Source organism: Sander vitreus, chromosome 2, assembly GCF_031162955.1.
Source record: "Sander vitreus isolate 19-12246 chromosome 2, sanVit1, whole genome shotgun sequence".
NCBI classification, from domain to species: Eukaryota; Metazoa; Chordata; class Actinopteri; order Perciformes; family Percidae; genus Sander; species Sander vitreus.
The window spans coordinates 8,882,342-8,943,289 of record NC_135856.1 but is presented as its reverse complement, the minus strand read 5'-3'; the positions used below and the strand labels follow the sequence as shown (position 1 = coordinate 8,943,289).

The window sequence follows — 60,948 nt, the reverse complement described above, 5'->3', positions numbered from 1 at the left end:
AAATGACAAAAACAACAAAACATTTCAGCAGAAAAAGAAATGTGTCTTATCAATAACGAAGAATGGCACATTCTACTGTGTATTGACAACTGACACACTATGATATGTGCACATGAAGCAGAGGGCTAGATTAAAGGTGTAGGTATTAAATTCACCTGACACTGTAGTTTCATGTGAGTAGGAATTATTCATCTTGCAGCAGCATTTTTTTGTCTTTTGTGAAGGTGAGAGGAAAAGAATAAGTGCTGAAATAAAGATACTTTAAATGTGATGTACAATAATCATTACTAGTAAATGTTTTGGTAACAGTGCTGTTTTGGTAACTGAAGTAATATGCATGTAGGCGCACAAACAGACTTTTTTTTGTAAAGAAAAAAGAGAAAAAAATAGATTCCAGGAATATTTCCAAACGCTCTTCCTCCTGCTTCAAGTGGGTTGTTTTAAGACTGGCAGCTACTCTCAGGTGTTGAAAGTGTTTGTGTGTGTGTGTGTGTGTGTGTGTGTGTGTGTGTGTGTGTGTGTGTGTGTGTGTGTGTGTGTGTGTGTGTGTGTGTGTGTGTGTGTGTGTGTGTGTGTGTGCGTCCGTGTGCGTGTGCGTGTGCGTGAAAAAGAGAGGGAGACATGCAGAGACATTTTGTACTTGTGTGTGTATCTTTTGTTTCATCTATTATTATATATCTCACTCTGCCAAAAAAATACATCTTCTGGCATCATCATGTATAATGTAGCCAGATTTGTGTTGGCTTTGAATAACAGAAGTCTTTCCATTGATAGAGTTAGACAGATATGAAGAATAATCATATTGACCACTGGGGGGCGCCGCATCTCTTTGCCGAGCAGAAGCTGACTTTCACCTATCGATATGTGACTTTAAATTGGTGCTTATCAATTTGTTCTTCACACTGTTGGTCGGACACCTCTGACAGGCAGAGGGTTTATTAAGTTTCAGATAATGCCATGGCAATATTTTTCCGTCATGGACTAAAATAAAGAAGTTGGACATGACTCCCACGGGACAGCGAGCGTTTACTGGATAGATAATCTCACTGTTGTTGTACTCTGTCCATGTGACTCTCTCTCTGTCTCTCTAATCCACTTACAGTTGATCTCACCTTAAATAGCCACTCAGCCTGCAGAGCTGCTGGTGTCTCAGGGTGACAACAGAGCAGAGAGGCAGGGGAGCCATGGTGAGTCCCGGGCAGAAAGTGGTGCTGATCACCGGCTGCTCCTCCGGTATCGGTCTGAGGATGGCCGTGATGCTGGCCAAGGATGAACAGAAGCGCTATCACGGTAAGTGCACTGTGTGTGTGTGTGTGTGTGTGTGTGTGTGTGTGTGTGTGTGTGTGTGTGTGTGTGTGTGTGTGTGTGTGTGTGTGTTAGAAAGAGCGAGAGAGAGAGAGAGAGAGAGAACATTCAATTGCAATTTGCTTTAGCACATCATGTAAATAGGCTACATTTGTGTTGCCAAAGCATAACAAGAAAGAATAGACAAGACGTCAATTCAATAATAAACAAACTACTACCTACCAATAACCTTATTTGCATGGTAAATGTTACATAACTTGTTAAACCCTTTATATTTGCTATCACTCCTCTACTTCGTCTGCACTGTAAGGATGCTTACATAATGAGTGTAGTGCACATAAGAGTGTTACATAGTCCACACGATTATGAAGACTGAAGCCACTGTTTCTACTGAGGAGTGATTTCCATCTAAAGAGATGCTGACATGCTGTTTGCAGCGGTTTAAATATATATATAAATCAATCTGAACCACATAAGAGTAAATGAGGATCCAATTTAGAATCAATAACAAAACTGTCTGATCCTAGAAAATGAATGGGAATAAATTGATAACTGGATACAATGGAGCAAATTCGAGGCTGTGTTCATTACTGAACCCTGAAGAGGAAACTCTGCATCCTTCACTATTTCATCTCCCCGCAGGGAGGTCAGAGGTCACAGTCAACTTTCTGTGGTCCAGATACAAAAAAAGATTTATCTTTTGATTTAACCCACTTTCTCTTTTATTTTTAAACCTAATTTGTCTAATTGCTGGCGGTCCTCTTAACGGACCATACCAATGTTTTTTTTTCCATGTGTCAGCCCATCAGTAAAAACTAAAAAAATAATGTATACTTTACATTATACTTTTAAAAACGTGAATGAATTGTTTCTATTGTTCCAGTTAACTATTGGTTTCCATTTCATTTTCATACTGTAGTAAAGTTTATTAGTGAGTTATATTATCGTTATAAGGTAAAGCAGTGCAGACCTTTTAAAATCAATCTGCACTTACAGTAGGCTACACTGCATTACCATGCAATGACTAAAACTGACAAAACAAGTCATGCAGCCTCACAAGACTCAAGCAAGTTTCACTTGCTAATTGATTTTCATGCCATATGGAAATTAATGGGAAACAATGGCTTCCTATAGCAGCAGGAAAAATACTTAGCATGCATTTGAAAAAGGTCAGCGAAAAGTATACATTCTTTTTTATTTTAAGGAGATAAAATGTAAAGTTTTATAGATGCAGGACAAGATCCCAGCTCCCTCGGCCTCCCCCCTGCCACACGGTCTCTGATCACAACTTAACCTTTTCTACGCTCAGACTGCAGAAAAATCTGATTTGTTTCTCAACAACTTAAGCATAGGCACAATTAGGCTCTTGGATACATGAGTGACGCAAAACACACATTGAAATACGATTTGAGCGGCCAAAGCCGCCGGACTGAGACGCATCTGTAAAAATCCGATTGGAATCACATTTCAAACCACCTCCAAATGTGGTTTGAAATGTGATTTGCAAAAATCGCATTCATGTGTTCGTTTTTGCTGTCCAGACTTTCTAAAATCAATCTGTATACAGTCTGGATATGACAAAAAAACGGATTTGAACTAAACAAGGCCAAATGTCTTACTCTTATGCATGTAACAGCAGAAAATAACTAAAGCCCCACTACAGCCTTGGTTAGGCTAATTATGGGTCGGCTTGCTGAGCTCCATAGTGGATGACAGGCTGGCGAGGGCTATTCCCCAACGCAGTGCTGATATGTAAACTGACTGTTGTAACAGGAGCACAGATGGTCTATAATAGGGCTACTTAAGGTTATTTTTACTACAATTACTATCTTTAGCAATATTTTCCCCATTGTTGTGTTATTCCACTTATTCAAAAAGAGAAGTCAGTTAGAAAAAATAAACGGGGTGTACAGTATGTGAACACAGTTTCCTTTGTGCTTGTGTATGTGTGTACTTTACCCTCCATTCTCACCTATCATCGCATGTCTCTGACAATATTCTCCCAGTTCTTCATGACCTTTACTCCTTTCTTTCCATTCACTGCTATGACAGGAAACATACAAAAGTGAGGATCACTCAGGATGGAAATGCACACAGACAGAACGTGTTGATGCTGCACAATCATTCATAAAAACATTTTGTACTTGACACACATATGAAGACACTGGAGTCTACACATCAACTTGTATTTATGTGTGTATCTTGTGTGGACCTACATGCAGCCTGAGGCAAAAAAAAAACTCAGTTTGACTCTCCAGATAGTGATATTGTCTTGTTTAAACCTCATTTACCTGGGCAGGTTGCCTAATCACATGCCTATTTACAGCAGCAGCCTGAAGGTGTAGTGCTGTGGGAGTGTTACATCCATTCACAAACTCACACTTGGAAGCTACCCATGGAAATTAAAGGATCATAATCATACACAGGGCTATTGGCAAACAGCAATGATTAAAAGAATCATGCCCGCACATAGGTCAAAATGGCATGACAAAGATCCAATTGAGATTGAAATATTTAAATCAACTTGCGGTTTGAAGTGTGTGGAGGTGCTACTCTTTTTATTTTTTTATTTTTATTAAAGCTGCCAATATAAAAACCACAAAGAAGTTGTGGCTAGGGCTGCACAATTAATCGCAATTTTATCAAAATCACAATATGTACTAGTGCAATATCCAAATCGCAATATTTGTTATATGTGTCAAACCATTCTAAAATTCTAAAATAAAAAGTATTGTGATGCTGCAGAGACGTCCCGGCCTACAAATCGTATCCTACAGACTAAAGAAAAAAATCTTTGTTTGGTACAGATCCTCGCAAAAAAAATCACACTTCAATCATTTTTTTAAATATCTATTTTTAAATGAAAATGAGAATAATGATGCAAAAATTATCATTCCCTCCAATATTGTGAATCATATCGCAATCGCAATATCAGTCAAAATAATCGCAATTAGATATTTTCCTAATATCGTGCAGCAATAGTTGTGGCATAGCAGAAAAGGTGTGCATGTGTCCTATCTACTCAACAATTTCTATTGTTCATGACCATACAGACTTACATTTAACACACCTTAGAGTCCATAGCCATGTTAATGGCTCGGTGAGGTTGCACTTAGGCACAGCAGTGCTTTGAACTACAAGCTGAGCTGGCAATGACAATCCTAACATGCTGATGTTTAACAGGTATGTTGTTTACCATGTTCACATCCTAGTTAAGTGTTAGCATGGTAACATGTTATTATTATTAACACTAAACAATAAAGTACAGCCGAGGCTGATGAAAATGTCATTAGTTTAGCAAGTCATAAACCAAAGTATTATTATAAAGGTAAGAGGATCACAAAGGTCAGTGGGTTCATCCCCCAGGGAACATGAATGTCGAAACTAAATTTCATGGCAGTCCATCCAAACGTTGTTGAGATATTTCAGTCTTGACCCCTAGCGTGGCTACAGTATATATAGAAAGATTAAAAACACATTTTGTTGATAACTGTTAACTGATCATTTTTTTAAACTAAAAGGGTACCTATCGACTACTGTGCTGGACAATAAAGTATGAACACCTCAACATCCTAAAACAACCGCGTGCCATTGGCTAAGGATCATGGAATATGCTGTTAAATTGTCATAAACAAATTGTACCTTCTATCTATATTTCTGTAAGGAGGTCTGTAAATAATACAGTAGATAGCATACAAGTTAGAGTGTGAAAATAAAACCACATGAACATAACAAGAGTTACTAAAGAAATACATTAAAACCAAGTGAGTTACATATACTAGAGGAACAGACTGGGGGGCTTTGTCTCTATGAACCTTTATTCAACTCCATTCACATGGCTGATAAGTACTGCAAAGCATTTTTTCAAAACTCAAGACTATTCAATATATACATTAAAAGAAATTTCTTCTGCGCTCCTCTCAATCTCTTTCTGTTTTCCCTCTTTTCCACCTGTTCACAGTCATAGCAACGATGCGTGACCTGAAACGTAAAGATAAGCTGGTGGAAGCTGCCGGGGATGCATACGGGAAAACTCTTTCTCTGGCTGTACTGGACGTCTGCAACGATGAGTCCGTCAAACAGTGTTTTGATGGCATTAAAGATCGACACGTGGACGTCCTCAGTAAGTAAAATGCATCCTCATCGCGTTGCACTGGTACGCTGTCCCAAAGTGATGTTCATACTCAACTTCTTCCTTGTCCTCTTTGATTCCTTCTTCTTCTCCTGACCAGTCAATAACGCAGGTATCGGCCTAGTGGGTCCAATAGAGAGCATCCCCATCGAAGAGATGAAGAAGGTGTTTGAGACCAATTTCTTTGGGGTGATCCGCATGATCAAGGAGGTGATGCCTGACATGAAGAAGAGGAAAGGCGGACACATCATCGTGGTCAGCAGTGTGATGGGACTGCAAGGTTAGCAGACGGTATGGTAGGGGAAGGGAGGTGAGGCGGGGTAGGGTGTCAAACGCTAACAGGGAGAAATGACAGTTTGTCAGCTTCAGTATGATGTATGTATGGATTGATGACGGACGAATGGAAGAGTGGGTGGAAAGCTGAAGGAAGACTAATGGAGTTTAAGTACTGCTGTATGTCAGTACGAAACAGTGAACAAGAAGAACTGATCTATTAAACTGTGCATGTTGTCTCAAAGTGAAATGTAAGCATTTACTGTGTTTCTATAGGTGTGGTGTTTAATGACGTGTATGCAGCTTCCAAGTTTGCTATGGAGGGCTTCTGTGAGAGTTTGGCTGTTCAGCTCTTGAAGTTTAATGTCACGTGAGTGCCCCTGATGCTACTTCTGTCATTATTAACAAACCACATAGACACAGAGTCTGACATTTAACAACAGGCTTTAATCGTGTGTTGCCTCCTCCTTTTATCTAGGCCTGAAAATCATGATTGAACCATTTCATGAACCAGTTTGATAATTAGCACTAAACTCAAAGTACAGCTGAGGTTGATGATTATGTCATTAGTATGTATGTGGTCATAATTATGAATTAGTAAGTATTGGACACATTTACATTTGCATTACAATTTTGGCCTGATGATGGCGCTGGATAAAATGTTAAATGCTTTTCTGTTACGCATTTTTATTTAGTAAATTATATTAAACTATAAATCGTTTACCAGCCACTATTAAAGGTGCCCCTCCCCCCACAAGGGAGAATGAATGCGTGTGCATGAGCAGTGATTGACACGCAGTTAGACAAAAAATATTGTGTTTACTTTCCTTACTTTAGTCGGACAGTCTAACGCTGTTATAAATCCTAAATACTGTGGTCCAAATTGCAGGGTCTAATGATACAAAAAAGTCAATTTGTTTTAATTTAGGAAGACTACGCCCAAATGTTGAAGGGATTAATAAATTACTGAAATTGTTATTGATTAATTATTCATTTGCGATATTAATCAATTAATGATTTCAGCACTAGTGTTACCCATTTGCCATTGAGCTCTTCCTCAATCTAACAATGCTCTTTTGTTGAGTACCAGTCTTCTTATGTTCCCTCTCTGTTGCGTGTCTCTCTCCTTAGATTGTCGCTGATCGAGCCGGGCCCGGTGCGCACAGAATTTGAGACAAAGATGATTGAGGAAGTGAAGCAGAAGGAGTGTCCTGGAGCTGATCCTGATACGGTGCATTACTTCAAGAATGTCTATCTTCCTTCTTCTATTGACATCTTTGAGACACTGGGACAAACGCCAGATGACATCGCCAGGGTAAGTTCACATGCAGTCTGAGTGACTTAGCTTCCCAGTGACACATCTGCAATTAATCCTGCAGGTCTGACTGGATATCTCTCTGTCTTTTTTGTCCATCCTCTCACGCTCTGCAGTGTACCAAGAAAGTGATTGAAGCAAGCAGACCGCGCTTCCGTAATCTGACCAACCCCTTGTACACTCCCATCGTAGCGCTGAAATACGCTGATGAAACTGGAGGCCTGTCTGTCCATGCCTTCTACCACATGCTCTTTAACCTGGGACCTCTAATGCACATCAGCATGACTGTCATGAAGTACCTCACCTGTGGATGTCTGAGGAGCAGGACCGTTGGACCAAACTAGAAACTTATATCTTATACACAAATGTGAAACACCTTGAGGATGTAGACCACAAGCTACCTTGGCTTAAAAACAGCTTCAAAGAGATAATCTTCTGTGAGCTGCCATATTTCCCTGTGTTTATATACAGTTATATGTTTTGTAATGAACAGTCATTTCTATATTCTCTTTTCTGTATAAGATTGTAGCTTATGGATGTGTAGATCCACACCTGAGTCCAGTTGAGTTAAAATACAACAACCATTTTAGAAATAGTTTTAGCCTACCCAGAGTGCCAAATGTGTAGGTTTTGCCCGTATTAGACAACATACTGTAGCCTGATTTTATTATTTTATCCCAACCGATCCAACTTCACATTTCAGTCTTATACTCTAATTGGTTCTGAAAGATGAGTCTACACCTTGTGTATTTGTAGCCAATGTATTTGCATCTATGTACTTACTTTTTGAATTCTGTCAATGTATTAAAGGTCCAATGTGTAGGAATTTTTCCCATCTAGCGTTGAGATCATATATCGCAATCAACTCTCTCTCACCGCGCAGTTCAAAGTACGTATTACAGCTACGGTAGCCTTCACTCTTTTTTTCTGATGACGCCGGTCTCTTGTTATTTTCAATATCCTTTTTCTTTTTCTGGGCGATGAAGAAGACTCCTGTTCCTGAAATTTGGATTTTGAATACGTGTGGTCCTCCATGTTTCCTTCTTCAAACTTGCCGGGGCCGGGAAGCTACGATACCCATTAGCAGCATTAGCAGCACCTGTGAGTTTATCATGTGACAGCGAAAACGCGAAAGGCGGAGCAGTATGTCCTGTATGTCCCTTACCGGCTAACGTATTTCAAGATGGCGCATGAATATGCATCTACCCCAGTTCATGCAAATGCAAATGTAAAATTTCAAGCCAATAGGAATACTTGGAATTGATGGTGGTGGTAAATATTCATGAAAAAGGACAAGTTTGTGAACGGGCAACACAGATTTTGATAATGAACAACTAAACACGTTACACACTGAACCTTTAAAGCAACTATTTTGCCATTACATTTTTTTATTTATACACCTTGAAGTTGTGTTAGTGCTTCTGATAGTTTTCAGCAAACATGGTTGCATACTCATGATTATGGTTAATAAGCTTTATGCACCAATCCCTTTCTCTCTGTGCAGAAAACACTCTTTCCTGACAGTGTCTCTGTCATTTCTCTCAGGTAGCAAGCACCTCCATTTCAGCAAAAAAATGTCTCTGGAAAACTATTTGCCATTCTATTTGTGACTAAAAGACACTGCCGTATTCTGAGTTTTACAAGATAAAACCAAATACAATTACAATTTAAGTTATGCCATTAACTGACTAATTAGATTCACCCAAACTGCATTGTTTTGATTTCATAAGGGGATTCAGAAAAACAAACTTTTGCATTTACACAAATAAAAAATTCTATTTAACTAATATAATTTGCAACATAGTCACCTGCAAATATGTCACAGACACCTAAAGATGAGCATCTGGTCTGTGAGGTTTTCTTGACAAATGCTTTCCACATATATTCCCATTCTTTATCTGTGTGATTTTTAGACAGCTCAGATTAGCAAAGTTTGCCTAGGTTTTTTTCTGTCTAAATGAAGTGTAAATATTTGACTGACTCCTGAATACATTGTAATTCAATTTTGTTCATACTTATTGGGTTTCCTCTTCCTGAAACTAAATAAAAACAGACATAATAAATAAATAAAATATCTACATCATCTTTGTACGTACGACGTACATAGTTGTACTTAGTGATGTAATAGGTTACTTCAAGGAAACCCCTCACTTTATACTTTTCTGCTTCCTATTTTAAGGGAACAGGCTGGTGTTTTTCTGCTGCATTAATACTTAGCTAAAGTTATATTAGTGCCAACTGACGTTATGTTCCAAAAAATAGCGCTAACCTTTTTTTGTATCTAATTTTGTAATAGTAAACTAACACTAGGTAATTTTAGCATGTTATGGGTCGGACTAAATTTATGTGACAAGTTTAACGGGTAAGAGTTAATATCCGCTTGAAAAGGTGAATAGTCAAATATCTGGCTTACGTGCAGTTTAGTGACACAAATTATTTTCCAAAAACTGAGTGTCCCAAATGATGAGAGGCTTATCTGAGACTGGTTAAGGTTAGGGTTAGGGTAGCACAGGTGGTTTAGCAGGTTCATAATTAATTAAGGACATTGTATGGGGAATTTGGGACACTAAACTGCACGTATACCCAAATATCTTCCAGTATAAATAGCAATTTCAAAAATGTTGGCATTTTAAACCACTTTACGTACTGTACGTTTTCACTAAGGAGTTATTAATGTGTGCTATTAAGATTTTGTAGTGAATACGAAACTAAACTTTCAGTTCATTATACGTTAGCTTAACTTAGCTAGCTAAACATTTCTCATTCCCCATTACCGGAGTCACCGCACCGGATTGATCGAGTCATCGACGCTCCACTGCTCAAGTCTGTAGGAGGCAGTCGCGGGAAATTGGAACTAAATCGATAACCGATAACAAAATAAACTTTCCATGGACACACCGGCGGTGCCACTGTAAGTCTGTCCCACGAATTAACTATGTTAATATACTTTTATGGGCCAGGTGTCGTTTCAACGAACTAGGTGTATTTGTGTGTAGACAATTTAGCTGTCAACTCTTTACGTTAATATGTGTGTGTGCTTGTGGCTAGCATAACGAAAATAACGCTAAGTTCGAACTGTAAGTTAACGTTATTAAGCTACCGTTACCTCTCTAGCTATGTTAAGCTAACGTTTTTTAACAAATAACTTCACATGGAACGTAAGATGCACCACCTAAACCAATGTCATATTAGACTTGCCATAGCTAAATTTAACTTGTAGTCGTGTATGTGTGTGTTTTGTAAGTGTGTCTTGGATGTTACGGCCGAGTGAGCAGATTGCAGAACAGTGTAAAGATAACATGCACTGTGAGGAGCAGCTAAGGACCACACTACATTGTGATGATAAGGAAAAGGTAACGTTACTGTACATGTGTCTGTACACTTAATCTGTAAGTGCCACAATGAATTTTTAATTCTATGTTTTCTGACTGCTGCTGACATATTAACATTTTACCCCACTCAGCTTCGTAGGAAGTTGGCACTGTTACAGAGAGAGTACCTCAGGACAGCTGAGAGGCTACAGGTAAGAGTCTCTTACTTTACTGTTATAAGCCCAGTGTAAAAATTCTCTGTCTCTCACACACACACACACACACACACACACACACACGTTGAACTGCTCACAGCGTGCTGAGCGTTTGGACGCAGTGCGGAGACATGTGGGGAGCAGGATCAGTCAGCAGGACCACCAGGACCAGAGAGACCCAGAAGTGACATCCAACCCCTGTCCCCACCCATCTTCATTGATACTGAACACCACCAAAGGGACAGCCCCAAGCGTAGCTCAGTGCCAGAGACACACTGGAGGTGAGTCCGTCCTAATTAGCTGCAAGTACAGGTAGGAAATATCTTCCACAGTACGTAATGGTAGTGACAATTAGACTGGAATGTATGCTGTAAAAGTTTTGAAACAGGGAATAGAGTCGTCAGAAGTGTAGCTGGTTATATATGTATGTTTAATAGACTATATTGAATCATTAAAATTGACATGCAATCCGGATATAACTATTTTAGTTATACTAAAGGCTTACTATTTTTATTAGTGTGCTTGTAAGCAGCTAGAAAATGTCTAGGAAGATTGTGTAAAAAGAGGAGGGAGATATTGGCAGATAAGGTTTTAGGGAGGAGGCAAGAGTAGTTTCTTCTAATTCACTTAAAAATAATCTCTTGTCATGGCCTAATTTTAATTTGAAGAAATGAACAATATATTTCTTATTGGATGTACTGTAAATGTGCACCTATATGTATACATGTTTGTCGATTTTTCTTCCTCTGTTTTATGCAGTTTCGACACATGAATTACTCCCATGTCTATCCATCCCAAAACAAAACAAAACTTCTTATAATATGGCTGATATTACACAGTCTTCTTGAGAAGCAGACAATGGTTTGCTTGTAATAACAGTGCAAGTAAGAATTCACAAATGTTCTGATGTTTTACCAGGTCCAGCAAATTCGGAAAGCTCTGATGCTGCTTGCCCACAAACCCCAGATCCCAGCCATGACACAGCTAAAGGTCACAGATCCACTCCCGCCCTGCGCCTCAGGTCTCAGCGCAGCCGCCTGCGCTGGGAAAGGAGGAGTGCTGGCAGGAGCACAGACGATAACAGGGAGGAAGGACGGAGCCAGAGTGAAAGGATGGAGACTGTTAGAACAGAAGGAAGTGAAGAGAGAGTCCAAATGGAGGGAACAGAGGTGGTGAATGAAAGTGAAGAGCTATTTTCTGGTACACACTCTGAATCTCCGTCTCTGCTGCTTACACACTGGAACTCTAGTGGTCAAACTGAAACAGGAGATATTGCGGGTAAAGAGATACAAGGCCGACAAAGACAAAGGGAAAAAGAGACTGAGTTGAGAGCGGAAGGGAAAATAGAATCAGAGTCAACCTCTTTATTGCTCACATGTTGGAACCCTGCTATACACACTGAAGGAACGGAACAAGATGTCACACAAAATGGAAGAAATAAGGAGACAGAGGAAGGAGAGGAAAATAGGAATACTAGAGGGCAAAGGGATGTAAGGCTGTGTGAAGACAGCAGTAATAAAGACACTGAAAAAAATGCAGCAGAGGAAATAGAAAGTGAAAAAAGTCATGATAATACAGCTGAAATAAAAGAAGAAAAAATTGAGTTGATTGAAGGAGAGCATGATGTAAAGGGTGTGGGTCTCCTGGACTCCTGTACCCTGGTGGAAGGACTACTTTTCCCAGCGGAGTACTACGTTCGAACCACAAGACGTATGACATTTTCACAGAGCCAGCCTGACATGCAGGCCGTTATACTTTCCCAGCTCAGCGTTAGACGACATCGCCGCGGCAGAGGATTGAACAGGCGCACACACAACCCTGAACAATCAGGTCAACACACTGGGACCGGTTTGTCCTCACCGGCGACTGCACCTGTAGATCCCCACATGGAATCCCAGTCTGCTGACACATCTGCTGAGCTGAACGGTCAGAGCTCCAGTGAGATTTCAGATCAAATCTCAGCTTCACGTCATCAGGTCGACATTGATGCTTGTCTTTCTCCTACGGTCACCACTGTTCGTCCAGCAAGAGGTAAGAGGAAGAGAAGGGGTAGGGGCAGAGGGAGGCCTCAGACCCCACGATGCTCTGTAGACACGCATCGACTAGGCCTTGGACAAACCTCCTACAATCCCCAGCCAACCAGCTCCCCGCTCTCTTCCTCGTCGTCTCTCCATGGAGCTGATGGACCAAAGCCCCGCCTCACTCCGGGAGAAGCTGTTCCGATGCAGGACGACCCCGAGTCTGTGTCTATCCTCAGCACAGCCACACAGCCTTCCTCTGGAGTTGATGGAGCTCAGGTCAGCTCTGCCTCTAGACATCTGGTAAAGGTCTTTCCCATCTTTCTAAAGAGCAGCGACGCGACTAACGGATCCACACAGACGAGTAGAAGTAAGACTTGTATTATGACTCTATATCTGTGTGTGTCAGTGATAGAGAATGAGGTCTACAGGTTTGTCTTGCTGAGATTAGAATATTGATTTATCGTAATTACAGGTTTGGATACAGTAAAATGTTATTATATAAAGATGATTTAAAGGCTGGTGTCATCTTCATTATCCCCCCCGAAAAGATGAAAAGCAAATGTTTCTACTAATTGATCTACTACCAACTTCACTGTGGTCCAAAAGCTACTAAAACATATACGAGAGCCATACTGTTGCGGTACTGGCTGACATATTGTCATACATGTCATTGGCATCCTCACAGCGAGCATATTCTCTCTACTCGTCAATTCAAATCAACTTTATTGTCATTGTCACTTGTAAAACAAAACAGTCTTGTCATTCCAAGGTAGTGCAATCTGCTGGAGCTGCAATTAACGATTATTTTCATTATCAATTAATATGCCGGTTTTTTTTTTTTTCTTGATTTAAATGGTTTGTATATGAAATGTGAAAAATGTCCATCATAGTTTCCAAGAGTCATTACTCACATTACTATGTGAATTACTCAAAACGATTAACTGATGATCAAAATAGTTGCAGATTCATTTTCTGTTTTTTGACTAATCAATTAACTTATCAGTGCAGCTCTAAAACCTACTTTTACAAGACATTACATTGTATAACCACACGTGTATTAAAATATGTGTTGTGTATGTGTCCCATAACCTCCAAATAAAAGTGTCTAGGAGACAAAGGTAGAAATTACATAATAAATAGAGAAATAAATGGATAAAAGAGAACTCTGAAACTGTTGCCTCCCATTAAATTATCCTTCACTTTGTGTCCTGCAGGTGCAACAAGCTTGCAATCTCTCCTCTTGCCCTCCTCGTCACCTGCCCAAACTTCTCTGTTTCCTCTCCCCTGTCTGTCCCCCGGCCCGCTGGTCAACAAGCTGATGAACTTTGATATTACGCAAGATTTCCATCTCCCCGATGACCAGTTTGCTTCCCTGAAGCTGCACAAGCTCCGCCAAGTCGCTGTGGATTCCGGAGTTGAATATTTTACATCGCCTTCTCACAACTCGCGCGGGAGCAACCGGCGCTCGGACACCCAGAGCAGCAGTGACGCAATGATGCCTCTTCCACTCTCGCTCAGCCTCACGCCCACTATCGCCAACTCACCCCACCCCACTGACCCAAAACAAGCTGCTACACGGCCTGTAGACGTCCAGAACTTGTCAATAGTACACAAGCATGAAGATAAATTGATAAGCCAGTCCATAACTGAGGGGTCAGCCGAACAAGATATTATGAAAATCCCTGGAGAGCAGCAGACTGAAAACCTTTACCCAGGGTGTCAAACTCGCACCACTTCAACAGAATCTGCGTCTGTGGTTCAGGATTGTGCTGCTGACTGTGTCGATCAATATGTGGAGCAAGATACTGCCATTCTGAATACACATAGCCAGAGTAGCGTCTTAGCCAGCAACACACACAGAACTGTTGACCACCCTGTCAATCCACAGCCCTACATCTACTTTGCAGACAGACCTGCAGGCAAAGTGAATGATTACGTCATCGGGCGCTCAGATGAACTTCAAATAAAAGAGTCTTTCGTCATTTCATCAGAGGAACAAACTGTGCGTCCTGGTGTATTCCATCCTTTGGAGGATCAGAGGGCTACAAACCACCAAACAGAAAACAAAGCCATAATCGAGACTCTTTCCTTAGATTTCCCTATACAGAAAACCCCTGAGGAACCTTCTAACAGCTGCACTGCTGTACAGTTTCGTAAGAACAGTGAAGCTCCAGGGGAGTCTCCTATGCCGCATCTGAATGCTGCCAAAGATTCAAATGAAACCACCACAAGTCCCCCCAGGGACAGACTGGTGGAAAATAAAAATCCAGACTCCACAAGAGTGCACTCTCGGCTCCTGTTGAGCCCTCCTCTGGCATCAGAACCCTGCCCCTTCGTAACCCCACACCTGCCCTCCTCTGCTCCACCCTACAGCCCCACACTACCATCCCTAGGACTCACCCCCCACCCCCCTCTGACCTCCTCTCCCACTGCCCCACCTCTCACCCTGGCTCCCCGCCTTAGCCCGTCCACCCAGGCCCTGTCCCCTCCAGCTCTCTGTCCTTGTCCATCCCTCCTCTCTAGCCAGCCCACCACCTCCCCCGCCGGTCAGATCCAGGCTTCATCCGTGCCGTTATGTACAGATGATCAGAGGGTTGAACCACCTACGACAGTTTCCAGCATCCAGCCACAGGGCTCCAGTGGGCAGGTGGGCCTGAGAACAGAGGAGACTGCGGAGGAACACATGATGAGATGCACACACACACTGAAGGTAAAAGGTTGTAAAATGGCTGCAACGTGCAGTTTTGAATTAAAGTCGACAATTATTTGCAGAGGAAATGTGTGTATCTGCAGCTGTGTGTATGTGTGTGTTCAGGCCCCAGCAGGCGGCTGTCTGGTGGATGCATGCTGTCTGCCCGGATCCTCAGGCCATTTGTGTGTCGTAGCAGCCGGAAAGTGGGCCGTGTGTCTCTGGAGTCAGACTTCCGCTTGTGATTGGAGTTTAACACACACCTGGGCCTTCAATGAGGTGATTGTGTGTGTGCGAATGCATACCTGCATATCAGTCATTATTTATTAGATTGTTTGTCAATCACGGACAAATGCCATACACTAAAGGGAACTCGATTTTTTATTTTTTTTTTAAAGATTTCTTTCAGGTCGGAGTCGAACCCCGGCCCGCTGCGTCGAGGAGTAAACCTCTATATATGGGCGCCTGCTCTACCAACTGAGCTATCTGGGCGCCCTACTTTGTTGACTTTAAACCAGCTCTGTGTCATCTTTGTGGGGAAAGTGTGAGACGTTTGGTGTCATCCAGCTACCTCCGTAGGGAGCTCCATGCACTAGCACCACAAAGGGAAGCCAAACACCGTTCATCTAAACACACTGCCCACACAAAGATGTCACAGAGCTGGATTTAAATAAGCAAAAAAAATCTCTTTAAGACAAACTAATAAGCGATAAATAAAAAAATAAAATTATTTTAAAATAAATAGGGAGGAAGTCTGTTTAAAGGCACTAAATTAGGACAAGAGGTGGCCAGGTTAGCTCAGTTGGTAGAGCAGGCGCACATATATAGAGGTGCATGCCTCGACACAGAAGGTCCAGGGTTTGAGTCCAACCTGTGACAATTTCCTGCATGTCTTTCTCCCTCTCTGTTCCCATTTCATGTCTAGCTGTCCTATCCATTAAAGGCGGAAATACCCAAACAAAATCTTAAAAAAAAAAAAAGGACAAGAGTTCACATTTCCTGTTTTAAGGACGAAATGTGACACTTTCTAATATGGCACACATTAATTCGGTCAAACTTGCAACACTTTTTTATGTGGATGATTAATTTCTCTGTTTGTTTACAGCCAGTGATCAATGTGTTTCCTGTCCCGGATGCTGCTGGGCTGATCTGTGTGACTCTGGGTCAGTTGGAAATCCGAGAAGTGAGGTAAAAAAAAACAAAAAAACACTCAGTCATACTTTCTGGCATGTATTTAAAAACATGTTTGGCTAATTGTCTGGACAAGTATTAAGCCTAGTGCTAATCCAAGGACATTTTTCATCTGGACATCTGAACATGTGTTTATTAAAACCAGCTGTTTCCACAGGCAGCAGGTTCAGGGTTCATCTTAAACGTAACTGTGTGTCTGTTGTCCATGTGCACAGGATGCTGTCGTGCTCCGGCCTCTTGCAGGTGCTGCTCTGTGAGGGCGTCGTCCAGACTGTTGTGGGTGTGTCTAAGTCCAGAGTTGTTACCTCCTCCCACTCAGCATCTGGTTCCACCCTGCAGGTGTTTACGCTGTCAGACAGTGGCAGGTAAAGGCCTTTGTACAGTCGCCGCAGCCGACCGGTTGCGCGCCAATGTGACGTCTAGTGTCGCGACCACCACGCGCGAGTATAAACAGTTACGGCGCTCCCATGACGTCACACTGGCGCGAGACAGGTCGGCTGCGGCGAGTATACCGCATGTTTAACACAGAGTTGGCCTATTTATTCTATCTCAGTTATTTCATCATTGCACAGATATCTCAGTGTCTCATCTCTCTCTCAGCACATGGAACTCTCAGACTCTCTTGTGTCCGGGCGTTTGTGTCGGGGCCCTCGCTCCAGTGGACGGACTTTCAGATGCTCTGATCGGCACAGATGAGGGCGGAAACCTTTTCGTCTGGTAAGGAAGATTGTAATGGAGAAGCCATTGCCATACTAATTGTTAGCACGCAGCAAAAGGTCCTTAAAATATTTTAAGACATTTAGCTGTTGTTCCTATGTGGGTTTACTGCCATAGTTGTTGTTAGTTGCTTGGGCTAAAGCATGTACCAGATGGATGTAATGTCCTTGGTTCAGACGTTAAATGTGGTCCTTTGGTTTAAATTGATTGAGTTGCCAATACTTAGACACAATAAAATATGCAACAAAAGAAAAGGCTATACACTAAAAAAGAACCAATACAAAATTAGGTTGAGATACTGTGAGCAACGAAAAATGGGAATTTGTCATTTGAACATTCAAATGTTTTAAATGATTAACTGCAAAACTTACTCATCTTAAAATTGTTTAGCAATTAAAGCTGCTTTTTGAGAGATTTGAGTAAGGTATTTAATACAAATGCTGATCATGTTTTCAACTCTCTTCAACTGCGCTTAAATAACCAAATTAGCTGGATGAGAATTAACAGAATTAATTTAAATGTTGAACATATAAACACGTTTCCTCTTTGAGAGAAATAATAATGATCGTTAGAATAGCATCCAGATTTGGCTCTCACATGCACTTCTGCTGTTTACAGTTGAATGTATTTTCTGTGACACAGGAATTTAAAGACTGGACAGCAGCTGCGGAGAATTATCCTCGGAGATGGTGTATCACACACTTCCTGTCTCAGAGGATACTCTTACAGTGTAAGTCTATGTGCTTTGCATGCAAAGAGGAGCTGGCCGTTGTCGTGAAATTGCCTGTGCCACCATAACTGTCTCACTCTTCAGATGATTTTACTCCTGTGTGTGTGTGTGTGTGTGTGTGTGTGTGTGTGTGTTGGTGCACAGGGAGTGTTGTTTGTCCTGCTGCAGCATCAGTTGCTCAGCTCTCTGGAGGAAGAAGCCAAAGATCAAATGTGTTCAAAAGAGGAAAGGAAGAAGACCGCCCTGTTCTCTTTGGTCGCCGTTAACCCTCTGAGTGGAAAATCTGCCTTGGCTACTCGGCTGCATCCACCCAAAGCCTGGTCTGGCAGGTGAAATGAGGACTGATGTATTTGTGTGTCTCTGTATTAGAGATGTACCGATACCAGTATCGGCAAAGCCTCCGATACCACCTATAATGCTGGTATCGGTATCAGCAAGTACTGGAGTTTATGCACCGATCCAATACCTAATTTAGCCCAGAAGAAAATCGACTTTAAAGTGCTCATATTATGCTCATTTTCAGGTTCATAATTGTATTTAGAGGTTGTACCAGAATAGGTTTATGTGGTTTAATTGTCAGAAAACACCATCTTTTTGTTGTACTGCACATTTCTGCAGCTCCTCTTTTCACCCTGTGTGTTGAGCTCTCTGTTTTAGCTACAGAGTGAGGCATCTCACTTCTGTTCCATCTTTGTTGGGAGTCGCACATGCGCAGTAAGCACTGCTAGCTAGATAGTTGCAGAGTATGAGGGAGTGCCACGCTAGCAGCTAGGCGAACATTATAACACGTGTTACAAAGTGACGCACGTTCGTCTCTGAAGTAAAGGCTGGACTACAGTAGAGCTGTTTGGAGCAGTTTGTGAACGGTGTTTTCTGTTGGAGATGGTAAGTCCCTTTAGGGTGGACTTTGGGCTTTTTCACTTTGTAAACCTATAACATGCACAAAAAAGATATGTAACACAATAAAGGAAATGGAAAAAGTCAAAAAGCATAATATGAGCACTTTAAAGTAGTTTATGTTCTTTTTCCGTTATGACTCGCTGTCAAACTGGATAATAAAAGAAAGTTCATTGTTTGAGTGTTCATGTTTCACAAAGAGTTTAACAACAATGATAGCAACCATATCACATCCATACAGGGATAGTAGTATACAGCTGTTAAAACAATAAAATATATGTATCTTTTATCGGATCAGTACTGGGTATCGGCCGATACACAAGTTCAGGTATCGGTAAGCAAAAAATGGTATCAAATCATTTCTACTCCGTACATATACATCCATGTAACTACCACTCCCATGTGCCTCTGTGTTCTGCAGGCTGTGTGAAGCTGATGTTCACAGCTCCAGCGTGGTTGGCCTGAGTCAGAGTGGCTGTGTGTGTGTGTGGGACCTCGGGCAGCGGGCAACCTCCAGGATGGTGTGGGCTCCTGAGAGCGATGGCTGGCAGCTGGCTCGATGGGGGGGTGGAGGTACGTTGGTGACTGGACATCACAACGGAGACGTTACTCTACACTGTTACAGTACGAGTCAGGCTTCACTCTGCCATCAACATTAAAGAAACTCTGATTACTTTTATCAAATCAGAATGTCGTTTTGTCATTATATGAATGTTTACATAAAGATTTTAATATTCTAGGCCATCATATTGCTAAGATTAAAACAATATACTGTAAACTCAAAAAGTCATGGTCTTTATAACGTAACATAACCTCAGCGAGACTGAATTGTTAAAGGTGGAGTGCTTCTAAATTGAACCTCCTCCAGCCTTTCTACACTAATGTTTTTAGAGCGCCAGTATCACACGCTGAACCTCATTGTGTGAGAATGTTTACTTGATGGTGGATTTTCACTTTTTAGACCACTGTAACCCCAAAACCACCTTTGTGTTTTATTACTGCTGCTGTTTTGACTGTTCTTTACTGTGGTTACTTGAATACATAGTTATAGTTATTTCTTATATTTAAAGAAAAAGAAGAGTTGCCAAAAGTTTGTTTTCATAATTTACATTAAACATTTGTGATTTCTGTTATTTGTGTCTACTTTTATATTGCTAAAGTTTACCAAAACCATCCTAGACTTTATTTATTTTAAGGCATTTCTGCCTTTATTGGATAGGAAAGCTGAGATCTGAAAGGAGAGAGAGGGGGGGGGGAAGAACCGTCACAGGTTGGACTCGAACCCTGGACCTTCTGTGTCGAGGAATAAACTTCTGCACATGTGCGCCCGCTCTACCAACTGAGCTAACCGGCCACAGACATGCTGTATTTATATTTTTAGAAGATGGACAGTTAGGAAATGCTGTTTCTTATTTGTCAAAAGTGTAAACAATCCCATCCAAATAATTATATTATTATTATAATATGAACAGACAGTGTAGGTCTGTGTGATTGTTTGTTCATGGCAAAGATTACAAGTTTGATCAAAGCAAACAGCTATTTATCCTGCCAGCATTGCCCTAAGGAAGTAAATCCCTTTCTGACGTTTAATTTATTTATATATATATATATATATATATATATATATACACACACACACACACACACACAGGACTGTGCAAAAGTTTTAGGCAGGTATGAAAAAATGCTTTAAACTAATAATGCTTTCAAAAATGGAAGTGTTAATAGTTTATTTCCATCAATTAACAAAATGCAGTGAATGAACAGAAGAGAAATCTAAATCAAATCAATATTTGGTGTGACCACCCTTTGCCTTCAAGACAGCATCAATTCTTCTTGGTACACTTGCACAACATTTTTGAAGGAACTCGGCAGGTAGGTTGTTCCAAACATCTTGGAGAACTAACCACAGATCTGTGGATGTAGGCTTCCTCAGCCACCAAATTATTGTTACCTTTTTGAAAGTTTTTTTCAAAAATGAAATGTCTTAAAGCCTCTGAACAGACATTTCACACAGGTGTTTTCAGTTATTCTGGCTGATAAGACTTTTCAGGTTGAAGGTGGGCCGGAGCTTTGATTGGAACTTATTAGGGCACATATTATTTCTACCAATAAGGATGACAAAGGTGTCATTTGTCCCGCCCTAACAGGTGCAACAACACCAAGTGGACAGTGGACTCAGGAAGATGTCAATCACTCAGTCTAACCACACCCACACAGTCCTGGAAAAGGTCCTATCAGCCTAATAAACTATGAACACCTGTGTGGGTGTTCAGGGCCTTTAACATAAATCCAGCAACAAACTATTGACGATAGGCTACCTTAGTGACTACCTTTACTCACTAAGGTAGCCATCCACAGATAGTTAATCCCAGAATTCACTGTGCCACATGTATGTTTAACATCATTAAAACATGATTTATAAAATCATGCCAACAATTATTTTAAAAGCTTAGTATTATATTCACTAAAAAGGTATGTATAAAAGATTTAGGATGCCCACGTTTTTGTAGCCCCAGTTTAATATGCAACTTAATTTTATACATAATATATGTAGGGGTCCTTGGCAGATCTCTCGGACATTAATGAAGATAGCTTGGCGCTTGTATAATAATGACTGTACACCAAACAATCATCTCCTACTAAAACATCATTTTGTAAAATTCTCTCCGTGGCTCCATAGTCAAACTCCTGAGGTCGGTCATCTAGTTTGCGTAAAACGGCGGGGACATATGAAGGGCAATTATAGACATGATATATATTCTCAAAATTAAAAAAAGAAAGTGGTGTAGAGAATCCAGAGATCACAGTACTTCGCACCAATACTAAAATGGCTATTTTTTGTGGAAAGCTTGTTTTCAGAAGGAAAAAAAACCTTCAGTGTTCTTGGTTTTACTACTTATTAGCCATGCAGATAAGATTTACTTTCCTAGATTTGAACACTTATCTGTAAGATAGTCATGGCTGGCCTATAATCGAGAAATATACTTTGAGACAGAAATGGGCTATAAAATCTTTTACACTGACGAGAAGAGACATTTTTTTCCACAGGTTTGCCTAGCTGCTATAGATCAAATGTACCTTTTATGGACTTCTTTGGTCAAGCATTGTTTCTTTGGTCAAAAACAAACTTTTAATCTCAAATGTATTGTATGTGTAATGTAATGTCTTGTTTTTGTGTGCAGACAACATAAAATATTTGCATTATCAGCATTGAACCACAAATGTGGGCAAAACAAACCAGTAATTTGTCAAGTTCAAGAGAGTCTTTATTTAAACTTGGGTAAAATTAAACCATCTTTACATCAAGTATGCATATTCAGCAGTATGTACAAGCTTGCACGTCCTGTTGAAAAAGACAAGACATCTAAAATATTTATATATAGGGAGTAAAAACACAGGAAGAATGTGCATGATGAAGACGTATAAACATGGTCCATTTCTCTACATACAGACGATAAAAACAGACAAAACTAGAGAAGCAGACCAGAGAAGGTTTTTTCCATCCACACAGCCAGTCTGTCTCAGTCGCCACCACACATTTGTCCGCTCAGCTTTAGGTTTAAGATAACGCCTGATACATGAACAAACAAACGGAGCAGAAAGCAATATGGGAAGGTTTCAACTTCAAGATGATTTGAACACCTGACATCCATCTTTTTCCTCCTAGTCTCATTTAAAAAAAACATACAGGGTCAACTCGCCTGCAGCCATTTTAAGATTATGTCGGCAGGAACGCGTTTGTCAAGATTAAGCTTCATCAAGAAAGTTAAATAACTGTAAATTTCTGTTAACAGCATGAAAAAAGGATAAAAATGCAAACTTGAAAATGCAGGATCATTTAAGGGTCTGTTCCGTCCTCCGAGCAGCTGGCAGACAGGAAGAGGTGAGGCGGTGATTAAAGACAAGACGGTGATTGAAGGTGTGGCGTAAAGTGGTCTAAGTTGCGGCGGTGGAAGGCTTGCTGTCCAGCAGTTTCTCCACCATGAGCTTGGCGTAGCGAATGCGGCTGGCCAGCTCCTTACTGCAGCCGAACTCCTCCAGCAGAGACAGCTTGTACGTGCGGAACTCTCGCTTCTCGTCGATGTAGGTCACGGCGCCCATCAGCGGACACAGGATCAGCTTGGTGTGGTCCTGGCAGAGAGGGGTCAATGAAAACAGGTTCAGAATGCGTGGGCAAAATTCAGCTAATGTAGGACGTTTTAAGGCCCGGACACACAGAGCCGATAATCGGCTGTTGGACAGTCTGGCGAGGTCAGTGACTCGAGTCTGTTCAGTGCCGTCGTCCGTCCGAGGGGCTGCCATCCTTCATTTGGCCGATTTGACATGTATAACCGGCGGGGCGGGCACTGCCGGGAGTCGGACTCCAATGACCCATCTGATTGGTGGAGTGCTAACCCGGAAACGGGGAGCGGAATGAGCGTGACTAGAGTCTCTCAAAATCTGACGAAAATCTTTTAAACTGACCTTTGTCAATCTGAAATGAAGACAGATTCAGCAACTGCATGGCCTATTTCTCGCTTAAAATGTTTTAAGAAACACGTTTCGGTGAACTATTTTAGTACAATATGAGATCATATTCTGAACAAGCTGCCATGACAGTCTGTCTTTGAATTTCCGGAGAAATAAGACCCACGTGACGCGTTCGTCCAATCAGCCGCCAGTTTTCATTTATGGGCGACAATACAGATTAGCGCCGCCTGCTGTTATGGAGACGTATTACGTCTCGTCGGTGTGTTCTGAGGCATTTCTTTGACCAACTCGGGGAGACTGATCAGTCCAACTGCCTTTTCTGCCGACGGTTGGCCGTCTGGTTGGTGTGTAAGCAGCTTTATATGTATAAAATAAAAATAAATAAAAAACTGGTATCGTAAAACATTTTTATTCCAATACTGTGACTTCGATACCGGTTCCTAAACAATACTTTTTCGATGCCAATTTTATAAAAACAAGGAGTTTTTCCTGCCTGCCTTGATGTGCAACGTTAGACAGCCAATCACGTTGGCTCACCGACGCGGCATGACATTTACTCCTTGGGTATCGAAGTTGGGCCTTGAATGACGAGGCATTTTTCGATACTTTAAGAGGCAATGCAACCACCTAAAAATCATTGAATTGGGTAGCGAGCCCTAGAGAAGATGTGGTGTGCGTCTAACCTGGAAGAAGTTGATCTGAACGGCGCCGTTGGTGAGGTGCAGGACGATGGCGCTTTTGGTCCTGAACCAGAGGGAGAGGTAGGGCAGCCGCGCCAGCTCGTCCCCATCCCGCCGAGCCATGTTGGCACCGGCCTTCAGCAGGTGCTCGCTCATGTAGTTGCGGAAATATTTCAGCAACGTTATCTAGAACGGGAGAGAGACGACAAGTACATAAGAATCCCCATCATGATCGTCAAGTGTGATGTGGCGTTTAAGAAAAAGGAAGTGGACGGACTGCGTGACTTGGAAAGCATTATCTCTACAAATTACAAAAGGTCATCCAAGGTTTGGGAAGTAAATGTAAAGTGGACTACTGACCTTCTTGTTGAGAGTGGTAGGGTAGGAGCGCACGCTGAGGTAGGATTCAGCGGCCGCCTTGTCAATGTACTGCAGACTGTCTCCGTCAGCGTACATGATCAGCCGCGTGTAGTCGTTGAACAGCACGCCCACGCTGTTGTCACAGAGCTGGTAACCTGGAAATACACATTTGAAACTTTTGATTTAAAAAAAAAAAAGAAAGAAAAAAAGAAACCTAAAATAAAAATTTTTTGAAGAAGAATTTTTAATGGTTAAAAAATGAACCTCGACAGCGCTCTCTGGTAGACAAACTACATAATGCCACTGCTGTTTCTAAACTACCTAAAAACATACATTTGGCACTTCACTACAGCCATTTCCTGTTACTTAAGAACCTTTCTTAAATGGAACAGTTTGACATTTCATAGCAGGACACTGATGGCAGCATTCCATTTTGGTGTGGAGGTTTCAGGACCCTGGTAGTGGTGGTGGTATTATTATTATTGGCTCACTGGGACACTTAAAAATGGAACGGAGCCATCATTCATGATATCAGTTACACCTGTGCTTTTCCTGCCATTACTAATTTAAGACCTTTATGAATGAAATTTAAGACCTATATCATGACAAAGGAACAACGACGTACAGAGTCACAAAAGTACTTGCAAAGTAAATAAAGTTCTTAAAATTCAATAAATGCGACAGAGTAATAATGATCTGTGTGTATGTGTATATATACATACAAGCAAAAGAAAACACCACGGGGCGAAAAAAAATTTCAATACGCAGTAGCGTTACATGGACGTAGGAAAATTTAAGAACCTTTTAAAATTATTTAAAGTGCTCATATTATGCTCATTTTCAGGTTCATAGTTGCATTTAGAGGTTGTACCAGAATAGATTTGTGGTTTAATTTTTCAGAAAACGCCATCTTTTTCTTGTACTGCACACATTGCTGCAGCTCCTCTTTTCACCCTGTGTGTTGAGCTCTCTGTTTTAGCTACAGAGCGAGACATCTCACTTCTGTTCCATCTTTGTTGGGAGTCGCAGTTACAAAGTGACGCACGTTTGTCTCTGAAGTAAAGGCTGGACTACAATAGAGCTTTTCTGGAGCAGTCTGAACAGTGTTTTCTGTTGGAGATGGTAAGTGCCTTTGGGCTTTTTCACTTTGTAAACCTATAACGTGCACAAAAAGATATAGAACACAATACAGGAAAGGGGGAAAAAGCCAAAAAGCATAATATGAACACTTTAAGACCTAAAACAATACTTTTACGAATTTGACTTTAAGGCCTAAAATTGAAATGTTACACTTTTTAGACCCCGTGGAAACCCTGTGTGACGGTCCGTTACCTACATTTGAGAGTAAACATAAATAGCCAAATTAGTTTTTGTAATGTCCATAAGAACAAAAACCGGACATAAGGTTAAAAAAAAAATTTAAAAAAAAAAGCTGGCAGATGGACGTGGGAACACAGTCCAATGCTTACCTAGTCCATATTTGTCAGAGTAGTCGACCCATTTGCTGATCCAGAAGATGGGAATACATGCAGGATCCTCCGCTTCTTCTAGAAAAACAAAATCGAACAAAATATATTTGTTTACAATGTTGACAGACAAAGCTTATTCAAAAACGTCTAAAATGTGCTACACCGATACGAAAAAGGATTCGTCGACTAAACTGAAGACTCTGCACTCACCCTGGCAGATGACTGCCTTCTCCGAGGGCTTGGCAGCAATGATGCTGTTGAGCTGATGCAGCATGTCTTTCAGATGGTTTTCTGATGGCTCAGGCTCCCTACACAGAATACACAAGTCACAACAGTTACTACATAAAAAGGATTCAAATAAGTTGTGAGCACTCCTGTCTAGGGCTGGGCGATACAGAGAAAAATCTATTATATTTTTTTACCCAATACCTCAATATTGATACTGCGGCGATATTGTAGGGTTGACATTTGGTGCTTTCACAAAATATTTTGACAATTACATTTTTGATGTATAATCAGTAGTGTGGATTTAATGACTGCGTGGGTAAAGGCAAATATTAGAACAGCTTAGGGCTGGGCAATATATCGATATCGTGATATGAGACTAGATATTGTCTTAGATTTTGGATATCGTGATATGACATAAGTGTTGTCTTTTCCTGGTTTTAAAGGCTGCATTACAGTAAAGTGATGTACTTACCAGACTGTTCTAGCTGTTCTATTATTTGCCTTTTCCCCACTTAGACATTATGATCACATTACTGATGATCATTTATCTAAAACCTAAGTGTGAAGATATTTTGTTAAAGCATCAGTTGTCAACCCTCCCCGTCGCCCAGCCCTAGAACAGTTAGCTAAGAGCCTGGTAAGTTCACAAAATGACACCATTTTACTGTAATGCAGCTTGTAAAACCAGGAAAGACAACTTCCAGTGACATTACGACATCCAAAATCTAAGACGATATCTAGTCTCATATCACAATATAATACTGATATTTTGCCCAGCTCCTATCTATGGCTGTGCAGTTAATCACATTTTAAAAATTTCAATTTAGGCAACCAACGATCCTCAAAAACAGAGGAATCGAGAAAAACGATTATTTTGCAAGTAAACACTGAATGAAGAAAAAAAACAAAACGGGAAAAGTATTGTGGGAAATTTCACAGTTTAAGGTGTTTCCACTGTTGATTTGTTTAACCGTTTCACGGTTTAAATGTTATAGCTGCAACATCTTTCCTAAAGCCAATGAGTAATCCTGATTTAAATATTGACCAAAATAATGGCAATCAGGATTCCCCCCCCCCCCCCAATAATCGAGCAGCCCTACTTCCATCTCAAACATCTGTCCTACTCACCTTTGCGCAGGCTCGTCCTTCATGTCCCCCTTCTCGGTCCCTGCTGGAAAGAGAAACAAAGTCATTAACACTATATCCCGTGCAGCCAAACCATTTCAGGACTGTTTAAATAATTTGTAGACAAAAAGGCTTCTTTGGTAAGAAGTAGTCAAGCCTTTAACTGCTGGGACCATTACCTTTGTTGTTGATAGCAGTCAGTGGGCGCCTCTGGTTGAGCTCCATAGCTGTGGACGGGGCAATGGAGAACCGCGGGGGCACAGTGAGACAAGTAGTGGGCAGACGTGTGGGGATGTAGCCAGACGTAAAATACTCGTCCACTTGTAGCTCAGCGATGGTAGGCCGTTGGGTGGGATCAGCCTGCAGCATCCGCTTGATGAGCGCCGACGCCAACGGGTTGATGTGCTGCAGTGTGTTGAAAATTCAGATTATGAAATTCAACGTGTAAAAAGCACCATCTATCCATCCATCTACAATATTTTGAAGGAACATTGTGTGCTACATTAGTCAGGCTTACCCAGGGGATGGTGTAGTTGTTCTTCTTAATGCGGTTGTAGGTCTCCTTCAGACAGGAGGTCTCAAATGGGGGCTTACCCACCAACAAAGTGTACCTGAGAGGATACAGACATGAGGACATTGAGCCGACTAAGCTGAATCATGTAGAACTAGTGCAATGCGTGTCCAACGCATGGCCTGTGGTATAGCCGGTTGTAGCGTTCCCAAGAATAGGGCTGGGTACCAAACTCCATACTTTTAAGGCACCGATCAAATTGCCGCTAAAGTTTAGAGTACAGAAAAATGCCTCGTTGTTCAATACCAACTTTCAATACCTAAGGTGTAAATCTCATCAGCGTCACTGAGCCAATAAGCATGCTTCTACTAAGATCTAATAATGCTTGTGATTGGCCGTCTAACGTTAAACGTTGTAAAGGCATGCAGGAAAAACTACGTTACGAACCGAGATGGGGCTCACGTACTAGGAGCTGAAAAATAAAACGATTTGTGCCTTCATGAGTAATTTCTTCAAATTAAAATTTCATAAAATTGGTATTGAAAAAATGGAACCGTTCAGGAACAGGTATCCAAGTCACGATATCCCAAAAAAAAATGTCAACGATACCCAGCCCTACTCAAGAACCATTGTATAATATAATAATGCAACTCAAACAGGATTTATAGTGCCGTTTTGCATTTATAGCTAAAAGAAACAACTGTAAAACAGTTAAGTGTCTCCCAGGTGTGCTTGTGTGTTCAGACTTACAATATGCACCCAAGCGACCAGACGTCCACTTCGTAGCTGTGGCCTTTCTTACAAAGCACTTCGGGTGCAATGTAGTTGGGCGTCCCACACAAGGTCTTCTTCCTCTCGCCATCAAACTCGATCTTAGTGGCTAAACCAAAGTCCCCTAGAAAAGAGAGACAGACAAGCTTTTGTAAATCAGCGGCGTAAAATTTGTATTTGTGCATTTTGGTCCTTGGAAATTTCCCTACCAGTCAATGGAAACCATTCATCCAGTAAGTATGACATATTCCAGTGAGGGCTGGGCCCTAACCATTTATTACTGGACCAACAGGTTTGTTTGTGAGTCTTGATAAATGTTACTGGTATGCATTACCCTTCTCAGGTATGGGAAGAGGATTGGAGTCAAATCATATGCAATCTAACGGAGCAAATTACCTATCTTGACCTCCATGTCATCATTAAGGAAGATGTTGCCCAGTTTCAGGTCTCTGTGGATGACTCTGTTGCTGTGCAGGTACTGGACACCCTTGAGCAGTTGGGTCATGTAGTAGCGAGCTTCTGGCTCAGTCACAGCCTTACGACGCTTGTGCAGCTCCAACAAGGACTGAAATGGAAAAAGAAAAATGGATTAGTCGAAGAAAACTAATTAAACACTTAAGACCAAGTTAGTCCAACTCATTTTCTTGCTGCAAGACTTGAAATGGCCACCATGGCAATAATGCAGTGTTGACTGGACAAGTCAATTCAAAGCAAATATTTGGGAAAATGACCATGGCAGCACAAAAAAATGGGGAAAAGGTCAGCAACGATTAAGGATTTGTGTATACCAACTGGTTAAACGTTACGTTTAAGGACTTTAACCGACCAGTTCAAAACTCCCTTGGCTTTTCTTGCAATTTAAGATACCTCCACTTGGACTGGTAACGTTAGGACAACGGAAGAGACCGCCGTGATGACCGTTGGCCCTGAGAAGTGTGTTCACTAGAGAACGCATGCATTTTCTCATGACACTCACCCTTCTCCTGCAGATTTCCAGAACAACAAAGACAAAGTCATCGTCTTCGAAAAAACCGTGGAAACCCACGACGTTGGCGTGGTTGAGACTCTTGTGAATGGCGATTTCGGAGGTCATCTTCTCCCTCTGGTGCTGCTTCAGAATCAGAGACTTGGGCACGATTTTTCCAGCAAAAACCTGCTTCGTCTCCATATCTGTAATTTCGTAGCATTTGGCGAAACCACCTTTTCCGAGGAATCTTCCCCTCGCGTATCTCCTCGAGGTGCGTGGGTCAACCAGAACATCTGGGATTTCTTTAAGAGGAGCTGATTTTGGGTCGACATGTGCCGACGGATTCGCCGGCTTCGCGATACCTGCACTCATTTTGTGCTATTTAAAAGAAGCGTTTAAAACTCTTCAGCAGTCGAGGTATCAATAATTTCTGCAAGGGTCAAACTATTGTTAACCCTACCTTTACCGACGTTAGTTTAGCCCTGGAAGCTAGCTTGCTGCCATACACTTGTGAATTCAAATCAAAACTAACGTTAACCACCTTTGAACGCGAACGTTATTGAAACATTTGATTTAACGATAAAAAATGTAGTGCATGCGAATCTCAAGATTGAAAAAAACCTGAGGCAGACATGAAACTAATCGCCAAACTAGTCCCTCGGTGACTGCAGCGTTACTCCGTCCTGCCTTTTGACAACAGTCTCTGGTACAAATTTAAAATGCTGCCTCGGTCGTTACGGCGCTCTCTGATTGGCTCGCTCGATTTGAATTCCAAGGCGGTGCAGCAAAGCATCGTGGGAAGATCAGTGCAAAAATAGCCAATCACTGAACGAGAAAGCCATATTCTGCGATGTGATTGGCTGAATGTGGTCGCTCATCGTTTCTGAAAACAGAGTACTGACGGGAAATGTAGTCGGAGTGGGATTTAAAAACAGTTGTCGAGCACAAATTAATGTTGTTGGTTTACGTGGTCATTTAATGTTTGAAGAGAAACATTTTTGAACTATTTACTCAACTAAAAGTAAATTCCTCAATGTTGCTATAACAAAAACGTCCACATTTAACATTTAACTTAAGTAAAACATTGTATTACAAAATGTAGGCTAAGTGACTATCAAAAGTGAAAGCAAGCTACTCTTTCTGAAGAGTACTGTGCTATCTAGCTTAGCCTACTGGTTATGGTGGACTGCAACAAAGTAAATCTGGTCAAGTGCTCTACGTCAGTACAATTTTAGGTATACTTTACTATTTCCATTATATGCTAGTACTTTAGGTTACTCCCTTTGGTTACTCCCTATGGTACCACTATATTTCAGTAGGAAGTATTGTGTTTTTATTCATTTATTTGACAGCTAAGTACAATTTACTTTTCAGATTATAATTCTATATACTGTATAAAACCTATGATGAGTTTATAAAATGTCAATCTACCCAACGGCAGTAGGCTATATAGAGTAGTTAGGCCTACATTATGGACCTCAACAAACTACAACATTAAAAATGCTGCTAACTTGCATCACACCAGTGTGATTCTCTGATCCAAACATATCAGCCAATATGTATGTATGTATGTATGTAATAATATATTACGACCAGTCTCAATCTGCCACTAGAGTTTCATGTTTGAGAAGAAGGTTACATTTGACTGATCTGTACTTTTACTTAATTTGACTTTTAAATACTTGCTTTTACTGGGATTTGAATACTTTACATTGTGCCATATGTGGTATAGGTAATTTAACTTAAATAAAATATAGCCTACTTATTCCACAACCACTGGTTTAAAAAAAATAAATACAGTTGAAAAGATCAAATATGAGGTTTAGGTATTGATTTGTTTTCTCGTCAGTAAGGGGCAGCATTTCACAAACTACATGTGAAGGGTGCATGGTTACACCCAAAGAAGGCTACTGCGCCTACTCCTATCTAAGATATCTATTAACTCACTGGTATTACTATGCCTTGTAGGTGTTCTATTTCTACTTCAATTACCATCATTATTTTCAGTAGCAGCCTACTACTACTACTCATTCTGCAATTGAAAATAATCATTATCGTAGCGTCATTACCTAGGTTAGAGCAGACTGTATCTGCTGAGGAGACTCGGGTCCTTTGTGGTGCAGGGGCCTCTACTGAGGACCTTGTATGACTCTGTGGTTACATCCACCATTTTCTATGGAGTGGTCTGCATTGCGGTGGCAGATAGGAAAAGACCTGGCAGGCTGATTAGGAAGGCTGGGTCTGTTCTCAGATGCCCCATTGACACTGGAGGTGGTGGGAGACAGGAGGATAGTGGCTAAATGATCCTCCATGATGGAGAACTCATCCCAGATCCCACCCATGCAGGACACTCTGAAGACACTGAGCAGCTCCTTTGATGACAGGCTGCTGCACCTGCGCTGCGTGATGCAGAAATACCGCAGGTCTTTCCTTCCTGTCAGACTTTACAATCAGCACTGCTCCCAGTAGACCACATGGACAAAACACACACACACCAGGACTGATAAACTGTGCAATAATGTGACTGTGTGCAATACTGTAAATACAACTATTTATTCTCTTTACTTATACAGATTTATTGTTTATCTTTAGTGTCTTTTTTGTGCTTTTCTGTACTATCCATTGCTGCTGTAACATTGTGAATTTCCCCCTTTGTGGGATTAATAAGAGATTTTAGTGGCCGGTTAGCTCATTTGGTAGAGCAGGCACACACGTGTAGAGGTTTATTCCTCGTCACAGAAGGTCCAGGGTTTGAGTCCGACCTGTGACAGTTTCCTGCATGTCTTCCCCCTCTCTCTCCCCTTTCATGTCTGAGCTGTCCTATCACTAAAGCCGTAAATGCCCATAAAAAGAATCTTTTGAAAAAAATCATAATAAACTACCAAATAGGGTGCCCATACAGAAAGCTTATGAATGGCTATGTAAGTTCTGCTGAAACCTGTGCTGATCACATATCATGCACTGTATATATTGAATTCAATTGCACTTCTATTTTTGTTAATAGTATGTCTTATTGTTTTACTTAATGTGTGACCTTTATGATCTTTTTAAAAAATAATATTCTTGTTTCCCTATTTTTATCTGAGAAAACTGCAAAAACTCCACATGCTTGTATTATGAACCTCTGCAAATGGCAATTGTGGTGTGTGTGTGTGTGTGTGTGTGTGTGTGTGTGTGTGTGTGTGTGTGTGTGTGTGTGTGTGTGTGTGTGTGTTTTGCATCCAAAACAGCACAACGTGGCTTCATGCAAAGAGAGGAGATATTTTTGTTCATGAAACACTGACTGATCTAAATATTTCCTCTGTGCATCCGCTGATGAACAATGGCAGCTGATGTTCATCATCACGACAATGATGAAGAAAGAATAAGAAAGAAAAAGCTCAGGCTGTGGATATTTATCTAATTACCCACAATGACAATTTAAAAATGTGCTTTCTAATAAAACAAAAAAAATACAAATTTTCTTTGCAGATTTTAAAGCATATCTGCAGTAGCATATCTGCTGTGTTATTCGTGTTATTTTACGGTTATACATCTACCTTTTATATCTCACAGCATACCGCAAATCCTACAGCTTGGAGCAGGGATGAATTCTTGTGTGATTTCCTTATACCTTAACAACTTTCTCATTACCAAATACATCTCGGAAATCAGAAAAAACTTGGTCTATCCTTCATGTGGAGTGGTGAAGGTATTTGACTAAATGTTATGTCTTTATATACGTAGCCTATAAAATCAAAGTTGAGTGTTGATATACGTCCTTGAAGATAGGCCTATGAGTGAAGGGGGGGGATAAAAGGATTTATTTTATATCTTTCAAAAGGGACAAAATCACAAGGCTCCTGGCTACAATGGTGGAAGATCACTTACCCAAGTGTGTACTTAAGTACAACTTAAGGTACTTGTACTACTTGAATATTTCTATTATGCTTCTACTTCGCTACATCTCCGAAGCAAATATTGTACTTGTACACTACATTTGCTATGGTTACTAGTTAGGGTAGGGTACTTTGAAGTTCATACAAAAAATATGCCATAAAATTAGCTTTACTTTAACCAGCTACAATATAAAAAGCTGCAAATACAGTAAGGTATCCATATTGATAATCCAAATATATAGGCTATGTCACACTGATAAGGGTCGTTTTGCATAATAACCACTTTTACTTTTAAAACGTATAGGCTACATTTTGCTGCCAATAGGCCTACTTTTTCTTAAGTAAAATTGTAAATGCAAAACCTATTTTATATACCTTTATTTTAGTAAAATATCTCACACTCTTTCATTGGACTAAGTCAACTTAGTTTAAGTGTAGTTAGAAGATTGAGGTGTGGTGGATTGAGAATGTATAAAACAGTAGACAAAAATCACAACAAGTATTTTATTCACATAAGAATTTTTTTTTTCTTTTTTTTAAATGTGCACAAAATTGTGAATCTTTTAACACGTATAAAGTGCATATCCCATATCAAGGGATATAGATCATTTTGACTACCATTACTGTCGAGAGCTTTAGAGGCAGTAAAGTTTCATGTAGTTCATATTGGACCTTCCTTCCAACTTTCCATCTCTGGACAGCCCAAAGTAGCGCAGACTGTGATGACCAGGAACACCTGAACACGAGTCCATCATCGTCCGGAGGAAATGTTCTTATGACAGGACACAGCTGTTGTTCTTCTTCAGTGGTGGTCGTTTCTTAACTGCTGGTCTGGGCAAAGAGTCTCTGCACGTCCACTCCGCAGGGCTCACTCGGTGCGGCAGGTTAACCTGTTGCAGCAGCGCGCGAAACACTCCGACCGTGTTTCCACCGGTGCGCGCGGACGCCTCCACGAAGTCGGCGTCCCACTCATTCTCCACCGTGGCCATAACATCAGCCGCCAGGAGCACGCGACCCTCGGTGTCTTGCAGATCTGCCTTGCTGCCAACCACGGTGATGGGCGCGCTCTTGCCGCCCCGCAGCTGCAGAATCTCGTCGCGGAGCCGCTTCACCTCCTCGAGGGACCCGGGGTCGTCCACTGCGTACACCAGGGCGAACGCGTCACTGTGTCGGATGCTGAGCTCCCGCATGGCCGGGAAGGAATAGCTACCGCTGGTGTCCAAGATCTCCAGGCGCATCTTCCCAGTCCCAGCAAGGTCGTACTCTAGCACGTGAAGCTCCTCGACTGTGCGCGTGTACTTGTGCTCGAAGCTGTCGTGGAGGAAACGGCGGATGAGCGCGCTCTTACCGACCCTCGCGGCTCCAAGGAACACCAACCGGACCGTGTTGGGACGGCCCGACAGAGACATGATCTGAAGTGTTTGACAGGTAACTACTGGCGGCGAACTGAACCCTAAGTCCTCCGTTGGTGCAGCTGCTGGGTATTTATAGGTTGACCGCCGCTGCTCTCCACCAATAAGATCCCACTCTCTCTCTCTCTCTCTCTCTCTCTCTCTCTCTCTCTCTCTCTCTCTCTCTCTCTCTCTCTCTGTAAAGAAGGATACAGGCTGTTACAGCACTCTTTTTACTGGTATGTCAACAATCACCAGTCATATAAGATAGACTCACACAAGATTGCTCTTCATGGTCCTTTATCACCACATGGTTTTGTTATTGTGTTCCTAGGAACTCACAGCCTGAAGTCTGGCAGTCATAAAGAGATGCACACCCAACCAAGATGCAGCCATGTGTTAGCCCAACCTGTGTAGTCATATGAATGTCATGAAAGGTTTCTCTAAAAACACATATTCTATATACACACACACACACACACACACACACACACACACACACACACACACACACGTGCTGCTCACTTCCTAGTATGAGTATAGTGTTAGTATGGTTTTGGTCTGAATTTTTAATCACTCAGAAATAAAAGTAAATAATTTCCGCAGCCTGATGATTACCGCCTGAGTGGACCACCTACATGGATTTCCTGAGAAGTACATAGTGGTGTGGTAAAGTCAAACAGATTGATAGCACACCAGATGGGTAGCAATAGTGGGATTACGAAGAACCATAGGGTTGTAGAGATAACCTCCTCATGGATTTCTCTTGAAACGTATCATTATTAGCACATACAGAACAAAACCCTCCCTCTCTGTCTCTTGCTGACTCAGGCTGTCTGGCTGGACGTGGCTATCGGTGGGTAAACAGATACTGTGATAATTTGTCAATGTGTACATTTGGATTTGTTCATTAGTTTGTTCTGTTTGTTATCGCTGCCCTTGAAGAAGGTCAGTACCTGTTTAATATAAGGGAGCAAATAAGACAGAAAAAAGAAATTAAATAGAACCAACCTTTGGACAAACTAACCCGAGCCACTGCGGTTGCAGCAGCAGTTTCACTGGATGCAAACGTCAGGCTGTCCTGTCTGTGGAATTTTAAGGTCTTTTGGCATGATTTTGCAGCATTTCTGGCTTTTTTTGCAAAAACAACCACTTGTCATGCATCTGTTTCTCGGCAGGTGAATTCTCAACAATACTGTCAGGAGTGTTAATATAGTATGGGGACACCTTAACATTGTACCCACATGTGATTGTTGAACATCTTATTCCAAAATGTGCATTCATCTGCTGCTATAACAGCCTCCACTCATCTGGTTTCAGGCTTTCCACAATATTTTGGAACCTGGCTGCAAGGATTTGCTCCCATTAAACCACAGGAGCATTCCTAAGGTGGGCCAATGATGTCGGGTGATACAGCTCTGGCCACAGTTGGCGTTCAAGTTCATCCCAAACGTGTTGGATGGGGTTGATGTCAGGCCTCTGTGCAGGACACTGACAGTTAAGTTATTCCACAACAAACTGATAAAACTATTTCTTCATTTCCCTGGCTTTGCCATGTTGAAACAGAAGAGGGAATTCACCAAACAAAGGTGTGAGTTCCATAAAGTTGGACACTAATATAATTGTCCATAAAATTTCCCTTAACTGTAACTTGCCTAAACTTTGAGAAACAGTGGTGTCCACATACATTTGGCCATATAGTGCACTTAGTGACTTAACTTCATCAACACTAGATGGCACCAGGAGATTCTTTAGGACATTACATGACAGTCATGTCCAACATATTTAGAATGTTTAGTTTAGTTTCCTATATAATCCCCATTAGCTGTGCCCTTAAACACAGCTCTTCCTGCGGTCCAGAATGTGTGTTATGAGTTAGTGCCTCATAAAAAATATCAACTTTTCACTTTATTTGAAAAATACAAAAGCACCACCTTTTGGAGATTCATACATGGTTTTCTTACAGCCACAATATTCGTAACAGTTTTACCAAGCAGAGATTGAAAAAGCTATTTGTCTAACCCTGACTGTCACTCAGGACTCTCCTCTCGCATGCATAAATGTAGGGCAGACTAAATCTAAATCTCATGGAAAGCCATAACCTTTTTGCTACACATCTTCTCTTTTCATCTTCAACTTTATTCCTTTCCTGCTTTGTCTTCCCCTCTGCTTATTTTCCTATCCTTCTTCCACTCAGGTGCCATATTAGCTGTTTCTGGCAGACAGATTTGTCAAGACCCTGCCATGTGTTTTCTCTTACATATTACAGCACACAAACACAGACTGACTGAAAGGGCAATGGGAGTATTATTGCATTAGTGTGAGAAGCTCAAGACTATCACATGTGCTTATCTTGAGGTTGTGTATCCTGAGGTTTTTATTATACACTCACTCAGTGTCTGAAGTGTCTTTAGAAACTATATCTGGAGTTATTGACTATGAGTATAACAAGGTTTATTAGGGTTATTGATCTATGTATGTCTGTTACATCTCAAAATATTCATCCTCCTCAAACCCAATCCCTGCCATTAACTGTTACCATGGCAACATGCGGAGATCTCGCAGTGTAGAGTGAAGGATGCTTGTTTGTCTGTTCCTGTCTCTTCTGTCTGTATCAGAACACACATGTAAAGTTTGGCCTGCATTAGAATGACTGTGTGTTTTCTTATTAAGGAGGACAACTGAGTTTCCTCTGCAGAAGGACGGAGAAAGTGGAGTAGGTTACCTCCCTCTACTCTACCCTCGCCTTCCTTTCTCTTGTACAGTTTTAGCTCAGTGAAATCTCAAGAGGATATGATGCAGGCTCTTTCTTCCTTCTCCCACACACAAAAGCATTCTGCAAAAATGATGTCAATGGGATTTCTTATCAGAAAAAGATGATTGCTACATTGGATAAACTGTGAAAAGTCACTAAATTGAAGCCAAGATGGCCCATTTTTAAAGAAACATGACACCCAGTGCAACGTTGTGGCTTAAATTATGGAGCAATGGATCTCTATGGAGCTTTAGATACACAGACTTACTGTACTTAATAGGATCAATTCATCATTGGTTTTGGATTTTTGTCTTGTCTGTATCAAATATCACCAAAGTTAGCTTTTAAACAATATTAATCTGTGATTTGAGTACTTTTACTCTTGAAGCTAGCTAGCTTTAGCTAGTTAAAGTGTAACTCTCGCCAAAATGCAACCTAGGGTGTTTTTGTGAATGTACCTGAGTCAAACTTTCGTATTTTCGTTTTTCGGTCAAATGGCCTTTTGAATGGGAGTCCTAGGGGCACTTTTATGCTAGCCTCAAAATAGCTATTTTTAAAACACCAAGAAGGCTCGACACAACATGAAACTTTGCTCGAAGTATGACCAGGGTCTCTACACCTTAACGAAAGCATTGACAACATTGTTTGTGTACACAGAGTTTACTAAAAAGAAAGGTTTTGAGCAACTCACTGTAGCTGTTTTTTTTCCAGTCGGAGTCTATCGAGCCAGTCAAAAATAGTCAAGGGAGGAGAGTAAAGATGGAAAGCTCCAAAAGCTTAGTTCCATATAAATGCACGGATAATTCGTTGTTTTGTCGTTAGTGAAACACAATATTGACCTGGAAGTTGAAAATGGAGCCTCATATAGGAATCATTTCCTCCTATCCTTTTTTTGACTGGGAAAATGGCGGCTAGCGTAAACAACAACTGCTAACGTGAGTTGCTCAAAACCTTTCTTTTTAGTGAACTCTGGGTACACAAACAATGTTGTCAGTGCTTTCGTTAAGGTGTAGAGACCCTGGTCATACTTCAAGCAAAGTTTCATGTTGTGTCGAGGCTTCTTAGTGTTTAAAAAATAGCTATTTTGAGGCTAGCATAAAAGTGCCCCTAGCACTCCCATTCAAAAGGTCATTTGACCAGAAAACAAAAATACGGTAAATCTTAAAAGTGGTGATTCCGTCCTAAATATGCTTTTAAACGAAAGTTTGACTCGGGTACATTCACAAAAAGACCCTAGGTTGCATTTTGGCGAGAGTTACGCTTTAAGGCCAGATGGGTTTTCAAGGGGACAGAAAGCACCTCTGCAGCCTGAACAACAACTGAACCTCTGTTTTCTTGGCTTTTAAGTATCTGCTCAACCAAATTACAAACATGAGTTGGTTTACAGCCACGTTAGCAGCTCTGTGACGCTGCTGAGCTGAATGCTAACGTCAGCACGCTAACATGCTCACAATGTCAATGCTAACATCCTGATGTTTAGCAAGTAGCAAGTAATGCACCATGTTGACCATCTTAGTTTGCATGCTAACATTTGTTAATTAGCACTAAACACAAAGTTGTTGCGGCGCTAGATGAAAAGTTAGAAGGTTCTACCAGACTCTCGTACATTTCATTTGTACAGAGAGTCTGGCCACTCTCCATTGACAAGTTTTAATTTCCTTAAAGGCAGGTACTCTGTTAAAGTTTAAAACTATTGGATCTGCCCAGAGCCACTGTGGTAGCCTGGCTCTTCCCTCCTACGTACTGTCTGGTAGGACCAGGCTAACAAGAGGGGAGACGACAACAACTATCGGCTTAGCATCGCTAGCGTTCGCCTTAGCCAACTCCTTCACCACTAACGGAGCGAGCTGGAAAATCAAACTTTTCCCGAACCCCGTGGAGCAGTGCTATGTACACTGAGTCATATCTTGACGGCATGCCCCAAAGCACTGGGAGATGGTCGACACAGGTGGAGACACGACAAGGTCCTGACAGAAGTCGCCAAATGGGTGGATCTGCAGAGGGTCAAAGCCAACAACAACCTGGCACCACCATCTCCAAAATTCATCAACTTTGAGCGTGAAGGCAACCATACTCCCATGGTAAAGGCAACTGCCAAGCACCCGCCATCCATTCTACAGCGCGCTTTTGACTGGGAGATGCAAGTGGGGCTGGGAAGTAGGCTTGTCTTCCCACAAGACATCGCAGCGACCTCACTCCGTCCGGACCTGGTCCTGATTTCCAGGAGCACCAAGACCATCTTAGTAGCCAAACTTACAGTGCAATGGGAGGACAGGCTAGCTATCTGTCACCAAATCAAGAAGGCTAAGGACTTGATCGATGAGGCTCTTACCGAAGGATGGCACACAACCATGTTTCCCATCGAAGTCGGCTGTCGTGGTTTCCCAGCAACATCTTTGCGCTGTTTCCTACAGAAGGTTGGCCTGGATCCAAAACATCTGAAGAAAGCCACCAGGGAGATAGCCCTGGCAGCCGAGACTAGCTCAAATGAGATGTGGCTGAAGAGAGCCCACAGTTGGAACCCCTCTGCAGATGAAGGTTAAATACTCTTTGCTGCCCCACTCAGGTGAAGCGTACAGGTTAAGGGCGAAATGCTAGTGAACCCGAGACACCTGCTGACGATGCAGAGGGGTCTTCAACAATGTGGTAGCTCCCTAGCCCACCTCCTCACCATGGAACACCATCACAAAGACACCATATCCAAGTAGCTCTTGTAATTCCTGCTTGTAGCAAAGCATCTTTGATGTTTATCTCACCTTTGTCTTTCTTTAACAAATACAAAAGTTGAATAATACACTTCTAGAGACAATACATCATGAAACATTTCTAAAAACCATTCTTCTTGTTTTCTAAAAAGAATGCACATCACGTCAGTCTGACACTTATTTCATTGGTAAATGAGTACATAACCATTTTCTTCTTTTTCTGCTTTCGCTCTGTTTTGCTGGAAACGAATATGATGTAATCACCGTCAGTGGCACACGTCAGTTTGTTTGTATAAACAAAAAATATTAAGGTGAAAATTTGAAAATTATAAAAAATATCGTTCCGGAGGAAAACAAACGATTTTAAAAAATCGTCGCAAACAAAAGCACGATACATACGATTTGTTCGATTTATTTCCCACCCCTAGCCTCAACCACAAAGTAAATGACTGACATTGCCATTGCTAGACCCATGATGCTAGCTAAAACGGATAATATACTGTTAACAGCTTAGAGACTATTTCTTTAGTAGAAAGTAGATCCAATGAAAACTGTTGACAGCAAGGACTGTGGAATAGCCATTGATTAGAAAATGAAATAAATCAAAGGAGAAGGTCCACTGTTAAGAGGGAAATTTTTATTTATTTTTTACGCCGTTCAGCTCAAATGTAAGAACATGAAAAAGACTGAAATGCTCTATGGAAGGCACAGCCACAGTAATAGCCAGAGACTTTCATTGTGTTTACACACCAAAGCCCAATCTAAGACAGACATTTCATTGTAACAAACATGTGCTTTTAAGTTCTTTCAGTTGGACATTATTGTGCAGATTTTGAGTCATAGTTGGAATTAATATATCTATGACTGCATATTTGTATGTATTTATGTGCATTTGAGTGTGCAGCAGTAACTAGTTTTTATACTCACCGCCACCGATGATCATTCTAACTAATAAGGCCCCTTCAGTAGATGAGTGAATCTCAAAGCTTCTTTCATTTGTTTTCTCCTGAAGTGTAATTGAGAACCATACACTTATCAGAGGAGTGGATTAAAGTTAAACCTTTGACTACCCACTACTTTCTGATTATGCATCTGTCTATATACATATTGTCTGCCTGCACATCTCAAGAGTGAGAAAGGAATTCTAGAGCGGTGCAGCAAGTAGCATATAGTTGAAGAGCATGTTAGAGCTGCATGCCACATATCATTTCTTTCTTTCTTTACACCCTCAACGCACGTTAGCACTTCCATGGTTACTGTTTTTGAAGCATTCAGTGACAAAGAAAGCCTTATTTACAGCGAAACATGTAAATCAGTAACATTCCTTTATCTGATGCATGTTGTGTTTTATAGTTGAAAGGAAGCAGGAGATGAAAGCAGCGCAACAAAGCCAGCAGGACATTTAACAGGAGAAGGTTAGATATTGTAAGTAATTAGTTATAGTTTGTTTACACCAGTAGTTACCACAGATAGGCACAACTAATCAAAGTAGTGTCCTGACATTTATCAGGTACAGCTTGTGTAAATGTGACTGGAAGTGAAACAAATAATGTGCAACCAGACTATGATTCATTCATTAAACAACAAGTCATTGTACATCCAAATCTCCAGTAAAAAGCCCAGTAGGAAGAGATAATGACAAAGAAGAAAAAGAATACAAAAGAAAACACCTGTAGTGCTTTGGTGCCATGACTTCCAGTTTATCATCTTCAATTTCCATCATGCATCCATCCATCCAGACAAATTCACAATTACACACACACACACACACACACACACACACACACACATACATACACACACATATATGCAAAAACAGCTACCTACAGTATCTATTAATAGTTTGAAGCATTGTGTCAGACAGTGGAGAAGTCCGGCTGTGCTTTCTCAGTATTCCCAGCGGGTGGCGCTGTCCAGGGAGTCGACGCTGGCCTTTAGCCCTCCAGCATGGTCTCCTTTAAGGTACTTCCCCCCCAGAGCACGGATGGCCATCTTGTTGAGGTCACAGAACTCGAACAGAAACTCGACTGGTGTGGAGCTGCTGCACCCCACCGCTGTGTCGTCTCCAACACACCAATACTTCCCCTGGGAGTCTGGACAAACAACAGATACTTAACAACAGACACTTAATAAAGCCTGACTCTCTCACACACACACACACACACACACACACACACACACACACACACACACACACACACACACACACACACACACACACACACAGGACAAATTGACATGTTTACATATTCAAATAATTAAGTTGATCACTGCATTTAATATTACACTTGTAGTTATGTTATGGGTGATGCGGAAAAAAAACCTTTCTCATAATTTTCATTTAAATGTTGCCTAATTTTGCTTGTTATTTACATTATAATATCACCATATCATCATGGAGAGGAGCCATTTGTTCAGCCCTAAGTAGGTGTGATGGTTGAAATGATAAGAGTTTCAAATGAAGGATGGTTGTTGAGCCATATAGCTATAACACAATTCCCATTAGATGTTTTAACTATTGACTATTGACTTTCTTTCTCTCCATCACAGTAGAGTTAAACAGGGCTGTGGTGAGCCCACACCGAGACAAGAGCAAATAGGGACATTGTGCAAAGGGTGATCTGAATCTGATCCAGTTTCTTTGCATTAAAAAAAGGCTTCATACAATTCTCAAGTTTCAGATGTCTTGAGTTTCCCACAAATTAAAGAAGTAATAAAGAATAAAAATGACTACATGCTCACTGTAATGGAAAGCATGCAAGAATATGATACTGTACTGATGTGAAATTGAACCTTTCAAAAAACAGTACATTCATCTAAGTCACTATGTGTAGGATTTGATCATTTTAGACCAGGGGTTCAACAGCTGCTACCCCCGCGACCCGATACTGGATAAGCGGACGAAGATGGATGGATGGATGGTTCAACAAGTAGCTTGTGAGCTACCGTCAGCTCGCGAGCACGTTTTCCAGTAGTTCCACAAAATTACGTCTATATTTAAAGTGAGGTAGCTAACTCTGTGGGCCATAGAAGTGTAAAGTGGTAATGTTTTCTTGGACCCTGATGGGAATATTTTCAGTGATGTAGCTAACTATGTGGGCCATAAAAAGTGTAATATAGTCATGAACCTTGACATGAAGTGAAGATATTTTAGCGTCTTTCAGTCATTTGTTTTGGTTTTACAGCCCACCCTTTTAGTTTAGTCGCGCTGCTCTATTTTGGTTTCCAGATGCAGCAGGCAGCTTTTTTTTTTAGCGATAAACCCACTGTATACAACCTGCCCAGAATCAATAGACTGCTGCAAATAGCTACTAGCTGGTAAACATAGTTAGTTTCTACAATCAAAAACATCTACCATCACAATGCTACAACATGCTACATTCACATATTTTCTACCGGGGCTTTTTACACTTATTGGGATTTAGGTTTTAGAAAATGTCCAGCAGTCATGTGAATGTATACTTGTAGTAAATAGGTTAAACATGCAATCACACCAGAACAGTTCTATAAACTGCCCACCTTTAAGGGAGTAAGCTCCGTTGTGGAACTCCATCTGGAAAACGTCGTATGATGCGCGGTTGGAGTCCAGGGTCGCCATTCCAGCTTTACGAGCACCGATGAAACCGTGCTCCCCACGAAGGACGATGATTGGACGGTTGATCAACTTCATCAGGAACTGTTCAGCTTCCCCTAAAGAGACATCAGAGTTGTGTCAAACTGATCTGGGCCTTGTTTCTCAAAAGCATCTTGAAGCTACTTGAAGGTTCTTTTGGGAAACAGAGTCCCTGGTTTGTTATTTCACCTCTTTATGGATGGAGAGAGTGCTACGATATCCTAGCTGAGAAAAATGACTGACACTTGAAATACGGAATCCTTTAGAAATATCTTTACGTAACTTAAAGTAATATTAATTGTTCAATGCACTCAAAAATGTACATGTACTTGAAAACTACTTTGTTACATTATGGAAAGCAGTTCAGAAACATCAGAAACATCACTGACCTGCGCTGTCAACAGTAGCAGCTAGCTGCCCGTTCCTCTTAGCGATCACATATTTGTTGTTAGCTGCACGCACACACACACGACCGTCACGCCACTCCAGTTCAAAGTAACTGTTGGCCGACCTGTCACAGACACACACACACACACACACACACACACACACACACACACACGTTATCAAACTTAATAAGTAGACTTTGAGGGATGTGTATGTGTGAACTAAAGTGTGTGATATTGAACCTGGTGCAGAGAGTGTGTGTGTGTGTGTGTGTGGTTACTTGGTGGAGGCAGTGCACTGCAGGCCCCCAGATGCTGTCAGAGTCCAGTATTTTCCAGCAGCGGTTCTGAAGGCACACTTCCTGTCCTCACGGCTCATCTCCAACTGGAAGACTTCCTGGTCCCCTTCTTCGTCCTGATTGGCTGACAAGTCCATGCCTAGAAAAGTGGAGCAGTCTGTTGTCAGATTTCATTCATGAACAGATGAATGATGTTAAAGGTGTGGCCACACAGGTCTGTTGTAATATGACACCCAGGCAGGGGATGTGTCAGTCCTGAAAGAGACTAGGGGAGGGGAGTGATGGTGAAAATGATAGCTGAACAGCAAAAAAAGCAAGCTTTTCCAAATCAGAAAAAATTAGGGTTGCAATTATCAGTGCCATTGCCAAAAATGTCTTGTGACTGCATTCTGGTCTAATAAGGATACTGTGGACAAATTAAAATATCTGCTTCTCCCGTGGTGAATACCTAATATACTTATTAGCACCATGCAGTAAACACTTCTAGTGTTCTTACATAACTGAGACCAACTGATGCAAGGTCTCAAAACATAACTGTGACTAAGACTCAGTCTGAGACTCAGTTAGTCAGTTACTGTATGTCACTGAGGCTAGGTCTACGTTATGTAGGAAAACTATAGTAAAGAACTATTAATTGATTTTTAGCCACTTTTAGCGAAACAATCTTTTAACACATATCACCTTATAAAGTTGATATGGTGGACATGTTGGCAAACAGTTGTGTGTACACACATAAAGCAGATATGCAGAAACATTAACATTCATTTGGAATCATGTTTCTGGTCAATTGACGAACCTCAGTCCAATATTCACTCTCTTAAAGCTCTATTTTGTTTGAAATATTCTTTATATCTAAAGATAGCGCATTACACACTGCGCCAATAGTATGAAACAGCTGTGAATCTCTCCGCCATAGCAGAGTTCAGAACAAAAAGTGCTTGCTCTTCATGAAGAGACAAAGGGTCCGCTGGCTAACAAAATGTCTGTGCATGCCCATACTGAGCATACGGTCCCATTTGGAGTTATTGGACTACAGATGCAGAAGCAAAGGTGGTCCTTTAACAAATAATGTCTACTACCTAATGGTCACAAGTCACTGCCCTACACTGACCTCATTCAAACATGACTATCTTTCTTCTTCTGCAATCCATCTCTCCTGGTACGCACACACACACACACACACACACACACACACACACACACACACACACACACGCACGCACACACAAAAACTAACAACAAAATCAACCGATTAGTTGTTTGACCTATAAATGTTTAAGAAACATTTAAGAAGCTTGAATTGTCCCCCCTTAAAAAAAAAAATCAAAATAGTTGGCAATTAATTTGATAGTTGACAACTAATTGATTAATCTTTGCACTTCTAACAGTGACTGCATGTGGATAAACTGCTGTCAATGATCAGTCAGAGTCAGATGGCAGCACATCAGAGTGAGACAGAGTGGCAACAAGACAAAGAGGTTGCATGTGGCATGTGGATCCACATTAAGGACTGTCTGAGTCACATCTTCCTCTGTTTTCTCTGCCTCTCCTCCATTTTTTCCCTTTTGTCTCTAAACAAATACCTCCTTGTTTTCTGTCTTTATTCCCAGTCTACTCCGAGATAAAGAATGATGGATAACTGTAGACTGAAGCAGCCACAATGCAGGGGTAGAATTACTGCAGAAAAATGTTAAGCTAAGCAGAGGCTGGCCAACAAGGAGGGAGGGAAGAAGGGGGGGGGGGGGGGGGCTGGGTGGAGAGAGAGAAAGCGAGAGCATGATAATGAAAAACACATGGTGTGAGGAAAATGAAGTAACAGGAGTCTCTCATTCTCATTCTCTCGTGCTCTCTCTGTCAAAGACAAAATGCAACAGCTGCATCTGGTGTGTGCCCAGTTACGCAGTGACTTCATCTGTACAGTAAAACGTGTTTCTTCTTTCTGGCTCTGTGTGTCTGCAGAGCCTCACCTTGCCTTGTGGAGACGTTTCTCTCGTTGCCCGCAGTCAGCACGACCTGCGCGTGGCTGCGCTCTAGGCCAAACAGCTCATCCTTCCCAACCCGGGTGCTTTTCCCAGACTTCATTGTGCCGGTTGGGCCCGCGGGTGCCAGGTAGCGGCCGTTGCAGTCGCGGAATGCCACTTTACCGGAGCGGAACTCCAGCATGTAGCCGGTGTCCTTGTCCGTCTTTGTGGACAGGCTGCCATCATTGCGGAGGAAGCGGTTGTCAGAAGTCTCGAGGTGGTAGCGCTGGTCCCGGTAGACCAGTGTCACAAGCGAGTCCACCCCCCATGGGACATCCCGGTCGATTGACACCTCCTGCCGCTCTCCGTGCGCACTCAGGTGGGCGAAGCGTTTGCGCGCAAAGCTGTACAGGTTGACCTGCGGGTGCACAGCCAGGTGCACGCTCCATCTCTCTGCCGGTGTGGCAGTTTGCGCAAAGCAGGTGATTCGATCCTCGCTGCCGCAGAGGTACCGGCCATAGGGCTCGGACTGCAGAGACCACCGCCCGTCCTCGTGCGCGGTGATGACGAAGCGACAGTCCTGGCTGCCGCGCGTCTCGCTGTCCGCGGTAACGTTGCCGTCTTTGTCCGTGGCGAGGTAGCGGCCCAGGTGGGAGCGGAGGAACACGGCGCTGCCGTCCTCCCCGGTCTGCTCCAGGGTCCAGGTCTGCTTCTTCTTCAGGCTGCTGGCCGAAGCGTTGATTTTGAAGCCGAAGGTCTCCGCAGTCAGATACTTCCCCTCGCTGTTGATGAGCCCCAGAGGGATTTGTAGCAGGTCCCCGTCGGCGCCGTTTGAGGACATGGTTTCCTTGTGTCAAGAGGAGAAAAGAAAAGAGGTGCTCTTGTTTAAAGAGACGGGCAGACAGAGAGAGAGGAGGAGAGTGAGTGTGGGGGTGTCAGAGGGAGGGACAGAGACAGAGAGGGAGAGAGAGGGAGGGACAGAGAGAGAGAGGGGGGAGAGCTGCTCTGCTGACTGATGATGATGAGTGCCCCCTGACTGCCTCGCTGGAGCTGCACGAGTGGGAGTTTTTCTTTTCTTCTAACAGTAGGCATACGCGCCCCAGATACAGGCAGAGGAGCTGGAGAGAGATTACTGCAATTTTGGCAGTGGTGGAATGTAACTAAATACATTTACTCAAGTACTGTATTTAAGTACAAATTTGAGTTAGACCTATACTTGCACTTTACTTGAGTCTTTTCTTTTCCTGCCACTTTCTACTTCTACTCCACTACATTTCAGAGAAATATATTGTACTTTTTACTCCACTACATTCATCTGACAGCTTTAGTTAGCCTACAAAATACAAATGACTTTACAGATTAAGAGTTTTGCACACAAAACATAAAAAAATGATGTTTTATTATAAATTCAACTACCCAACAATATAACGGCCTACAAGTCCAGCTGAAATGATTAGACCATTAAACACAGAGCTGTTCGGATCGTTTCCAGTTTCTAAAATGTGAGGATTCTTTTTTGCATTGAGTAAGGCCTACTTTTATTTTTAATACTTAAAGTACATTTTCCTGATTATACTTTTACTTAAGTAACATTTTCAATGCATGACTTTTACTTGTAATAGAGTATTTTTACAGTAGGCCTATGATATTTGTACTTTTACTTAAGTAAAGGATCTGAATACTTATACACATAGGCCTACTACAGCCTATTCAGTATCATCCAAACGATTACTATTACTAATAGCCAAACACCCATTTCCCCCTGCTTTCCCTCCCTTTAATTGAGATCTGCTCACCCTCGGTTCCACATGGATAGAGCCATTCACCCACTGACAGAACAGTGTTTGTCTTCAGGGCTGCGTGTGTGAGCTGGGTTATGAAGACATGAGGTAAAGTTTGAGAACAAGATGATTTATAGCCTATATGTGACCAGAAGTAGGCCTATGTTCACTTTTACTCTGTGGTGGAAGAAGTATTCAAATACTCAGCCTTTACACTATAAAAAAAAACACTCAAGTATATATAGGCCTAACTATGCTACAAGTACAAGTACTGCATTCAAAACCTTCCTTAAGTAAAGGTACAGGACAATACATATAACAATGTATTGTATAAACTTACCATATCTGCTTTTATGTACAATTTTCATCTGAAAGGTAACTAGTAACTAAAGCTGTCAGATACATGTAGGGGAGTAAAAAGTACCCTATTTCCTTCTGTATAAAGAAGCATAAAATGGAAATAGTCAAGCAAAGTACACATAGGCTAGTTCAAAATTGTAAAAAGTACAGTACTCGAGTAAACTTCAACCACTGCTTTGACTTTTGAGTACTTTTGGTCTGTGGTTGTTTGTTTTTCTTCCTGGTTTGGACTAAACAATTAAGGGGAATTTTGCTGTAATGCTACAGCATGTGATGTGTTAATTAACATTGTGCTACCAGTTTGTGGATGACCATTAACTTTTTCAACGTGACAATGCCCTCACACTCAAAGCCACGTCCATGCAGGAATAGTTTCTGAATGTGGTGTGCACAGACCTCAACCCAATCCAACACCTTTGGTTGAATGAGGAGAGATAGAAACACATCAAACTACTCAAGCTCTTACCTCTTTCTCTGTCCTCTCTCTGCCTTTAATTGCCCCTGGTGACATTTTGTCATGGTAAAGTATGTGTGCTGCGGTGACACGGTATGTCAGTTATAACGTTCGTCCGCACACACACACACACACACACACACACACACACACACACACACACACACACACACACACACACACACACACACACTATATTTTAGCGTTGCATTTTAAGTTTTAGGATTTGAGTTTTGGAAGGAAAACATGGACATAAGACGTCCACAGCAAAATTAAAAGTGTGGGTTTCTGTTATGAGCGTCAGTTGTTTGCTGACCTTGTTCCACCCGTTTCCATCCGCCGTTCTGGTCAGCCCTGCCTGCCTCTTCCGTCCTCCTCCCCTGGGCTCTGGCATGACTCCTGCCTGCACATCCACCTTTATTTATACTGGAGAGAGTGTTACCGGGTGTGCTTATCTTCTCCCCACACCTAATACCATAATATAAGCTGGCTAATGCAAAGCCCCATGAGAAGCTTATTTACCCAGTCAAGCCTTTTGAGACATTTTGTTTGTTTTCTTCTCCTGCGGCAGTCTTAAACTATGAATCGGATTATGTTAATGTGCTGTTTTAACCATGTATTAAAATATTACACACACATTAAGAGTGTTCTATACAGGGGTCTTTTACAAAGTAATGTTCTTCAGTGGAATCATATTAGCGGAGTGGTGGACTGTTGTGTCCTGGAATGTTGATCCGCCTCACCTACAAACCAATTACTTTTATATTCTTTAGTGTAGAGGGCCAGAAGTCCTTTGTGCAACTAAAATAACTTACTGACTGCTGAAAATAATTAAAGGGAGGATGACACACTTCTCCTGCTTTCCAATAGTGGAAATTCCACACTAAATGTAAAAGACAGGAAGGTTCGTGAGTATAGTTCACAGCAAGCAAATTTGCACAAGTTTGCATGTGTACAGTATGTTTTCATGTCAATATTTCTGCAAATGACTGTCCTGCAAAGCCCATGGGATATGTGGAGCGCGTGTATGTTTTGCCTCTGCGTTTTTTGTGCATGTATTGTCAATTAACTGAAAATGAATCAATGACAATTTTGATATGTGATTTAGCTTATCAAGTACAAACGATACACTTTGCCAGAGAGAGCGTTCTACATTACAAGGTTTCTAGTTTTATTTTTATTTACTTTTGTTTTTTTAAACATTTGCCTCTTGCTGCTATTATGACATAGTGGCTCTGCAAGTCACAGTTTATATAGTGATTTGACTGAGAATGAATTCACTGTGCGTTTAAATCCTGAATGAAAGAGTTGATAGAAAAGAAAAGCTGCACGTTTGTTTGTCAGTGCATGGATACATCATATGTAGAAGAGCTATGACTAAAGAATGAGGATCAAGAGAGCATGAAGTACAGAATAAAAAAAACAATAAAAACATCTTTTTTGTCAATTAAACATACACTAATCATTTTGAGAGAAGAGAATAGTGAGTGTTGAGGTGGGGCAGTTGAAAAAAAGCATGGCCTGGGCCTGGGCTGCTTGATGCTGGAGAGCGTTTAGCCCAGAGCCGTATATTATAGAGAGTTTGGCCAACTAGGGAATCGAATGTTCTGAGCTATCCTGTTATGCGATTGGTTCCGATGTGGTCACGTATTTCGTGGACTCTATCAACATCCATCTGATTCCCCTTGACATAGCGCAGGGAATAGTGGAACATTTTTATAAATTATTTAAAAAAAATGGCATAAATCACAGAAAAAATGCCCTACTGTTGCGCGTTTGGCTGCAATGAAAGACAGCGAAGCGGAAAAAGATTTCACAAGTTCCCCCGTGAACCAAAAAGGCGAAAATTATGGGAGCTGAAGGTGAAAAGAGCAAACTGGAGGGAAGTGACTACTCATTTTTGTGTGAGGTAAATGTCAATTTCTCTTTTCGACTTATGATAACAAATTACATAGGACAAATATAGTAATACCATTGTTAATGTGTACCATGCTGTCAAAAAAGTTCTAACACTGCTTTAGAAATTAATGAAGTTTGAAGTTTGCCAAGCCTTATGCTAGCGTTAGTTCTTTCGCTAGCACTCCATGTACCTAAATGCTTAGAAATGCTTGTGACCTTGCCATAGCCATGACTTGAATTTAAGCTAGTCTGACTTCAATTGTCATCTGTAACTCAAATGTAATATACTGTGACCACGCAGGCATGTCATTTATGTTGATTTAGATCACCAAATATTATTAATACATAACTTTGCCTTGGTTACTACTAAGTTATTATTGCTATCGTGATAACGTTATGGTCCTGTCCTACCGCGATTAACACCTGACCAAAACACACTTTTTACCCGTATGCTGTCGGTCGCATTATCATTGTCTTATCGTGTATTTTGTCAAAAGACTGTGAGTAACTTTGTTAAGAGTTCAGTTGCTAGTCAGGACTCAGGAGACTGAAGAGAAAAAGAAAGGTAAACACTGGTCAGAGACTTATTAGGTGACGTGGTCATTCACTACAGTGGGTATTTTTTAGAGGCCCATTTACAGTATAGAAGGTATATTCACTGGAATATTTCCATAAGGGCCTTTTACATATTGACAAACGTTGATAATAACATGTATATGCCTGTTTATGGTGAAAATAAGCAATTTATTTCAAGATAGCATATTCGCCCCATAAGGTTACACTGTAGAGTCATCTGACGATAGTATCCAATATGGCGCCCATGATTTGAGCATTATACTAAGACAGTATATAAAATGGAACAACAGATCCCGTTGCTCTGGACGGAGAACAGTGAAGGATATTAGAAGCACTTTTCTGGCTGAGTGTTACTGTGCAGCCTCCAACTGAGCTCGAAGACGTAAATGTGACGTGAAAGTTGGAAATCTTCTGGTAGCTGTGCCAAGAGAAATCTCAATCATTCCCAATCTTACAGAGACGGAGAGCGTAGGCATATATAAGGAGATAACATAGGCACAGGCTAATTATTGCTAACTAAAATGCTAGTTAACATTAGTAATTAAACTTAAACAGCTAATGTAAGTCGAAACTGCCTGTGAGCTTCTCCTGTACTATACGGTAATTCCTCTACTATGTGACAGTAAGTCGCGTGGTTATGACACAATCGTTAGCCTATTTTTACAAAGACGTCTGCTACGGAGCCATAACATGAGATAAAAGGTAATGGAGCCTTTTATACATTGTCGTGTTTCTTTAGAAATAAACAATGGACAAATACAGTCTTTAAACGCTTCAGATGTAAAGTTATTTGCTGTCAAAGTGACGTCAAAATGAATGGCAGTCAATTGATTGCTAACGGCGGGTGATTGCTTGTTAGCATCAAAATGGCGCCATAGGAGCTACGTGTTGCGGGGAGAGCCTTACCCCCTTGGATTTGAGTTGGCCAAACTCTCTCTAATATACAGCTCTGGTTTAGCCCAGACCACATCGCCCCCATCTGGGCGTTCAGAGAACAACAGCAAGAACATGGATCTGCATGGTATATGACAAAAAAACAACACTTTCTTTTCATTATTATCAAACCTGAAAACAAACTGAGAGTAAATACATTGCATGTTGCAGCCTTAGAAATGTGTATGGTCATTCCTCAGGTTCCTCCCATTTACAGTTAAAGAGACTTTAGGTGTTTTTTCCTCATCAGCTTCAGAGGAGAGTCCTTGTCCCAATGCACCTTCCACTGCCATTGAGCAAGTCACTGTCCTCTGGACTGGAATTGGTCACTGCTACATCGGTGGATCCAATGGAGAAAATTAATTTCTCCACAGAGATTTTTAAAATATAACTTAACATCCTCTGGATCATCAATCATTCTCTCATCATAAACGACGGCTCTATTCAAGTGTCCCAGTAAGCCAGAATGCTCAATACCAGCACCCTGAAACCAAAGCTTCTCCTACTCTTAGTCATGTTAGTTTACAGTGTTGAAAGTTGATCTAGTTTATTCAGGGACACTGATATCTGTATTTGATAGATGTAGTCAAGTAATTAGATATTAATCATATACCTTATATTCTAGTTGTAATATAGTGGGCAATGGAGAGACAGTATTGTCAGAAAAACAACAGTAAGAAGAGGCATTCACTGTGATGTTAACCATGATGTTAATATACACATAATTTGTTCAGGGGCGTCGGACTGGGGGGACAAAGGGGACTGAGTACCCAGGGCCCTCATGTGAGGAGGGCCCAAAAAGATGCTAGAATGAATAGCTGTAGATGCGGGGAGGGGCCCATAGAAAATGCCTTTCTACAGGGCCCAGAATTTTGTGCTACGCCCCTGAATTTGTTCTAAATGGGCTAAAACGGTACAAATTCAGGAATTGTCTTTCAAAACTCCACTCCACATCAGCATTTTTCTAAATGTATGTATTTGGTTTAAATGCCCAAAATCATTACTTTGTCTATGATTAAAGTTACAGATCCATGTACTAAATCCCTGCTGGTGTGGTGCAGTTTGACGCTCACTAGGTGGCAGACATGCTACCGCTGCATGCAACATTTTAAACACACCACATACAATGTGCATACACACACACACACACACACACACACACACACACACACACACACACACACACACACACTCTATTCTATATAGACAGATGTAACACTGCGTAAAAGCAGCACCCGATGGAGGATTTTGTCTGTGCTGTGATTGTGGTTGTTTGCACTGAATGCTTGTTTGATTTGTCAAAGTTAGGTTAGTAACAGAAATACAGAAACAACATCCACACAGTACAACTTAACACTCACTGCACAGCGGATTTCCCACATTAGGTGTTGATTTTGCAGTAACAACTGGTGACAGGAGCGTTGATTGGAGTGTTGTCTGCTCACTCACACAGCTGATGTGCTGACATTAGGTGTAGACCTCTATAAAACACGGATTAAATCATGTTTGTTCACGGTTTTGTTACCATCATCTCAGCAGACATGGTCAAACTAGGTGATGGGTTTGGTTCTAAAGACTGAGACTAGTGAAGCCGAGGTTCACTCTGGACACAGCCTGTGTTTTAAATGACACGTCCAGTGAATGGCAAGGCCACAGCTGCAGCATAAAGTGTGCCGGTTTGTTAACTCACAGAGTCAGGAGGTAGTCTTGTCGACTCTTCTGGGCTCACAAAAAAACATTTTGTTGAACCCGTTGAACCTCTTTTGGAAGAAACCCGACAACTGCACTGTGTGTCTTAGATGAAATCTGCAATGGGTTAGTTTGCCCTGAACAAAAATATGCTGGTCTGCCTGGCTGCGTGGCTCTGGGGGTCCACCACCTGTCTAAACAGTATGCATGAGAATATGATACAAAAATAAGAGGCCAGTGTGTTCACTACAGAGTTTGAGAGAAGAGAGAGAGAGTCTGAAGAACAATGAAAAATGAGAGAATTGCAGTTTATATTTGGAGAGTGAAAGAAGTTCACGTCTGTTCTTCCACATACAGTATACTGCACATGTCTAAATGACTCCAGCATTTTGTGGCTCATTCCTACTCTTAGCCGTTGTATTATGCTGCTATTTCTTGCCTTAAGAGGAAGATGGAGTAATGGAGAAAGTGGTGAATAAGGAAAAATACAGCATGGAAATGGCAGGTTACAAAGCAAGATCCTGGAAGTAGAAATTAATGAGAACTGAAGATCCACATAAAGAAGAAGATAATTAGTAGGACGGAAGGAAGAACAGTGAATGTCCAGATGAAAAGAAACACAGGAGGAAAAAATGTACTCAAAAACAAAGATTTTGACTGCTGGAAATTGTATTGCATACCCAAGGTTTGCTAAAAAAAAACACGTCTATTACAACTATTACAATATATTTTATAATATGCTGCATTTCAGTAGCCTATGTTTTAAAATATATTTAGACGTAGGCTTGTTTATGCAAAAATATAAAACAAGAAAAAAAGTTTTAAAGCTGGATCAGTCTCAAAAGTCTCCTTTACCTACTCTTTTCCTTTCCGGTCTCCTTCTGTCATGCTACTGGAGGAACACTCTTTTAGTCCCGCCTTTTAGCACCTCTCCACCAATGGGCAATGTGAGGAAATGAGTCAAAAGCAAGGAGGGATGGGAAAACAACCGACACTCAGCCCTAGGCTGTGGTTTCAGTATTAGCTCTGTTAAGCTAAACAAAGCTGAAAATGTACAACCGGTTTAAATTTTCAAAATAAGCCACTTGTTGAAAAACGTGTTGCCATTTTCTTAAAATATTACAATTATTTGCCCTATAATAAATAAGTACGGTGAAAAATCTAAAGTAAGTTATAAATATATCGTACTAACCGTTATTTTATACAAATCTGCCACATTTTATCCTGTTCATCCTATTATTTTGAAGGCAGATTCACGTGGTTTTTGGCACGACTCTTGACTTTTCTAGCTAAATTGACGCAGTTCATTAACAACTGCCTGGTTGCTAGACGACTCAATCTACAACACTGATGTGAAAACAGTAACCTCTACATGGAAATAAAACATTTTAACGGGTTTCTGGAAGATATAGCTAGTCAACAGTGTCTATCAGCGCAAAACCGGCTCATTACTGGGAAAAACCGCAGTGTTGTCGACAAACATCCAAGTTGTAGTTTTACGTTAGCTAAGGTCTCTTTTGTTGCTCCATGTTTTTACTACTAACGTTAGCAAGAGAAGCAACTACGGTGCGCTGTTTGACTCGGAAAAAATGAGAGGATTAACGTTCACACGGAGAAAGTCAAGTTTTCCAACTTAACGTGACTGTTCGCTTACCAGCAATGTTTAGTACAACTGCTAAGATGTCTCTGGAGGCGAGTGATATTCAAACGGATGAAGACTGTGAGGAGCTGGTGAGTCCTTAGCTCTGGTTAGGTCAAGATTACAAGTGACTTTGTCTGACGAGTCTGTAAATTATTGTATTTAGTCAACATTGCGTACTTATTTAAAGCCTGTTGTTGTGTCATTTGTGACACTTGTCACCATATTGAGCCTTCAACCCAAACACAACACGGTAGTTTGTGGCAGCCCTTAAATTGAAGTGACGTCTAATTGTAATGCCTTAGTTGGTTAGGATATGTTTTGACATCATTTCAACCAAATCTTTCTTTTTTGTTGTTGTTGATTGTTGTTGTTTTTTTAGGACTTTTAAAGACCTGTAGAGATGACAGTTCATTCACTATTTCGCAGCAAAAGAGCAAACATTAGAGATACATTTTAAAAAATGACTACGCAAATAGAATATTTTGTGCAACAGAAATTGTTTTTGTCGTCCGTTTTATCTATTTAATTATAAATCCAAATACTCAGGTAGGGAACCACTTCTGATGGCTAATAAAGGTTGATTTGACACACAAACCATACATTTTAAGCAGAAACTTGCATTTTTATTTATTTATCATGGATTCACGTTTTCTCTCTCTCCCTCTCCCTCTCCCCCTGTCTCTCTCTCCCTCTCTCTCTCTGTCTCTGTCTCTGTCCAACCTAGGTTGAGGATGGCTTCACTTTCTCTGCTGATATTTTGGAAAAGGTAACCAAATTAACTGTAAATGATGAATTTCATCTGGGTTTGATTATTACACCTCATGATTACATCACACTCCTCTGCTTAAACGGCTTGTATTTGTTCACTATCAGATAACAAAGCAGAAGCGACCTTCCAGCAAGCCTCCTCCTTCTCCAAGTAAGACGTGTTCAGCTGCTCTGTGGGGAATTTTTGCAGATACTGTAACCCACTTTTCAAATGCAATGATTGTTTATACACAGTACTGTATATGTGTAGGGTCTCCATACCTCTCCAGTCTGAATGTGAACCCCAGAAGAGCAGCAGTGGCGGCCTGGAGACTGCCGAGGGCCTCCCTTGGGGACACCAGAGGGGACACTCCTGCGGAGAGTGGCTCAGCTCGCCTCACATCCCTCAGCAACGGCCATGGTAGACACTACACACACACACACACACACACACACACACACACACACACACACACACACACACGTAAAGCCCTACAGGCAGTGTCTCTCCTCAGAGGGGATTGTGGGAGGAGTGGCTGCTGAGGCTTAGATGGATAGAGCGAGAAGTGAAGTGAGAGACTCCGACTCAGTTTACTTAGTTGGTTTGCTGACTTTGTAGGTGTCCTGCTCAGTTCTGATGAGTTCTTGTCCCAAATGATAAGCAACTCTGCATATTACAAAAATATTCCAGTTGGCTTGATCTATCTGGGATTCCACTAATAGAAAATTATTTATTTACCTTAAAGCTGCATTCACTGATTTTTCTGTCCACAACAACCTGAAAAAACACTAAGATCAACATATTTTCACTTTACAAAGTTGTTGTCATGTTTGCAAATATACTCTATTGCCAGTTTATTAGGTACACCTAGCTAAAACTAATGCAGTCTAATACAACAGTCCTGCAATAAATCACGAAGGTTATAATGTTGAGTTTTTGTTGAAAATGTTTAGGAGAAGTGTGGATTCTACTGTAAGATCACTTTAGAGGATGAAGTTTGTGCCTGTTGCTAGAAATGAGTTGTTGAGACTGGACTTTGCAGGCTGCACAACCAGAAGAAAGAGCTAAAAAGCTCCGTGGAGTCGCAGATTCTCTATCTCTTCATTACTTCGTGATCTCTGTACTTTACTGCATTATGCATACTTATCATGTGATCCCTTGGTATATAGAAACATTTTTTAAAGATTATTTTTTTGGGCTTTTATGGCCTTTAATTGATAGGATAGTTTGAAGACAGGAAAGGGGAGAGAGAGGGCGGACGACATGCAGCAAAGGGCCACGGCCATTGGAGCCCGGGCCGCTGCAAAGGACTCAGGCTAAATGGGGCACACACTCTACTGGGTGAGCTAGAGGTCGCCCCTGATTGCTGGATTTTGAATGCACAAACAAAGTTTTCTGAAAAGGTGAATGCATGAGTCAAGTGGAGTATTGACTTGTGTTGGGAAATATCTTGAACCTCATCTGTCTGCCTCTTCTTCAGATGTGTCCCAGACGCTGAGATCAGAGTGCGATGTCACACCAGAGCTTCTCAAACAGACCTTCAGCATGAGGAAGCACAAACAGCTTCACTCTGGATCCAACGGTGAGAGTTGTAGGTGTGTCAGAGTGAGAAATAAAAGTGAGGAAAAGTAGAGACGGGCGGAGTTGAAGATCAGTTTTTTTGTGCTAAAAAGAAGAGTTGAGACAGTATCAGAAAAGAGACCGGATAGTAAAATTCTGATACCACCACTAGGACTGCACAATATATAGTTTTTTTTATTTTTTATCATCGCCATTGGGATATCAACTGTCAACAATATACGCATCGTAAAAGGCTGCGACGTATCGCGAAAGACACTCAGAGATTTATTTTGTGTTAGTTGAAAGAAAATATCAGTAGAAAACAACACTTTAAAATGTAACTGTCTCTTTTAGTAGCTTTAGTAGTTTATATATTTAATTCAATGATCAATTTGTTCAATAAAAGAATGTTGAAAATGATTTCCTTTCAATTGTTTCAAATTCAACAAGCAATTTGTTGTATTTAAAGTGATCATATTATGCTCATTTTCATAATTGTATTTAGAGGTTGTACCAGAATATTACATTACATTACAGAGTGAGGCATTGCACTTCTGTTCAATCTTTGTTGGAAGTCGCACATGCGTAGTAGCTAGGTAAGGACTACTAGCCATTAAGAAGCAGAGTATGAGGGAGTGCCACGCTAGCAGCTAGCGAGCATTATAACGTGCGTTACAAAGTGACGCACCTTTGCCACGGAAGTTTGTGAACAGTGTTTTCTGTTGGAGATGATAAGTGCTTTTGGGGTGGACTTTGGGCTTTTTCACTTTGTAAACCTATAAAGGCCCTGACACACCAACCTGATGGCCGACCGTCTGCAGAAAAGTCGGCTCCCCGAGCGATGCCGACTTGAGCGTACGTTCTGTGCGTGCGCGAGACGTAATACGTCTCCATAACTACAGGCGGCGCTAATCTGTATTGTCGCCCAAAAATTGAAAACCGGAAATGACGAACGCGTCATGTGGGTCTGGCTTCTCCAAACAACAATAATGGCGGCTCGTTCGGATTACGATCTCGTATTTTACGAAAATAGTTCACTGAAACGTGTTTCTGAAAACCTTTTTAAGAGAGAAAAAGGCCATGCAGTTGCTGAATCTGTCTTCATTTCAGATCGACAAAAGACAGTTTAAAAGATTTTCGTCAGATTTTGAGAGGCGTTTGTCATTGACGCTCATCCCGCTCGTTATTTCCGGGCTAGCACTCCACCAATCAGATTGGTCATTGAGTTTGACTGCCCGCCCTCCGATTCAATATGTCATATCGGCCAAAATGAAGGCAGACGGCCCCTCCGATAGACGACGGCACGGAACACACCGAACATGCACAAAGAAAAACATATTACACAATAAAGGAAAGGAAAAAACCCAAAAAGCATAATATGAGCACTTTAATATTTGTTTATTTATCCCATATCATGCAGCCCTAACCACCACCACCAGGTGTTACATAACTACAAGTTGAGGATGTGGCTTTGATTATGTACCATCTCTCCATTTGTCACTGTTGTTGCTGCAGGCTTCAACCTCAGCACAGGTGACAACAGAGACAAGGAGGACATGCACGATGAGATTATTCGCCTCAAGAAGGTAAAGAGTTACAAAATAATTGTTGTGTATTCAGCTTGCTCATGAATAAATATTATGCATTCAGGAAGAAAAAAAACCCCACACAGTTAGAACACGTTGTGCATCAGGGTGTCAGTAGTAGTGAGACGGGAGATTTTTCTCCTTCAGGAGAGTTCATGATGTGTACATCTCTTGTCTGTTGAAATTATGTTATTAAGCAAAGCATTGAATGCCTACCAGCTCCAGTGTGCTGTTCTTTAGCTGACTCCGACTTTTATTCCTCTGCAGAAGACTTTTTTTTTTTCTACACAGATTAAAAGTGTATTTAGATTTGGCACCTCAGGATTTCCACAAGCACTCTTTGTATGTTGCACTTTTCACTTTATACCTTTCATGATTAATCACACGTGCTGTTCCCTGCAGAGTCTCCAGGCACAGAAGTCTGACAACCAGCAAATGAAAGCCAAACTACGCCGCCTGGAGGAAGATAATGCTAAAAGAGAGAAACAGATAGAAGAACTGCTGGATCCCACTAAAGTATGTAGTGTGTATGTATGTAAGTGCTTTGAACAACAGACACATTTTAAAAACGTGCTTTTTTTCTATAGGGATCTGAATATACTCGTAGTTTGGTGGATAAGAAAAAAGAAGGGAGTGTTGTGAGTATGTCCAGTCTGTTAATGAACATACAGGAGATTATTATTAAGATTCATTTTACACTGATTTTGTAAACTTGATTGTTATCCATCAAGGTTCTCAATGGGCTGAAACAGAGAATCTTGAAGCTGGAGCAGCAGTGTAGAGAGAAAGAAAATGCCCTGAGGTAAAACCCTCTCCCACCTTTGCACAAGTCAATTTGGTTTATGTGGGAAGCAGCATAATGTTCATGTTATTGGCTTTTCCCACAGTAAACTACAAAGTGAGCTGAGGACCACCAACCTGGAGGAGCTGAAGATTACAGTAGAAACCTACTTTGATGAGGTAATAACTATGCCTCTAGATATAAACTGTCTGCCTTTTGTTACTTTTCCACCTAAATGCTAGATGTTCAGGTTCAAACTTGTATTTTGGGTTTCTACTAAAACATGTTTTCATGCTTTAATGTTAACACATTATTCTTCTCATACTATCTGTCTGAAGATACCGTATTCACCCTCTTGTCTGAAACATACCTGTCTCTTTAAGCCCCCCTCCCGAAAAAGCCCAGTCTGCACTGATTGATCATTGCAGCCGGGGTTTGACTGTAATGGCACTGTAGCGGTACTTTGTACACACACATATATATATATGTATGTGTGTGTGTGTGTGTGTATATATATATATATATATATATATATATATATATATATATATATATATATATATATATATAT

General features: G+C 41.3%; 6 protein-coding genes across 10 annotated transcripts in view; 3 read left to right on the top strand and 3 right to left on the bottom strand.

Moving 5' to 3' along the window:
* The first annotated feature begins 989 nt into the window (after positions 1 to 989).
* LOC144529276 (retinol dehydrogenase 8-like) lies at positions 990 to 7,841 on the top strand. The gene is made up of 6 exons (XM_078268286.1): positions 990 to 1,290; positions 5,267 to 5,428; positions 5,538 to 5,717; positions 5,987 to 6,080; positions 6,842 to 7,025; positions 7,142 to 7,841. The coding sequence occupies exons 1-6, from the start codon at positions 1,185 to 1,187 to the stop codon at positions 7,367 to 7,369; spliced, it is 954 nt and encodes a 317-aa protein (XP_078124412.1). The 5' UTR covers positions 990 to 1,184; the 3' UTR covers positions 7,370 to 7,841.
* A 2,023-nt stretch (positions 7,842 to 9,864) lies between these two features.
* On the top strand, positions 9,865 to 19,929 carry palb2 (partner and localizer of BRCA2). Its single transcript, XM_078276070.1, has 13 exons — positions 9,865 to 9,936; positions 10,270 to 10,378; positions 10,489 to 10,548; positions 10,652 to 10,832; positions 11,470 to 12,939; positions 13,787 to 15,282; positions 15,388 to 15,540; positions 16,367 to 16,449; positions 16,668 to 16,817; positions 17,053 to 17,169; positions 17,812 to 17,899; positions 18,044 to 18,228; positions 19,218 to 19,929. The coding sequence occupies exons 1-13, from the start codon at positions 9,914 to 9,916 to the stop codon at positions 19,453 to 19,455; spliced, it is 4,353 nt and encodes a 1,450-aa protein (XP_078132196.1). The 5' UTR covers positions 9,865 to 9,913; the 3' UTR covers positions 19,456 to 19,929.
* A 2,255-nt stretch (positions 19,930 to 22,184) lies between these two features.
* plk1 (polo-like kinase 1 (Drosophila)) lies at positions 22,185 to 30,100 on the bottom strand. Its single transcript, XM_078276053.1, has 11 exons — positions 29,390 to 30,100; positions 28,810 to 28,978; positions 28,393 to 28,537; positions 27,649 to 27,742; positions 27,311 to 27,536; positions 27,135 to 27,177; positions 25,989 to 26,086; positions 25,779 to 25,856; positions 24,310 to 24,464; positions 23,953 to 24,135; positions 22,185 to 22,930 (listed from the first exon to the last, which is right to left on the bottom strand). The coding sequence occupies exons 1-11, from the start codon at positions 29,750 to 29,752 to the stop codon at positions 22,736 to 22,738; spliced, it is 1,749 nt and encodes a 582-aa protein (XP_078132179.1). The 5' UTR covers positions 29,753 to 30,100; the 3' UTR covers positions 22,185 to 22,735.
* A 3,697-nt stretch (positions 30,101 to 33,797) lies between these two features.
* Positions 33,798 to 34,688, bottom strand: LOC144529270 (GTP-binding protein Rhes-like). The gene has a single exon (XM_078268272.1). The coding sequence runs from the start codon at positions 34,665 to 34,667 to the stop codon at positions 34,032 to 34,034; it is 636 nt and encodes a 211-aa protein (XP_078124398.1). The 5' UTR covers positions 34,668 to 34,688; the 3' UTR covers positions 33,798 to 34,031.
* Positions 34,689 to 40,726: 6,038 nt separating this feature from the next.
* On the bottom strand, positions 40,727 to 49,380 carry LOC144534226 (fascin-like). The gene is made up of 6 exons (XM_078276040.1): positions 49,280 to 49,380; positions 46,375 to 47,215; positions 44,390 to 44,546; positions 44,112 to 44,233; positions 43,629 to 43,799; positions 40,727 to 42,202 (listed from the first exon to the last, which is right to left on the bottom strand). Exons 1-6 carry the CDS (start codon positions 49,355 to 49,357, stop codon positions 41,997 to 41,999), a joined length of 1,575 nt encoding a protein of 524 aa, XP_078132166.1. The 5' UTR covers positions 49,358 to 49,380; the 3' UTR covers positions 40,727 to 41,996.
* A 5,985-nt stretch (positions 49,381 to 55,365) lies between these two features.
* iqce (IQ motif containing E) overlaps positions 55,366 to 60,948 on the top strand; it is a 21,863-nt gene continuing 16,280 nt past the window's right edge. For all 5 annotated transcript variants that reach the window (XM_078276029.1, XM_078275994.1, XM_078276005.1 and 2 more), the window contains exons 1-10: positions 55,366 to 55,791; positions 56,427 to 56,468; positions 56,576 to 56,621; positions 56,721 to 56,870; positions 57,931 to 58,032; positions 59,526 to 59,596; positions 59,999 to 60,112; positions 60,184 to 60,234; positions 60,328 to 60,398; positions 60,484 to 60,556. In XM_078276029.1, coding sequence (XP_078132155.1) covers positions 55,720 to 55,791; positions 56,427 to 56,468; positions 56,576 to 56,621; positions 56,721 to 56,870; positions 57,931 to 58,032; positions 59,526 to 59,596; positions 59,999 to 60,112; positions 60,184 to 60,234; positions 60,328 to 60,398; positions 60,484 to 60,556 — 792 coding nt within the window. In that variant the 5' untranslated portion in view covers positions 55,366 to 55,719. The remainder of the gene's footprint in view (positions 55,792 to 56,426; positions 56,469 to 56,575; positions 56,622 to 56,720; positions 56,871 to 57,930; positions 58,033 to 59,525; positions 59,597 to 59,998; positions 60,113 to 60,183; positions 60,235 to 60,327; positions 60,399 to 60,483; positions 60,557 to 60,948) is intronic.

Bases quoted from the DNA above. Each gene is read 5' to 3' on its own strand.
- LOC144534226 (XM_078276040.1), bottom strand. From the start codon at position 49,357: ATGCCAGAGCCCAGGGGAGGAGGACGGAAGAGGCAGGCAGGGCTGACC. The intron at 47,216-49,279 runs GTCAGCAAACAA...TCTTGACACAAG, and splicing joins ATGGAAACGGGTGGAACAAG to GAAACCATGTCCTCAAACGG. The intron at 44,547-46,374 runs GTGAGGCTCTGC...CCACTTTTCTAG, and splicing joins AAACGTCTCCACAAGGCAAG to GCATGGACTTGTCAGCCAAT.
- plk1 (XM_078276053.1), bottom strand. From the start codon at position 29,752: ATGAGTGCAGGTATCGCGAAGCCGGCGAATCCGTCGGCACATGTCGAC. The intron at 27,178-27,310 runs GTAATGGTCCCA...TTCTCTTTCCAG, and splicing joins GACTGCTATCAACAACAAAG to CAGGGACCGAGAAGGGGGAC. The intron at 22,931-23,952 runs GTTAGACGCACA...CCTCTCTGCCAG, and splicing joins TTCAGATCAACTTCTTCCAG to GACCACACCAAGCTGATCCT.
- LOC144529276 (XM_078268286.1), top strand. From the start codon at position 1,185: ATGGTGAGTCCCGGGCAGAAAGTGGTGCTGATCACCGGCTGCTCCTCC. The intron at 1,291-5,266 runs GTAAGTGCACTG...ACCTGTTCACAG, and splicing joins TGAACAGAAGCGCTATCACG to TCATAGCAACGATGCGTGAC. The intron at 7,026-7,141 runs GTAAGTTCACAT...CACGCTCTGCAG, and splicing joins CGCCAGATGACATCGCCAGG to TGTACCAAGAAAGTGATTGA.
- LOC144529270 (XM_078268272.1), bottom strand. From the start codon at position 34,667: ATGTCTCTGTCGGGCCGTCCCAACACGGTCCGGTTGGTGTTCCTTGGA.
- palb2 (XM_078276070.1), top strand. From the start codon at position 9,914: ATGGACACACCGGCGGTGCCACT. The intron at 10,379-10,488 runs GTAACGTTACTG...TACCCCACTCAG, and splicing joins ATTGTGATGATAAGGAAAAG to CTTCGTAGGAAGTTGGCACT. The intron at 10,833-11,469 runs GTGAGTCCGTCC...ATGTTTTACCAG, and splicing joins GTGCCAGAGACACACTGGAG to GTCCAGCAAATTCGGAAAGC.